The sequence below is a fragment of the Balaenoptera musculus genome, chromosome X (genome assembly GCF_009873245.2).
Source record: "Balaenoptera musculus isolate JJ_BM4_2016_0621 chromosome X, mBalMus1.pri.v3, whole genome shotgun sequence".
Taxonomy (NCBI): Eukaryota; Metazoa; Chordata; class Mammalia; order Artiodactyla; family Balaenopteridae; genus Balaenoptera; species Balaenoptera musculus.
Window position 1 is genome coordinate 106,187,559 of NC_045806.1, and position 72,089 is coordinate 106,259,647.

The following is a 72,089-nucleotide window of genomic DNA, read 5'->3' on the forward strand; positions in this document are numbered from 1 at the left end:
ACTGATGAAAGAAATTAAAGATGATACAAATAGATGGAGAGGTACACCATGTTCTTGGATTGGAAGAATCAACATTGTGAAAATGACTACACTACCCAAAGCAATCTACAGAGTCAATGCAATCCCTATCAAACTACCAATGACATTTTTCACAGAACTAGAACAAAAAGTTTCACAATTTGTATGGAAACACAAAAGACCCCGAATAGCCAAAGCAATCTTGAGAAAGAAAAACGGAGCTGGAGGAATCAGGCTCCCTGACTTCAGACTATGCTCCAAAGCTACAGTAATCAAGACAGTATGGCACTGGCACAAAAATGGAAATATATATCAATGGAACAGGATAGAAAGCCCAGAGATAAACCCACACACATATGGTCACCTTATCTTTGATAAAGGAGGCAAGAATATACAGTGGAGAAAAGACAGCCTCTTCAATAAGTGGTGCTGGGAAAACTGGACAGCTACATGAAAAAGAATGAAATTAGAGCACTCCCTAACACCATACACAAAAATAAACTCAAAATGGATTAAAGACCTAAATATAAGACCGGACACTATCAAACTCTTAGAGGAAAACAAAGGCAGAACACTCTATGACATAAATCACAGCAAGATTCTTTTTGACCCACCTCCTAGAGAAATGGCAATAAAAACAAAAATAAACAAATGGGACCTAATGAAACTTAAAAGCTTTTGCACAGCAAAGGAAACCATAAACAAGACCAAAAGACAACCCTCAGAATGGGAGAAAATATTTGCAAATGAAGCAACTGACAGAGGATTAATCTCCAAAATTTACAAGTAGCTCATGTAGCTCAATATCAAAAAAACAAACAACCCAATCCAAAAATGGGCAGAAGACCTAAATAGACATTTCTCCAAAGAAGATATACAGATTGCCAACAAACACATGAAAGAATGCTCAACATCATTAATCATTAGAGAAATGCAAATCAAAACTACAATGAGATATCATCTCACACCTGTCAGAACGGCCATCATCAAAAAATCTACAAACAATAAATGCTGGAGAGGGTGTGGAGAAAAGGGAACCCTCATACACTGTTGGTGGGAATGTAAATTGATACAGCCACTATGGAGAACAGTATGGAGGTTCCTTACAAAACTAAAAATAGAACTACCATATGACCCAGCAATCCCACTACTGGGCATATACCCTGAGAAAACCATAATTCAAAAAGAATCGCGTATCACAATGTTCATTGCAGCTCTATTTACAATAGCCAGGACATGGAAGCAACCTAAGTGTCCATCAACAGATGAATGGATAAAGAAGATGTGGCACATATATACAATGGAATATTACTCAGCCATAAAAAGAAACGAAATTGAGTTATTTGTAGTGAGGTGGATGGACCTAGAGTCTGTCATACAGAATGAAGTAAGTCAGAAAGAGAAAAATAAATACCGTATGCTGATGCATATATATGGACTCTAAAAAAAAAAATTGTCATGAAGTACCTAGGGGCAAGACAGGAATAAAGACACAGACCTACTAGAGAATGGACTTGAGGATACGGGGAGGGGGAAGGGTAAGCTGTGACAAAGTGAGACAGTGGCATGGACATATATACACTACCAAACGTAAAATTGATAGCTAGTGGGAAGCAACCGCATAGCACAGGGAGATCAGCTCCATGCTTTGTGACCACCTAGAGGGGTGGGAGGGAGGGAGACGCAAGAGGGAAGAAACATGGGGATATATGTATATGTATAACTGATTCACTTGTTAGAAAGCAGAAACTAACACACCATTGTAAAACAATTATACTCCAATAAGGATGTTAAAAAAAAAAAGCACACCTTTAACTTTTTGAGGTTGACATTGTCTGCAGTAATTATGTTCTTTAAAAGAAAAAAGATATAAAGCAAAACAAAAAGCCCCTCCTGGAGCCCATTGTCCAGAGACAGAACACTGAACTAGGGAGATCATTGTCCTGGATGGTACACTTCTTTTAACAATATATACTTATTAAATAAGAGCTTAAAAATTAGGAAGTTCTTTGACTATGCAAAAATCTGGGTATATGCCCTAAGGCTCTTACATATGGGAGGTGGACAGTACAGTTTTCTACATGTTGATTAATCATCTATAAGAAGAAGACTCTCAGATCTTTAGCAAGGGTTTCACTTGCTAAAGTCCCTAATAATGAAGCAATTTTCTAGGTCAAAATAGCATTAAAAATGTCTTCACCAACCATTTCAAGTGTCATAGCTTTCCCCCGCCAAGTAGTGGATGACTCATTGCAGCAGGTGTTGTGGAATTCATGATTTCAACATATAAACATGAAGATGTTTGCTGAGAATTTATGGAAATCAATCAGATGCATTATTACGTTTCTGTTCCAAAACAAGTGCCCACCTTAGGCATTAATTTCCTTTTAACCTGTACTTGAGTTAAACATTACACTGCTGAAATCTGGTTTCCTTTTTCATTAACCTACCTGTCTTCAAGGTGATATAATTTATACCTCTTTGCTACTAATCTTCATATATCTCAAGTAATTAGAGAAAACCAGGTTTTGAAATCCCTTATCTGCCAAGGTTCCTCAATAAAGGAAAATTTGACTAATATGGTACCTGAAAAAATGCAGCAAAGGTGTTCCCAGCACCACCGAAATTATTCCAAGTGTCATGATTGTTCACTGCCATTGCTGAAAGTGTTGTCATATTATCAGTACCTAGCCCAGACAGCCCAAGTGGAAAAAGAAATTAGATGGACTATATAGCATGGAAGAGCATTAAGGGAAAGGTAATAATTTAGCATTGGGAACTGAAAGGCACTTTCCTTTTGCCCCTCTTAATCTTGAAGTCCCTTCCATTCTTGTAAATGGTTCTGAGACATTTATAATAATGTCATAGTTCAGAGAAGCATCTCTTCTTACATTGTACATAGACAGCCGATGAAATAGATACCAATATCTGGAACCTGGGTAGAGAATTGATAGAGAATGTAAATGTTTCCTGTGTAGACAATTGGAACTATTTTACTGTACATAAATATTGCTCACACGTCTTTCTTTGGCTGATTCTCTTCCCTGGGAGATGTCATGAAAGTCATTGAAATCTCAGAAAATTTTCTAGACATATAAAAAATTCAATATGAGATACTCAATAATCATTCAGATTTTTTTTGAGTAATAACATCAGTATTTTTTTTTTACCATTCTGGCTTTTCATCCACAGTATTTTTCATCAGTATGCCTGGCTCTGCTACTCTCTGTCACTCAGATGTGCCCCTTCTACTATATGCATTTACTCTTTATTTCTATTGAACTTTTTCTCATGGGTTTCTGCTCTAATTGCTATTAATTGTTCTTATATATGATCTTACTAATACATAATGTATTCTTTGATATTACTAACATCAGTATTCAAAATTAATTCACCTTGCAGAATTTAAATAATTTGCCTTCCTGCTACTGCTTCTTATATTATCTTAATCTCTTTTCACTACTGTGATATGCAGGGAATAATGATGTCTACTCTTTTCTCACCTTTATTTTTATATTCAATTTTAAAGGATTCTCTTAAAATTAATTGGCTTAGATCCAGTTGTAGTAAATTTGGTGGCAAAATTACAATTTCACATTCTTACTGTGGGAATACATTTTTATTCTGCTCACTTTCAACCTTTGCCAGGACCTCTTCTAAAAAAGAGAACTGGAAGTGAGCATTCTTTGCTATGTATTTCTCTTCACACACATTGCAAAGACAGTATGTGGTTAAGTTCCTTGATATGTGTTTTCTGGGTTTCATGGAGGTCAGGTTGCCTAATTACTGGAGCATATTTTGGTGGTATCTGAAGGTGAGCAAGTAGGAAAATTATTTTTGTTCCCACTCAATTCACTAATCTATATTTTTCCTGTCATATAAGTTCCAGCTTCCTTCAAGGCATAATTGCAAGTAGTACAAGGGACAGAAAATTAGGTATATGAGTCAGGTTGCATAAACAAACACAATGCCTACCAACCTATGATAGACTGAAGGAAGAAATCACAAATTATCGGCAAGAGGCAGTTGGAACTAGGCTTGAGGTAAACAGACACACAAACAACATGTCAGCCACGATAAAGAGTGTAAATTTGAACAGATGTCACTTCTAGAGCAGCAGCAGGCAGATTAAACAAAATTGGCTTTGGATGAAATCCAAGGGAGAGGAAGAATATATGAAGCCTGTAGGAGCACAGTGTCCAGAAGCTCTTCCATAGTAATCGTACCTCAGCTGGGTAGAAAGAAACAAACACCTGTTGGTTAAAAAGAAAAAAAAAATCAACAAAACCCATGCTGATCAAATGAACTAAAAGTGTGGCTTTTTGAAAGAAGATCAGCTGGAGTCTGAAATCAATAGTCTAAATAAATAGAAAGATGTAGGCGAGATGCTTATTTATCAATCTTCTCCATAGATCATTACATTGATTCTATTGTGTCACTAACCAGATGATGTTATGGGAAAGTCTTATAAATATTTATGCATCTCAGAAGAAAACCTAGAGATTTAGATTAGTTTAATAACCATTTATGTTATTTTGTCCAGTCTGGTTTTAGTTCTGGAGGCAACTCTGAAACAAAATGATTGTGTATGTATATATTAACCCGAAGCATGGTTATAAATCACAATATGATTTATAGGTTCAAGTATACTCGTTTTCAAGCCTCATCTTTTTGTACTCTTCCTTCTCAATCTATGGAAGTCCCCTGAGCACACTATGTTCTCTCATGTTCAGGTTTCCTATGTAAGCTGGATTGCCAATTTTTGGCTAAATTTTCTAATTTGTAAAATATGTATAATATGCCTAAATTAAGGAACTTTGCAAGGATAGATTGTAATAGCATAAGCTAAAACACTTAGTAAGCTGTAAAGTACTACACAAATGGTAGTAATTTTTTTTCTAAGTGCAAACATGAGAAACATCAGGACTTCAAGTGCCTAGTATGTGTTGCATGAGTTAAGACCATAAGCAGTTACTTTTTTTTTTTTGAGCAATTAAAATGTGCCAGGGGCTTTGCTAAATTCTTTGCATACATTATCTCATTGAATTTTTACAACAGTTCAATGAGGTGGGTATTCTTACTACCTCATTTTACAAATGAGAAAACTGAGGCTCAGAATGGTTAAGTAACTTTTTCAAAGGTAAAGAGCTAGAGTAGGATGTGTTCAAGGCCTGTATGAATCCAAAGCCCATGCCACCCACCCTTGTCTCCAAGCGAATGGTTGATACCAAGATAGAAGGTAAGGAGCTCTTTGCAGGAAACCGCTCTCAGGAGGAAAACCTTTTTCTCTTGTCACTTTAGCAAAGCTATACTGTAACTAACCTTAAACCAGGCACCCCTGTGCTCTATTCATCTCTGGCCCTAGAATACCTTTCAAGACTTTTGATCACACAATACCTTGCCTAACCTGTTGGTTCTTTCGGTAGATCAAAGAAATGAAGAATAAGTAATTAACAGATGACCAGATCTCTTCGCTAGCTTCCCCTTCAGTAATCTTAAGAACAAACTGTGTGAACAAGGTAGCATCTAAAGAAAGATCACAAGATGTCAAGAAGTCAACAAGCCTGCATGCAGTGGGGGATGGTGATGACTCTGACCCCCTATCTCAATGATTAACTGAGATGACTTCCCTTTTTCCCTTTAAAAACTTTCATGGCAGAGCAGAATCTTCAGAGTTGGTTTTGTGGGGGGACATGAGTCTGTCTTCTCCCCAGATTGCCGGTGTTCTGATTAAAAGCAACTTTTCTTTCTACCAACAACTGCCTCTGGGGTATTGATTTTCAAGCAGCAAGCCTCTGGACCTGAGTTGGGTAACAATAAGGCACAGTCCCTATTCCTCATACTTCCAGTGGTGTTAAGGAAACTACAGACAACCATAACTGAAATTCTTTACTCTTTCCCTTGCGTGAACTATCAAAATAAAAAGTTATTTAATTTTGTTTTCTTATAAAATGGTTAGTAAGTTTTGAAACTTTTCCCTATTTATGTTTAGAGTATCTAAACAGTTCCTCTTTCTTAACCAGAGGTGCATGTCAGTATTGCTACATTTGGTTACGTTTTATGTTACATTGGTTACATTTTAAAAACACTTGGGACTTCCCTGGCAGTCCAGAGGTTAAGATTCCATGCTCCCAATGCAGGGGGCACGGGTTCAGTCTTTGGTCGGGGAACTAAGATCCTGCATGCTGCATGGCATGGCCGAGTAAATAAAGTTAATAACTTAAAAATAAATAAATAAAAACACTCATATTTGGAAATCACCACCAGAAGTTCTGATTTAGTATTCTTGGCTGAGAACCAGTGTTCTATAAGAAATCAGTACCATATACACTAAGCAAATTAAGTCAAAAAATCAGGGATGGGCTTCCCTGGTGGCGCAGTGGTTGAGAATCTGCCTGCCGATGCAGGGGACACGGGTTCGAGCCCTGGTCTGGGAAGATCCCACATGCCACGGAGCGACTAGGCCCGTGAGCCACAACTGCTGAGCCTGCGCGTCTGGAGCCTGTGCTCCGCAACGGGAGAGGCCGCGACAGTGAGAGGCCCGCGCACCGCGATGAAGAGTGGCCCCCGCTTGCCGCAACTGGAGAAAGCCCTCGCACAGAAACGAAGACCCAACGCAGCCATAAATAAATAAATAAATAAAATTAAAAAAAAAAAAAAAATCAGGGATGGTGAAATGGTTTTAACTGACACCTGAAAGTAAACCAATAAGTGAACAGGATAAGTATGATCTCCTATAACTGAAGGATGTTACATCAAAATTTTAGGCTTTTTGAGCAAGAGTATGTGATAACCGTTTTTATTCGGAGAAAGAAGAGCATAAGACAATCAGGTGAGCTTATGGGAGTGGAGAAGAGAGAGATGATTTTTAGCTAGAAGTAAATGAAAGATAGATATACAGAGGGTCTCTTTGTAATGGAAGAGACAATCATGCTTATAGGCTAAAGATAAGGGGATAGAGTGAAAGGTTGAAGAAAAGGTTAGGAATAGTTCAAGGACAAATACAGTGATCAAAAATAAGGCTAAAGGAGAGATTGAATGCCATCAACTCATTATGGTACTAATCCACAGAGATTCCATTCAAGTTTCAACTATTCAGGTGTAACAATGACTATGGCAGAAGTTTCAATTAATCCAGGGTTGGAGGTTTTGAAAGACAGATGCAAAAGCAGGACAAGTGGCCAAGAGAATTAAGGGTGATAGTAAGAAAATGAAATGGTAAGTCATGGAGGAACACATTGGCTGGAAAAGGAAATAAATTCATGAGGGTCTAATAAAGTGAGAAAATGAAGTACTAAGGGACTGGCGTATTCAATGAGATCAGAGCGTATGTAGTTGGGAGGAGAGAGAGAGAATGGGAATTAAAAGAAGTCATTGTAAAGTAGGTTATTTGAATTAATTACTTCACAAATAGAAGAATTATGAGTGATGGCAAGATTCATGATGTGGGAGTGAGTGGCTGAAGTGGCATGAAAAAAAATTGTAGTTACTTACTGTACATATAAATATAGAATTCACCGTGCATTGATGGCAGGGATTGGGGTACAGAAGAAAATTGTGAGTAGGTACCAATACCTTTAATGAATATTAAATAATCACCAAAAGTTTTTTAAAAAGTCACAGACAAGGAGGAATAAGATAGATACACAACTGGATGGCAGAGACATCAGAATAATGCTTTAACATGGGAACAGAGAAGTTATAGTTTGAATGGAATATTGGTAGTAAAAAGTATGTAGTTCCCACCTCACAAACTTGGGGTATGTATACCAAACAGGTTTTACAGGTGCATTTTTAAAAATTCTTGATTGCAGCATAACCTTGGAAAGTAAAAGAATTGAGGCAACTTTGGCGATTTAGGGAGTAGGATATAATGAGCAGCCTCATCAAGAAATCATTGTTGAGATGAATGAACACCAACCACGTTTGGCCTTTGTGTTACTCCACTCTCAATATTCAAATCCAGGAAGAAAGGATCTGATTGGCCTAATCTGTGTCATGTATACGAGTTTGTCAGCTTAGCATGACCCTGTCCATTTGTGATGCACCTATATTTGCTTGAAACCCTATCCCACATAGAGTGAAGAAATTTTCATCCTTCCAGATACCTTTGTCATGATGTACTCTTGGTCATTTTTCTCTTATTTTTCTGTTTTTGTTGAATATTTAAATTCTACCTAAATGGGTTCTTGCGGCTGTTTCCGTTTTGCCACTTTGCATAAACCCAAATGTGAAACATAGTCTCCCTTCCTTGATTTTGTGTATTTACCCATAGCCATTGTATGTAATAGTATTATAGAATGGAAGATTTAAGGATAACAGGGAACAGCAGAGGGGAGTGTAGGAGGCTTTTACATTATCAGCAACAAGCAGAAGGAAATCTGAAAATGAATAATATGTCTTTTCTTAAAATTCTCTCTCTCCCCCCTCCCTCTTTCTTCCTCTCTCCCTCTCTTTGTTCTCATTTCCTCCTTCCATCTAATCACTAGCTCCTTCACCTCTGACTCTAGCACTCAACTTCAATTTTTATGCAGAACAGCTGAGCTATCTTCCAGTCAATCCAAGCCTAATTAGGGGTGCAACTGAGAGCAGTTTAGCTAAAAAGCGAAAATGACCAAATCAGGCTGCTTTGCTAAACTAAGGAAGTTGGAGTCTATACATAATTTCTATTCACATTTTTTAATATATAATCATATCTTTTGTTTGTTTGTTTAATGGTATATTCTTTTTGCCATTGCTTGAGAGCTGTTTCCCTATGATGAGATTAAAAAGTTAGTCTCCCTCTTTTCATCTTTTAGTTTAGGTCTTTAATCTATTTATGCTTATGTTTGGATATGTATAAATAGCTTTATTTTTCTTCATATAGCAAGCTAATTTTTCTAAAACCATTTATGAAACAATGTATTTACTACAAATTTGTAGTACCACATCAAATGCATTTTTCTGACCTTTCTTTTTTCATTGTATTTTATTTTACAGTAGTTTTTTCTGTATACTTGTAATTAATTTCTAATCCTCAGAGACCAGCACCATGGGAAAACGTTTTGCCTCTTAGATTCGTATCTGAATCCTAAGATAGTTTCAAAAATTTAGGGTGACTTGCTCCCATTTTTCGAGGAGCCTTAGAGCTGAATGAAGGAGGTACTTTTGTTGTCATTGAAATGCTGACATATAATGAGGGCTGATAATCAGGCTACTTGGTGAATGTATTCTTACTCTCATTCAGTGTCTGGGTTACATGTTGTGCTTTTATTAAGGCATGGCTTGATCAAAAGCTGGAGAAGAAGAGGCCAAGATCTATTTCTACCTCCATTCCAGGAACTTGGCTTCAAAATAAGTGTTCTTTTGGAGTCAAGTTTTGATAACATGTCAGCTAATGGTGGATTATGAAAGATATATGTATAAGAATGTACAGTATATTTGATTTTGAATGTACAGTACATTTATTTTAGCTCTGTTGTTGATTTTTTTTACAGACAATTTCTGGGAAACAATAAGATGACATCTCCGATATTTCTGCTTTTCTATTTTTCTCAGAAGCTGAAATTCACATTTAAGATCATATATAAAGGCTTTAGAATAAAAACACTCATGAATTGTTCATTATAATGATATTCTTCAAATACCTGGTGACCTGCTAATTGCAGTAAAACCACTAGTGAAGAAAAAAAATATATATATAGGTTCTTGAGCCTCAGCCCTGAAGACTGAGATTTAATAGATTTAGTATGTAGCCTCAAAAATCACTCATTTAAAAAAATCTGAGAAAATTTTCATATGTGCACAGATTTAGGAAAACCTGCATTACAGTAAACAAATCTGTAACATGAAAGATATAAAAATCTTGAATAAAAGCAAATATTACCATCTAACTAATGTTGTAACAGGGAAGAGCCAAATCTGACTACATGTTGGATCTGTTTCTTTTACTTTAACCTTTGCTTCCCGTTGCTTTTGTTCACTAAAAGGATACTGTCTATACATAATGGCCTGCCTCGGGGAACCCCGCCCCTCTGCCTGAATGTTAAACCAAAGTGCCTTTGTTAAGGGAAACATCCGGACCCTGTCCCCCTGTGGATGGCTGCAAGAAACAAGAAATTAACACATCCCCTCCCCAGGGCTGGCCGTTCCCGGGGATGTTTGCAAAACTTATGGCCTTTTTACTTTACTTCCTCTTCTCCTCCCGCCTCTCTGTGCTATAAAAGAAACTGGCATCTAAACCCCGATAAGATGGTTATTTAGAGACACTAGTCTGCCATCTTCTCGGTCTGCCGGCTTTTCAAATAAAGTCGTACTCCTTGCCTCAACACCTCGTCTCCGATTTTTTGGCCTGTAGTGGGGCGAGCAGAGCGAGCTTGGACTCGGTAACAATGTTAGTTTTTGCTATGTTTAGTTACCCTTTTTTTGTTGTAATTAATGAATTTTATTCACGCCTAATACACATATTAAGAAAATCTAGGCTTAAGAAGCTGGAAAAAATGCTGTGTGAGGGCAACAGATATCTTTAATTTTTATTTACCAACTTTGAAATTTATCTTATCATTTAACCGATCCATATGTATTCTTTTGTGTGGTCTTCATCAAATAATTCTGAGTATATTTCATGGAGCGTTGACTCAATTTCATGGAGAGTTTTCATGGAGAGTACAAAATTGAATGACAAGTTTTAATTTTTCAGTGGTAATTAATACTAACTTTCCTAGTTAATCTAAAGCTCCATGTGGAAGATGCAAAAATAGCTTGCTTCATTTAATATGCATAACAGATGCCATTATATTTCTACACATCAAGTAGTGTTTTCATATTGTTAAGAATTGAGTGCGGTATTTCAATGTGAATTGTTGCAGTTTTTTTTCAAGTCAATAATACAAGCCTACAAAATTAAAATGCACTACTTGTGTCAAACATAACAAAATCATTGTTTGTTTATTTTTTAAGGTGCTAATAAAAAAGATTAATGATACTGCTGGATAATGAAACAATCTGCCAGGAGGCAAGCCCCAGAATATAGAGTGGCACAGTAGCAAGGAGAGCTCAGGGAAAAAATTACTTTCCCCCTTGAATACATTCAACAAAATTCTTTTTACCACCCAGCTGACATTTGGGGTTTAAAAGAGTTGGCTTTCTTTTTATGTGTTGCTCAACTGTCTGAGATTATTTACCTCCAGACAGGAAGCATTTGCATTTGAAGAGACTTTTGTCAAACAATCAATAAGTGTATTTGACCTCCATAAAAACTCTATTTCCTAAACAAAGACACCCACACTTAAACATATTACACACAGTAACACCTCCTTAATGCAGACCTCAGTAACTCAAATTGATGACAGTTTAAACCAGTTACCTTCTGAAGATAAAGAAGGGTTCTACCAAACAAATTGATAGTTTATTAAACTTAATGGGGGAAAGAGGGCTGGCCAAACTTCTTACTTTAACTAGGAAACCATTTCAAGTACTTTCAGTGGCACAAAATTACAAGTATTTTTATGCCAACAGAATCATTCTTTCCATGTATTAAATAGAGTCCCAAAGGAATCCTACTAGGATATACTTGATTAACTTAGTTCTCTGTGTCTGGTGAATCTGAATAATTAGGGAATCAATATGATAATGATAAAAAATATAATGATGGTAACCATGTATCCTTAGACACCAGGCATATAGCTCGTGGGGAAAACAAAATTTTCTTCTACCCTTCGAAGGTTCTTTCAGCTGGGTCTAATAATTGAATCAACATGAGACAGATTAACAGGAAAAAACAAATTTAATTTCTTACATATGGGAACCCCCCATACCTGAGGGGTTCAAAGACAGAAAAGTAAGGAGAGGTTTGTGTGTCACCCTGAGCTAAGGAGTGGGAGAGGGACCCTGGGGCTTCAAAGGGGAGGAGGGCAATTCACAGGACAATAAGAAGAGCACATGTTTGGTAATTAGATCTTTGCCCTGCCATGTAGATGAGTCACTCAGATAAAATTTATCTCTGATAATAACTCTCATTCTGGAAAAGACCCCCCTGATTTAAATTATTCTAGGTTAATGTAAAGGGAGGAGCAAAAGTTTCTCTTGAGCCTGCAGGGTCTCAATTGCCTTTAGCTCAAAATAATCCACACGCCATAGTGACACATCTTGGGGAAGTTTGTACTGAACTTCTTCAAGCTCTTTACGTATATTGCTTTGTGTTACACTAAGTCCATGTAAGGTACATATTATTATTTTACAGATAAAACACTAAGTCTCGAAGATTAATGCGCCACGCAGTTCACACAGTTTTCACGGGCAGATAAGTTGGCTTTAAAGGCTTAGATCTGAAACAATAGGGTTCAAAGTGTGGTCCCTGATCCAGTAGCATTAGCTGCTCATCCAAATGCTTGGGTCCCACTCTAGACCAGCTGAATCAGAAACTCTGGGGGTAGAGCCCAATCATCTGTTTTTAAAAAGTCCTCCAGGTGATCCTGACACATGCCGAAGTTTGAGAACAACTGATCTAAATAGTAAATATCATAGACAATAAAGAATATCTATATATATCACTATATAATATTACTGTACTATATTAACCATTTGACTTGTGAAATAAAATTCATATTTTATGGCGAGACAAGAAAAGTTGAAACATAAAAAAATTTTCTCTGCCCTTTGGCCTCCTCTGTCCCTCCTACTGTGCATTGTGTGTCTGCATGATGCATCTACCAAATCTCCCCCATCGGCAAAAATACCTACTCAACCATTAAGAGCAACATTCTCCTAGCAGTAAGACAACGCCTTCAAAGATAATGGTCTCGGGGACCTCAGCCTGCAGCGGCTTGAAGCACGATTTCGGTTCCTGGACAGAAATTGAAGTCAGGCCTCAGCAGGGAGAGCGCTGAATCCTAGCCACGAGACCACGATGACCAGTGGCCAGGGACAAGGCCCTCGCCCATCGGCTTTGTAGAAATAAATTTCCACAAAAAGACGGAAAGTAGTGAAACAAGTAATGTGTTTGTTAGGAGGAGTACATGTGGATAGACACACGGGCGGGCTCAGAGAGGGAGTCGAGCCCTCATGGTAGTTTGAATCACTTATGTGGGGCGTTTCTCCCAGGTTTCCTCTGGCAGATCATCTTGCTTTGCCTGGCTCTGAGTCCATATTTGGTTTCTCTCAGGGTCCTCCCATGTGTGTGCACGCGCATCCCTTAGCCAAGATGGATTCTAGAGAAGAGGCCCAATGGGTAGGTTGATGTCACTCCCTTTTTGACCTCCAAGGAGCCTTTTTGCACCTGTGTAGTCGGGAAGGTCTCCTTGACCTCAAGAATGAGAAATATTTGGTCTCTTATCTGGGCAGGGCTCAGCTCCTCTTCCTCTTCATCTTGGAGTATCTGTCCCCAGCTGCTCAGCCTGGGGCACATCTAGCTCCTGTATCAATAACATTCCTTCTTCATCTTTTAAGGAGCCACAGTGACGCTTAGATCTGGATTGTGTGAACTGTCCCCTGTCTCAAAAAACTTATATAGCTGTGCCTTAACTTCTAAGGGGCGGAACAGCTTTCTGAGATGCTGCTCCTGTGTTATAATTCTCAAATTTGGCTCGAATAAAATTTTTCATTTCTTTCTTAGATTGATTAATTTTTCATCTACAAACTAATACCGAGGTTACTAGCTTACTACGTTAAGAATTTCATTTCTTGGGACTTCCCTAGTGGTGCAGAGTTGAGGTGTGCCTTGTTGACCAGAAACAAATAGACTGCCAGTTATTTCTCCAGCAAAGACGGGCTTATTTGGGATCAGCAGAGAATTGCAATTCGGGTCTGAAACGATGGCAAGCCATGTGCAAGTCCCCCACATGGCAAGGGAAGGAGAAGCCTTCTCTAGAGGGGAAAGGGAAGTTGGCAGGGCTAGAGTAAACCAGGAGTCCATGGCTTTTCACTGACGGAGTCCTTGCCAGGAAAGAAGAGTCATTCTTCCTCCTGTTGGGCTCTGCTATCTTCACAGGGCACGAGAGCTCCCCCTTCTGGTTTCCCAATTCTACTTAATTGAGATTTTTGTTTATTAATTTTTTACAAAGGTAAGAAATGAGTGAGTCATTGGAGTTGGTTGGGACTCTTCTAATTCTTCAACTCTCTTTAAGTTCTTATGACATTTTCATTGCATGGATATTCTGATGAAGCCTGACCACCTGCCTAACACCACAATAAAACCCTTACTAGTTAAAGTGAGTGAAATCTTGTTCCTTGCCTTCAAGAGTCTAATTTATAATGACTCTGGGAACTTCCCTGGTGGTCCAATGGCAAAGAATCCGCCTTCCAATACAGGGGATGCAGGTTTGATCCCTGGTTGGGGAATTAAGATCCCACATGCTGCGGGGCAGGTAAGCCCACACGCCACAACTACTGACCCTGTGTGCCACAAACTACAGAGCCCACATGTCCTGGAGCCCGAGTGCCACAACCAGAGAGAGAAAACCCTCACGCCACACCTAGAGAGAAGACTGCATGCCGCAAGGAAGATCCCGTGTGCCACAACTAAGACCCGACACAACCAAAAAAAAAAAAAAACTCTGCAAGGCAGGGGTTATTATCACTAAAAAGTAACTGAGGAGTAAGTAAAATGGTTAATTGACTTTTCCAAGGTCAAATAGCTAACAAATGACAGAGACTGGATTTGAACATTGTTCTGATTCTGATTCCAAAACATATTGCATAGTCTGACTTACTTTTAATTATTATTATTTTTTATTTTTATGATGATGTTGTTCAATATATCAATAGAAGGGACAATAATACCCATGTACTCACCACCCATTTTTACAGACATTAACATACTGCCATATTTGCTTCATATCTTTTTCTTTTAAAATATTACAGCTACAGCTGAAGCCCAATCCCCGTTAATTTCTCCTTACTTCATTCTAAAGATTGCTTTATATTGAGGTCAGTGTGTTTTATTTCCTTGCATTTATATATACTCTTACTATGTAGTTATGTATACAGAACAAACAAAGCCCAGAGAGCTGAAGTGACCTATCTAATATTAGTGGTTCTCAGACTTCTGGACTTCATGGAGGAGAAACATTTATAAATAAATGGATTTATAGATAAACCATACATAGGGGTTGCCACTGGTGTGTGTATGTGCCAAGTAAACATCTTTAAAATGCCATCTACTATCATACCTACTACACCAATTACCATCTACTATCACCCATTTTAATGCAACAATTAGAAAATACTCTCAGTAATAAGGATAGTTATTAAAATTACATGTATTTAAATATTGGAAAGCCCTCTACATTGTCCTTACTTTTAACCAGTAACAACTTTACCAGAAGCTGCTAATCACTCTATTCAGACCAGCTGTGGGGAGACAGCTGATGAATGGTAGAGCTGGGAATAGAACTTGGGGTTCTGACTCCCTGGTGCAGTGCTCTTTTCACTACGTCATTAGTTATTAGTCATCTACTTCATATGGTTGACCCAGGACACAAAAAGGTCTACTTCATAAGCCTAAGAATAGTTTTCCATAACCAAATCCTTGAATTAGGACATTTGAAGTCCCCCTTTAAAAGGTCAATGTGCTATCTGGATGTGATAACCAATAAATCATTATCATTCACTTAACATTAATTTGTCAGATTTTTAGATTAGTCACTGGTCATTTCAGGGCATGAAAGTATATGACCAAGGGCTGGGGACCTTTGAAAACCAGAGTGATTAAAGGAAAGAAGGAATCATGCTTTAATAACTGCAAAGGGAATGTCTAATAACTTCATATAATGAAGTTCAATAACAAAAACAATTTTTTAGCAGTAAAATGCATGGAAGAAGGAGAATTTTCTTTGCAGGCTTTCTTGTCTCCCTAACTTCGTAAAGTTGGAGGGCTCCAAGGTTCATTTATTACATCTTTTTTTTTGTTCTATCTAAACTAACTTTTTGGTGATCACATCCAGTTTCAAAAGTCTTTAAATATCAAATGTTATCTCTAGTCTAGGTATTTTTCCTCAAAGCTAGACTTTTATATCCATTTGCCTACTCAATATCTCCACGTCGATGTCTAGTAAGCATCTCAAACTTAATATGTTCAAATCCAAACTCTTGATCTCCTTCTCCAAATCTATTCCAACTGCAGTTTTTCTGTGTCCATTAATGGTAACTCAAGCCAAAAACTTTGGAGTGATTTTCGATGTTTTCTTTTTCTCATGCTCCACATCATTCAATTTGTCATGAAATCTTACTGGTTCTATCTTCAAAATAAATCCAGAGTCTGACCACTTCCCATCATACCCACCACTACCAGACTGACCCAAGCCAGCATCATTTCTCATATGAGTTAGTGTAATAGCCTTAAATCTGGTCTCTCTGCTTCCATTATTGTCCTTACATTCCATTCAAAACAGAGCAGACTGGGTAATCTTTTAAGTGGCAATTAGATAATTTAAACTTTGATCAACATTTTCCCATAGTTCCCTACCTCAAACTAAAAGACAAAGGCCTTAAAATCACATACCATGGCCTATATGATAAGTTCTGGTACTCTCTAATAGAAATATATGTGAGCAACTTATACAATTTTAGATTTTCTAATAGCCACATTAAAAAAGAGGCAAAATTAATTTTAAGAAATTCTACCCAATATATATAAAATATTATGAGTTTACCATGTAGCCAATATAAAATAATACTAATGAAATGTTTTACATTCTCTTTTTTATACTAAGTGTCCAGAAACTGGTGACATCACATTTCAGTTTGAACTATTCACATTTCAAGGGCTCAATAACCACATGTGGTCAGTAGCTATTGTATTGGACAGTGCAGATCTAGCTCTTCATTATTTATTTGACCTCATCTCCTAATACTTCCCATCCTGCTCATTTACCTCTAGCACTTGCTTGCTCAGACACTCTGGGAAGACACTACATGTGCTGTTCCTTCTGCCTAGAATGTTCCTTTCCCAGTTACCCAACTGATTTATTCCCTCGCCTCCTATAGGTTTTTAGTCAAATGTTATCTTCTCAATGAAGCCTTCCTCGACTATGCTATGGAAAATTGCAGTGCGCCTGGGCTGTCTAGCCTTTTTCCAGGCTTTATTCATATGCATGGAACTTATCAATAAATTAATATTGAATATCATTTACTTTTTGAAGATTGTTTAGCTCCATAGACTAGAATGTAAGTTCCAGAGGGCAGGGGTTTGTTTTGGTTTGTTTGGTTTATTACTGTTGCATCTTCAGTGCTTAGAAAAGTACCAGATACATAGTAAATAATGACAAATTATTGAATCAAATAATTTTTGTGGATGTTGCCAAACAAAATCCTTATCTAAAATAATAGTCTTTGATTTATCACACTCGCAGTCCTATATCAGACGTTTCAAAACCACTACTATGGAAGTTCACATTGGCCACTGTGATGCCATTTAAACTACTTAACATAGCTGAACATAACTTAAATCCTACGTGTTTCACAGAAGATGAGTAGGAATCAGAACACAAAAGAAATCACATCATAACACTATTGTGTTCTATATATTTGCGAAATGTTATGATCGGGAGAGTAAAAGGTACTGAGTAAAAGGTACTCAGGAACTCTTATTATTTCTTACAATTGTGTATGGATCTACAGTTATCTCAAAAGGAAAACTAAAAGTGCTGGATGCTATGAAAGCATAGAATAGATCTGGTGAATCGAGAGGGCTTTCTTGAGGGGGAGACATTTGGCCTCAAATAGGAATATGAATGGGAGATAACTGGTTGCGGGGGAGGGAGGAACATTCCAAGCAGTAATATTATTCTGTTGAACTGTGCAGGATAAATTAAAGAAGGAACAGTGGTTGATGCAGGAAAATGGATGGCTGTTATAGTAGTCTAGGCAAGAAATAACTGTAGTTTGTTCTTAGGTGATATCAATCGTGAGGATAGTTAAATGGACTCAAGAGCTTTCCAGGATGTGAAATAAAGTGACAGAAAAGTATTAAAGATGGACGAAAATAAGTTATTTTGATTTATTTAGTAAAAATATCTCATATATTTCAGTAGTACTGCAAAACATTAGGTCATTGTAATTCTGAAAATGTTGTAAACAACCAGTTCGGAATAATACATACCTTACAGAAATTACTTTGATTTGCAACACATGACATTTGCACAAAGCTCTAATGGATGCCAATTCATCTGTCATACAAGCAAAGAAAATAATTGTTACATGTAAATCTCTTCTTCCTAACAAGTACTCAATAAACACCTCCAGAGAAAAATGAAACTCTCTCAAAATCATCTGTATGTCCCCTTTCACTCATGCATCTGTTCAACATATTGAACAGTAACTATATTCAAACATTAAACATACAGAGATAAAAAGACGTGGGTCTTATCAAAGCTTAGTCTCTGGAGGCCTTCAGACCTGAGTTTGAATTTTGGGGGTGTGCTTAATATCAGCATTATGTTAGGTAAATTACCTGTATTCTTGTCATCAGTTTCTTCATCTTTAAAATAGAAACAACAGTATTAGCTAATTTATAGGACTTCCGTGTTGCTACATACAACAGGTACTCAGTTGCTATCAGCCTGGTCATCTCTGTTAATTGAGAGTAGACCACTTCCTTGTTATTAACACACCATGCTTCACTAACTTCTGGGAAACAACTATACCTGGGTTCTCCCAATAACTCTGACAGTTATTTCTCCTGCTTCTTTGTGGATCTATTTCCTTTACCTATTCCTTAGAAATTAATTTGTCTATGGCTTTGCCCTCAAAACACTGACTGCCTCGCTCTATACATTCTACCCAGGACTCTCATAAAAGCACATGGTTTCATCAAAGCCATATAAGCTCTGAACATCAAGTCTCTATCTCTAACCCCATTGCTGCACTGATACTATGTTTGGGCATATTTATTAAATGTTTGTTGGAATTCTCTTCCTAGATTTTCCAAGGCTTGTCAAATCAAACACCAGCAAAACAAAATTCATCATCTTACCTCCAGAACATGCTCTATTCTATTTCTTCTCTATCTTGCCTAATGTCACAAACACACCATCCATTCATCCTATATAGAACCTGGCAATATTCTTGAATTGCCTTCCCCTCAAAAAGTAATGTTGTGAAGTAATTTAGATACACATAAAAGCTTAAAGTATAACATAAAAACCACTCATGTGTCTATCGACCAGCTTTGTCGAGACTTAAGTTTTTGCAGTATCTGTTTTAGGTCCTTGTTTTAAATAAACAAATCCTTGGAGATATATATGTAGGTAAATACCTCCAAAGTACCATTTTCCTCCCTCCCTCTCTAGAAGTGACCAATATTTTGAACTTAGTATTCATGAGGTTTTGAACTTAGTATTCAAAAACATCCAAGAATGTTTTTGTACTTTCATAACAAAGTATCCACAAACATATGTATCCATACACATATTCTGAATATATACATGATTTAAACTTTAATAAATAGAATGATCCTGCACATATACATCTACAATTTGATGTTTTTGTTCAGCCTTATAATTGTGATATAGGTCCATGTGCTTTGAATCTTTTTTTTTTTAAATTTTTATTTATCTATTTATTTATTTATTTATTTATTTATTTATGGCTGTGTTGGGTCTTCGTTTTTGTGCGAGGGTTTTCTCCAGTTGCGGCAAGCGGGGGCCACTCTTCATCGCGGTGCGTGGGCCTCTCACTATCGCGGCCTCTCTTGTTGCGGAGCACAGGCTCCAGACGCGCAGGCTCAGCAATTGTGGCTCACAGGCCTAGTCGCTCCCCGGCATGTGGGATCTTCCCAGACCAGGGCTCGAACCCGTGTCCCCTGCATTGGCAGGCAGATTCTCAACCACTGTGCCACCAGGGAAGCCCTGAATCATTTTTTATTGCTTTATAATAATCCATTGTAGAATCCATTGTAGAATCCATTGTAAAATTTTGGAGTTTTTTTTTTTATGTTTAAATCTGCATTCAATCTGAAATTTATGTTTGTTTGTAGTTTAAAATATGAAATAAATATAAATATTTTCTTAAGTATAACTAATTGTCCCAGTACCATTTATTTAAAAATCCATATTTTTCTGTACTTATTTGTAGTACCCCTTTCTTTTACATATCAGATCCTTATATTTGAATGGGCTCATGTGTCCACTGGGGAAGGTCTATCCTTGTAATAATGCATTCCTTACCAAGTATTTATAATATCTTGATATATTGTAGCACACGTACCCCCTTGATTTTCAAAATTATATTGTCTATTCTTGGTATCTTGTTTATCTATATACGTTTTCAGATCTATATGTCAATTTTCACGACAAAAAAATATTTTTTAGAATTTTCAGGGGAATTGCATTGAATTTATAAATTAATTAAGGGATTACTGTCATTTATGCTGTTTTTACTTCCTTCCTGAGACTACAATATAGACTCCATATAATTAATTATATTTTATAATTTTCACACATATTTATGAGTTATGCAAAAATATTTTGCCTAATTTTATTAGTTTTATTCCTAGGCACTATATTTTTTGGTTGCCCTTATAAATAGGACCTTAAAAGTTAAATTTTTTATTGTTTATTCTTGGTGCAGAAGGGGATCAGAATATGCCACCCCAAAACATGCCTCTTTGGCATAAGGATTATTTTCAGCTGATTATTTTTTTTAATTAATTAATTAATTAGGACTGTGTTGGGTCTTCGTTGCTGTGCGTGGGCTTTCCCTAGTTGTGGCGAGCAGGAGCTACTCTTTGTTGCGGTGCATGGGCTTCTCGTTGCGGTGGCTTCTCTTTGCTGCGGAGCACGGGCTCTAGGTGCACAGACTTCAGTAGTTGTGGCACGTGGGTTCCGTAGTTGTGGCTTGCGGGCTGTAGAGCACAGGCTCAATAGTTGTGGCACACGGGCTTAGTTGCTCCGTGGCATGTGGAATATTCCCGGACCAGGGCTCAAACCCCTGTCCCGTGCATTAGCAGGCAGGTTCTTAACCACTGCACCACCAAGGAAGTCCTTCACCTGATTGTTTTTAAGAAATAGCAACCATAGGAGAAGCTCTGAAAATGGAGTAGATGTTACCTTTTTGTAAGAGATATTTATTTATATTTATGATAGAAATCTCCATCTGTAAATGTGTCTCTCCCTCTCTGTACCAGGAAGAGGAGGATGACTAAAACTCTAGAAGCTCTTATTAATGGAGAAGGCAATGGCTTAAATCTGCATAACTGCCTTACTCTTGTTTACTGTGCTTTTCTTGATAAGCTCCCATAACTGGCCTCCCTCCCACCTGCCAACATCTTTTGTCTTTAGCTGGAGATGATATTTAAGGTGGTGGCTTGGGCCATTTTGGAGAGTTATTCAGTTTCCCTGGGTCTCTCCCATGAAGTATGCATATTATTAACCTTCTGTTTGTTTTTCTCCTGTTAACCTGTCTTCTTATTACAGGGGGTTCTCAGCCACGAAACTAGACAGGTAGAAGGAAAATGATTTTTCTTCCCCTGCGGTGCACAGGAATGCAGATGAGTTTTTGGTATTGATCTTTGTATTCCTCAAGTTGTTATTGTAGGGGAAGAAAAATGATATATTCAAACAATGGAACATTATTCAGCCATTAAGAGAAATGGAGTACTAATGCATGCTACAACATGGATAAACCTTGAAAACATTTTGTTAAGTGAAAGAAGTCAGTCACAAAAAGCCACATATTGTTTGATTCCATTCACAGGAAATGTCCAGAGCACGCAAATTCATAGAGACTGAAAACATATTAGTGGCTGATGAGAGCTGAGGGTAGGAGAGTAAGGAGATTGACTGCTAATAGCTGTTGGGTTTCTTTTAGGGTAATAAAATATTCTGGAATTAAATATAGGTGATGGTTGCACAACTCTGTGAGTATACCAATAAACAGAATTCCATATTTTAAAAGGGTAGATTTTGTGGTATGTGAATTATATCACAAAAAGGGAAAAATGTGTAATATGGGTTTCAGATCTTGACTATGAAACTATCTGGGACTAGTGTGTGTGTATGTTTCTGTGTGCCCATGGGTTCCTTAGATTGTAAACTACTGATTCAGGTTCTTCTTTTTTTTAATTTATTTTTTATTTTTTTATTTTTATTTTTTGGAGACCTCAGACTGGTTGGAACCAGAAGGTTGATGATTAGGATTCCTGAAACATCACCCTGTTACCTCACCAAAAACAACCAATCAGAAGAAAGTCCATGAGCTGATCACATACCCTGCAAACCCCAGCCCTGATGTTGCCTTAAAAACCCTTCCCTGAAAACTATCTGGGAGTTTCAGTCTTTTGACCGTCAGCCATCCTTTCCTCTTGCTTCGTGCCTGCAATAAACACTGTACTTTCCTTACTACAACCCAGTGTCAGTAAATTGGCTTTGCAGCATGGTGGGAGAGTAAATCCAAGTTCTCTTTGGTAACAGGTGCTTGGTTAGAGAAGAATCTAAGCAGAGTTTGGGCTTGAGGTAGTAAATTAAAGTAACAAGGTTTGTTTAAACAGGCTTCTCAGTCCAAATTCCCTATCACTGGCCATAAGTGTGCTCGTCTATCTCCTGATGCAGGGAGTGCACTTTTTACATGAGTGATATGTTTCCTGCTTTCAGGGAGGCAAGAGAGGAGGGTCAGAGTGTTTCTCTTGTGTTGGCCATTTCTTAAGTAACTTTAATTTGAAACAATCAATATGCCATTGTGGCAAATTTGGGGGTGGCCCGCCCTGAGCCCCAACAGTGGCAAATGGCATAAAGGAAAATTTTATAAGATATTTTAAGCTCTTTAAATCTAAACAACCTATAGAAACTTATCATTAAATTGTTACTGAATGCAAGTTCTTGTGCCTGACACACAGTGAGGCCAAATGAACCGAAACGTAGGAGTTTGGAGCAAAGAAAAGTTTATGGCAGGGCCAAGCAAGGAGAATGGGTGGCTCATGCTCAAAAACCCCAAGCTCCCCAATGGTTTTCAGGGAGTTTCTATAGGCAAAATTTGGGGTGAGGGCTGCAGGGTGTTTGACTTCCTTTTGATTGGTTGGTTGTCAGATAACAGGGTAGAGCTCCAGGAATTTTGTGCTCAGCCTGAAGTTACCATCCTCCACCTGGATGGGGACCTTAGTTCCTGCAGAAGAATTCAAAGATGTTATGTATATTCCTGTGGAGGAACCAGGAAGCTTCCCCAAGGCTGCACTATTGTTTCTTGACTGCTCCTTCTTTGTTTCTGCATTCCCTCCCTTCCCTGATTAGCAACTGTTTGAATCTGCCCTTTGGAACCCAGGGAAGTTCATGGAAGCTGAATGAAGCCTTTTTCTTACAAACAAGAAACAGGGACATAGATCTGTACCTGGGAGTCCTATGGGTCCTGCTCCATTTCAATCTGTGCTATTGTGATTTATAAGAAATATATATTTGGTCATTCAAGTGACTAAAATATATTTCTTATATATATTTGGTCTTCCTCACAGTACCTGGCTCACAGCTCTTAAAACCCTTGGAATTTCCTGAGCAATAGGAGCAATGGGTGCATCTTTTGTCATATTTGGTCTATTGTCCTCAGTTCCTGAAATAGCTTTAGAGCCATAAAGGTGACGTGGGTGTATTGTTATTCATAACGAGCTGCTTTCCACAACTAGGTTTACAGTTCCTGAGGTGACTTTTAGAAATCACTTAAGAATGGGGGCTGGTTGCCAGGGGAACCAAGCAAGAATAGAGCATTGGAACTTTCAGTCCCACCCTCGACATTCCTGGAGAAAAGAGGAGTTGGAGGTTGGATCAATCACCAATGGCCTATGATTTAATCATTCACACCTATGTAATGAGGCCTCCATAAAAGCTCAAAAGGACTGGGTTCAGAGAGCTTCCGTGTTGTTGAACGTGTGGAGGTTCAGGGAATGTGGTGCACCTGGAGAGAGCACAGAAGCTCCATGCCTTTTTCCTATATCTTGTCCTATGCATCCTTTCCATCTAGCTGTTCCTGAGTTACATTCTTTTATAATAAGCCAGTAATACGTAAGTAAAATGTTTCTCTGAGTTCTGTGCGTTGCTCTAGCAAATTAATTGAACCCAAAGATGGGGTCATGGGAAACTCCAATCTGTAGCAGGTGAGTCAGTAACAACCTGGGCTTGTGATTGGCACTGAAGTGGGGGGCAGTCTTGTGGGACTGGGCCCTTAACCTGTGGAATCTGATGCTATCTCTTGGTGGATAGTGTCAGAATTGAGTTGAATTGTAGAACCCCTGCTGATGCTAGAGACTTGTTTTATGGTGTGGGGAAATCTCCACACATGCACATTGGAATTGGTTCCAGAACATTTATTATCATAATATTATTTCAATGTTAACTATAAACATACAATAAATATATTTCATAATATTATTAAAAATATTGTGTTGCTTTTTTTAATGGATGGATATAAAGCTTCTTATTTATACTGTAGAGTATTTTCTTATAGAGCATTATGATTTTTATCTGAACTCTCATTTAATTCATCATTAATTTTCATAATGTTCTAAGGGATTCCATTTAATTCGAAGATACTTTTGATAAGCATTGTATTAGAAGACAATAAGGAAAAATATTCCCCTTAGCAAAGCTGCCCTATCATTTAGTTCTCCACTCTGAAAGCTAATTTCTTTTCTTTATGGATTGATGACTGCAAAACAAAGATCGTGTAGTTATAGTAAAACTCAGCGAGTATCAGTAGATCTAAATTTTCTATAAACTCTTGATTATCTGAAGGCCAATTAACAAGTTTTCAGCTATAAGTGGCTGTAGCTTGTCTCAGGTCTCTGGCTGCTTACCCTTAGGGCTCAGAGCTACTTCTCAGCACCTCACAAAGTAGGCAGGAGGGAAGAAAAATAAGGCAATTTGGCTCCTTGACAATATCTTTGGAGTAATTGGATTTGGGGAGGAAGATTCAAAACAGAGCATGGCAAGCTACAAACACATAGCTCCCATTTGTTGTGAATACAGGTTCGTGCTCTGCTTGATTTCAGAGACTAGGTCAGTGGGTTGTGCAGAATAGACAGATGGTTCTAGAGTTGGAGTTATTCTATGCTGAAATCCTAAATTTTAAACATAATTCAAAATCATCTCTACCACATATTTGTCCATATGCACTAGCCAGTAATTATTACTAAGAATTATTATGACAGTTATAGTTACAAGCGAACATATATGATTTTTAAACGTGTCTTGGCTTATCTATTAAAAAAAAAAAACCTTCTGCAGAGCCAAATAGTAATTATCGGTCCCATTTTTCAGTTGAGAAACCTGAAGCAAGGGCAAATAAAGAGGTTTTTTCCCTAGACACGTTGCCACAACTTTTGCTCTGAAACAGCATTTGTCAGATTGAGGCAAAAAAAAGGATTAAGTTGTGATCAGGGAATTAGGGAAAGGTTCATAAAATTCAGCCTAAACATAAAGTACAGTGTGGAAAGGGCATGTTGCCTGCCATTCCAGTAAACAAAGAATGTTGCCAGCCATAAAGCCATTAGCTACTGCAGCGCCGCCCCCCCCTTATTATTCTAAGGAATAATTTCAATGAGCCCTGACTCTTGCTTCTTCTCATACATAGAAAAGCACTAAAATCATTAATTTGAGATGTCTGTTTTTTGGATTAACAGTAATCTTTTGCTGTTCAACTACATTTTTTTTTAAGCGAAAACTTCTATATGTCCTGACTCCTCCTTCCTTATCTCTTTGGAGCAGTCCCTCAGAGCTGAAAGGCTGTCTCCCCAGCTATAGTTCTCAGTAAGGTCCTTGAATAAAGCTTAACTCAAAATTTTTGGTTGTGTGTTTTTCTTCAGTCAACAACAGGCATATGTCAGTGATATTGCAGGTGTGGTTCCAGACCACCACTATAAAGCAGATATCATAATAAAGCAGGTCACACAATTTCCTTGTTTCCTAGTGTGTATAAAATTTATATTTACACTCTACTATAGTCTCTCAAGTGTGCCATAGCATTATGTCTAAAAACAATGTACATACCTTAATTAGAAAATACTTTATTGATAAAAAATGCTAACCATCATCTGAGCCTTCTTCAAATCATAATCTTTCTGCAATAGTAACATCAAAATCATCAATCACAGATCACTCTAACAAATATAATAATAATGAAAAAGTTTGAAATATTGCGAGAATTACTAAAATGTGACACCCAGAGGAACGAAGTGAGCAAATACTGTTGGAAAAATAGCGTCAATAGACTTGTTTGAGGCAGAGTTGCAACAAAACTTCAATTTATAAAAAACGCAATATCTGCGAAGCACAATAAGACAAGGTGTGCCTGTACTCACTTCAGTTAAAACTTCAAGAGTACTCATTAGCTGAGGAAAAGGGTTTACTTTGTTGAGGGTTCATTCTTTGCAATGATGTAGGAGGCCAGTGTGAAACGGAATGTAGTGTAATCAAAAGTCTAGGAGGTAGAGAAGGAGCCCTGTCAGCTGTTTCACGTTTTTCTCTCATCAGGATTATGAGCCCTAGAGGTCAAACATTAAAATCGTACTTGGAAGTGACTTTAGTTATGGTTAACTAAATATTGAGACATTTTCCAAAATTCTTTGAGAGCCTAGCTTTTCAGGCTAAACTACTACTATGGAGTATAGGAACACCAGTGTTTGAATAAAGGAGGTTCCAGAAGTAGTGCCTTCAAAGCTAAGATATGGAGCAAAGGAATCACAATCCATGTCTGTAACCATTTAACACCCTGTATTTATCCTGTGCATTAAAAATAATATAAGAAAAGTTCTTAGAGGAAATAATTTTAAGTTCTTTAAAACTGTATATATATATATATATATACACACACACACATATAAATATATTTGTATGGGGTATAGCACACATATACAAAGTACTTCCCTGTATATACGATTTAAAAAAATATTCACCCTGAATACAGAATTAGCATATGACAGTTACTAAGCCCTTAATTCCAGTTTATATCTCTTCCTTTGCATGCCTAATAGATTTGTTCACAAAAGGCTAACTCATCAAAAGACCCAGGGAGCAAAGCTCATTCATGTACAGTATCCCTCTTCTCCTCCTCTCCCCTGAATAAAGATTGACATGAATCCCACTTTTCCAAGCACAGTAGTTCACACTGAGCTGCTGAGATCTTTGTAATTCCCACACCTTTCTTACCCAGACCATTGTCAGTACTTCTTCAAAGGTACAGGAGTGTCACAAATCCTACAGGCTGGTTATTCCCTTGGGGACCATAGTTTATCTTCTTGGTAGAATATTATCTCCTTTATTTCCATGTGAGTGTATCTACATGTAGGCTATTTGTTTGGAGGATGCTAATTAGTAAGCTGTTGCTTCAGAAGCTTAAAGGTGGTAGTATTCCCTTTGATCTTCCTCTCTGGCCCCTAGGATAATCTCCTGCCTTTGAAACAACCAGTTACTCCTTCATAGAAGGAAACTATGTTCACTGTTCATTGTAATTTTGTACTTGCCAAGTGCTACATCTGCAAGATATTCAAAAGAGCATGACTTTAACCTCTCCTGGTCTTTAATAGGATGATTATATATGATCATTAAAAGCTTAAAGGAAAGAAAAAACCTAATTGATAATGGAAAAGCTCACTTTGAAGCTTACTTTGTTTTACTGCTCATTTAAGGGGCTGTTAGTATACTCACTCTCTGTCTTAGGCATCTAACCCATTCTTCACACTGCTACCAGGATAATAGTCTTGAAGCAGAGTTATAATGCCACACCCCTGTTAAAACACTTTCATGACTCACAATGGCATGCGAAGTAAAGTTGATTCATCTTAGAGTCAATTATTGAGAGCTTCCTCTGAGTGAGACACCATGGGAATACAAAGAAAACAGTCAAAGTTACTGCCTTCAAGGAACTCACAATGAGTGGGGAAAGAAGACATTGATGAAAAAGTAATGTGCTATGTGCCACAATGGAAATATACTTGGGATACTATGTGACCACAGAGGAGAGAGTATTTAATAGAATCCAGGGCTAGGGATGGGAGGAATAGGAGTCAAGGATAGGACAGATATTTACAGACTTGATAATGGTAAAGCTGAGTCGTATTAACTCAATAAGTATTCTTAAGACAAATTGGAGAGTTCATTTATTACAGGCAATGTTACCACCCTGTGCAACAACAAGGCTTACTTATAGAAAAGGCTTGAGACACTTGAAGAATGCAGTTTGTTCTGTTGTCTCAAAGGAAATGGAATGCAGTTCATAGGTGACGTGATAAATCTGGGAAAGTATGTAAGCTCTAAAGGATTTAAGTATGATGCCAAGGGTTTAAGCAGGGTACTTATCTGCATAGATGTTTTTTAAACTGATAAATCTTAGAATGTAAAGGATGGACCAGAAGAGAATGAAGGCAGGAAAACCAACTAGGAAGCTATTGTAGTGGTTCAGTCAAGAAGCAATAAAGTCCTGAAGTTTGGTAACAGTGGTATGAATGGAGAGGAAGAGGTAGATTCATTAGAGATTTGAGAAGTAGAAATGAAATGACCTGGGGACTGATTGACGGCAGGATGTAATGACCAGAAAAGTGTCTAAGATCATCTTCATATTTCTGATGTTGATAACTGTAACTGGGTAAAGACAGAGAGTGCAGGGGAAGGAATGCATTGGAGGGAAAGAGGACTAATTAGAGTTTGGACATATGGAGTTTGGAGATGCTCTTTTACTGATGCATATAAGGCCTTCCATGATCTGGCTCCTACTCTCCTTTCTAGTCTCATCTCCTATCACATCTTTTCCCAAATGCTGTGCTGGCCATATTAATTGTTCCCTGAAAAAACCATGTTCACTCCCTTCTCTATGCATTTGCTCAGAAATAGTAGTTTGGCTTATGAACAGTGCCCTCTAATTTATTTATTAATTCAGGCATTTATTAGAAATACTTTTTGAGCATCTACTATGTGCAAGGTCCTGTTTGAGATGTTGGAGATGTATCAGGGAACAAAACCATCAAAACCCTGTTGTCCAGTTGCTCTAAATGTACCTATAGCTCTCAAAGTATCTTCCATAAACATTTCTTAGATTATATCAGTTAGATTCACTCATTAGTATTCCTCTATGTAGCATTTTGCTCATCCATAATATAATGGATCCCTCTATCATCAGCATCCATCATAGTTTATTGTGTGCATACTCTCTAGACCAATACTGTCCAATATAATGTTCTATCATGAAGGAAATATTCTATAATGCACTGTCCAATATAGTAGCCATTAACCATATGTGGCTATTGAATACTTGAAATGAATCTAGTATGACTGAGAAGCTTAATTTTACATTTTATTTAATTTTTAAAAAATATATGTAGAATCTGATCCATTCTTTTCTTTTAAAATTTTTTATTTTATTTTATTTTTATTTATTTATTTTTGGTTGCATTGGGTTTTCGTTGCTGCATGTGGGCCCTCTCCAGTTGCAGCGAGTGGGGGCCACTCTTTGCCGCCGTCTGCAGGCCTCCCATTGTGGTGGCCTCTCCTGTTGCGGAGCACGGGCTCCAGGTGCGTGGGCCTCAGCGGCTGTGGCACTAGGGCCCAGTTGCTCCGTGGCATGTGGGATCCTTCCTGACCAGGGATTGAACCCCTGTCCCCTGCTTTGGCAGGCAGATTTCCAACCACTGCGCCACCAGGGAAGTCTCTATTTAATTTAAATTAACAGAAACTTAGTTATCCATAGATGGCTACTGGCTACTATATTCAACAGCACTTTGGACCACCAACTCCTGGTGGGCAAGGAAAATGATTTTTTCATGTGAGTCAACATATCAGTTAATTATTTGAGCTTTGGGACCATACACAGCTGGATTTGAATTATGATTTTACCATTTGTTAGTTGGTAGCGTTAGGCAGTTTGGGTAACTTCTATGGGCCTCAATTTTTTTAAAGGAATATAAAATGGGAACAATGATAGGATCAAACTTTGAGCGTTGCTGTGAAGTTAAAATAACACTATTGGACAAGTTCCACTTCCAAGAAGATAGAGTAGACGTACTTTCCCCTATTTTTCCTGCTGAGTGTAACTAAAAACTGTGGGTATGATATGATATATGAAACAAAGGCAAGAAGACTCTGAGAGATGAATAGAAGGCAGATCAGCTGGTAAACTGTGAACTCAAAGAGTGACATAGCAGTGAGTTCCCTTGGCTTTATTTTTATTTCACCTCTTCTAGACTGGGTCCTGAAGAAACCAGCAACCTAGAAACATCAACAGGCACAGACATTGAAAAAATAGCCTGCTTTCTCTAGTCGAAAGACCAGGAAAGGGGTAGCCTAGTAAGACAGAAAACTTTTGGACTATAACCAGAAACACCACAGAAAAAACTGTGCACCCACTCCCACCAGCACAGGCAAAAGGAGGAGCCTAGACTTGCACTCTTTCTAGGCTGTCAAAAGGTGCCCCACTCCTCCCTGCGCCCTTTGCGGTAGTGTCAAAAAAGGCTGAGTAAGGTGCTGAGACTTTTATCCCCAACTGGTGGTAACAAGTAAGTGTCCTGTCCAGTGGTGTCGCTGGAGACTGTGTGGAGTACTGAGGTGTCCTTCCCCCACCTCCCCAACTGAGGAGGGATCAGTGGAGGCCTAGTGGAGACTCAGGACTTTCACCACCTTGCAGTGGTAATAAGGCCACCACCCTTAGTGACAGTGGAGGCCTTATGAGGAGCAATAAGGAGGTACTTCTATGCTTCTAAGCTTGTGAGGTATCAGAGAAGGCATAATGGGTAAACAGAACACTCACTCTGCTCAGCAGGGACAAGGATAAGTTATGTATATTATGTAACACCAAGAGCAACTGTTAAAAAGTTACAGAAACAGACATACTCAAAAACACTCTTGATAAATGAAAATTAAATTTTAAAAACTGTTTGAGTAAACCACAGAAAGGCAGGACAAAGCAATCAGAGAAATGAAAAACAGAAGAAACAGAAAATAAATGGCAGACTTAAGCTATAAGATATCAAAAATTACCTTAAAAATACATGATCTAAATATACCAATTAAAATCCAACTATATACTACATATGAGAGACTCACTACAAATATAACAGTATAGGCAGGTTGAAAGCAAGAGGATGGAAAAATATTTATAATTCAAACAATCAAAAGAAAGCAAGAGTAGGTGTATTAATATTAGATAAAGTAAACTAAAGAGCAAAGAAAATTACCAGATACAGGAAGGGGCATTATATATTGTAAAATTGTCAGTTCAAAAAGATACAGCAATCTAGATGTGAACGCATCAAACAACAAAATAGCAAAATATGTTAAGCAAAAACAAATAGGATTGAAAGAAGGAATATGCAAATCCACAATTATAATTGGAGACTTCAATACCCCCTCTCAACAACTTACAGAACAACTAGAAAGAAAATCCACAAGAGTATAGAACTCAACAATAACATCAAACAAGCTGATCTAATTGATCTTTATAGAGCACTTTATCACCCCAAAGCAGAAAACACATTCTTTTCAGGTTCCCATGGAAGATATACCAAGATAGACCATATCTTGGGCCATAAAACAAACCTCAAAATTTTTAAAGTAACTGAAATCATACAGAGTATGTTCTCTGACCACAATGGAATCACAGTAGGAATCAATAACAAGAAGATAATAGGAAAATCCCAGAACACTTGGGAAACAGACATACTTCTAGATAATCCATGGGTCAAAGAGGAAGTATTAAAGGAAATAAAAATATATTAAACTGAATGAAAATGAAAATCCAACATTAAAATTTGTGGCACACCACTAAAGCAGTGCTGAGAGGGAAATTTACAGCACTTAGGCATACATTAAAAAAGAGGAAACATTTCAAAGCAATAAACTAGTCTCTTATCTGAAGAACCTAGAAAAAAAGAAGAGCAAGATAAATCCAAAGCAAGCTGAAGGAAGAAAATAATAAAGATAAGAGCTGAAATCAATGAAATTAAAAACAGAAAAACAATAGAGAAAATAAATGAAAGAAAGAGCTGATTCTTTTAAAAGACCAATAACTTCTACAAATTTCTAGCAAGACTGACAGAAAGAAGAGATAAGATACAAATTATCAATATCAGGAATTAAACAGGATATCACTAAAGACCCTGCAGACATGAGAAAGATAATAAGGGAATAATATAAACAACTATTCAAAAATAAATTTGACAATTTACATGAAATGGATCACTTCCTTGAAAAACACAAATTATCACAATTTATTCAATAGGAAATATTTAGTTTGAATAGCCACACAAATATTAAGGAAATTGAATTCATAAGTTAAAAATGCTCCCAAAGAAGTCTTCAGGACGAGAATTCTACCATGTATTTAAAGAGGATTAACACCAATTCCATAAAATTTCTTCCAAAAAATTTAAGTAGCAAACACTTGCTAACTCATTTTATGAAGCTACTGTTAACTCTGATACTAAAACTAGACAAAGATAATGTAAAAAAGAAAACTATCTACCACTATCTCTTATGAATATAGATGTAAAAATCGTCAACGAAGTATTAGCAAATTAAATCCAGCAGCATATTAAAAGGATTACACACTATACCCAAGTGGGATTTATCATAGTAATTGCAAGAGTGGTTCAACACAAGAGTGTCAATGTGTTTTGTATATGTATGCTATTCTCCATACATACATATCTTTTTAGCTTTATAGAAATTAAAATAATATCCTCTAAGAACTTTTGGTAAAACTTGATAAACTGAAATTCATAGAATTAAAAATTTTAGCTCTGTGAAAAATCCCTTGAAAGGACGAAGGTGTAAATTATAGACTGGGAGAAATTATTTGCAAATCATATATTTGACAAAGGATTCATATCTAGCATATGTAAAGAACTCTCAAAACTCAACAGTTAAAAGAAACCCCAAATGGGCAAAAGACATTGAGACAAGTCACAAAAGAAGACGTACAGATGGTAAATAAGCACATGAAAAAATATTCAAAACATTAGCCATTAGTGAGTGCAAATGAAAACTAGAATGAGATTTTACCACACACCTATCAGAATGGTTAAATAGACACTATATAAAATATATACACTATAGAAATAGTAACAACACCAAATGCTTGCAAGGATGCAGAGAATCTAGATTGCTCATACAACTGACAGTGAAATGTGAAATAGTATAGCAACTCTGCAAAAGTTTGTCAGTTAAAAACAAACAAACAAAAAACAACCCCCCCAAACTTGTGATTAGCATACAACCCAGCAATTGTACTCCTAGACATTTATCTCAGAAAAATGAAAAATTATGTTCAAACAAAAACTTGTACGTGAATATTTATAGCAGATTTATTTGTAATAGCTCCAAACTGAAAATAACCCAAATGTTGTTCAGTGGATGAATGGTTAAACTGTGGTACATACATACCTTGGAATACTACTTGGAAATAAAAAGGAATGGAACATTGATACAAGTAACAACCTAAATGAATCTCCAGAGAATTATACTTAGTGAAAAATAGCTGATACTAACACCTTACATATTATACAATTCAGTTTATGCAACGTTCTTGAACTTGCAAAACTATAGACGCAGCAAACTGATCAATAATGACCAGAGGTCAGGGACAGGGCAGAGGGTTTGGGAGGATGTGTTGGGTGTGGCTATAAAAGGGCAAAATGAGGGATCCCTGTGGTGATGGAAATGTTCTGTATCTTGACCGTATTAATGTCAATATCTTGGTGGTGATTTTGTACTATAGTTTGGGTAGGTATCACCATTGGGGGAAATGTGTAAAGGGTACACACAGGAGCTCTCTTTATTATTCGTTACAACTGCATGTGAATCTACAATCATCTCCAAAGAGAAGTTAATTTAAACATGAATGCATATAAAATGATGCGTACAATTAGGAACAATACGTAAGTACTAAATAAAAGGCTTGGCACGGTAACCAACTCAGTGCCTGCATATAGAAAATAGTCAGTATTTACTATTGACTTGAATTGGTTTTTTTTATTGTTGTGGTTGTTTTTGCTTTGTTGTTGATGTTTTCAGCAAAAAGCTTTGTTTCCTTTTGGTTTGCGGCTTGGGCGAGGGCTCCAGCGTGGTTAAAAAGCTGCCTGGGGGCTGATGCCTGGGGGCTGAAGGGAGAGGCTCCGGCAGAAGCCGCTGACAGCAGGGGGATGCAGAGGGGCCCCTTCAAAGGCTGCTGGGCGCCAGAGGATTGAGAGGGAGACTTTCGGAGAGCTACTGGCTCAGCATCCCCTCCCCCCTCAGGCGGGGTCAGTCAGCTGGTCGCCATCTTCTTGATGAGTTTCAGCTGCTCCTCCAGGAAGCGGCTCTCCAGGAAGTCACAGGGGTGGGCGGTCTGCACGGCCGGAATACAGGGCACGCAGGTCCTCAAGGGCCTGGCTCAGGTTCTTCTCCGGGGCCGTGGCAGCTTCCTTAGCGTCCAGGGTTTTACCCCATTCATCTTCGGACGGCTTTTGCACGTCCTGGAAGAGGGCACAGCCACGGTGCCGGTTTTGCGTCTTCAGAAGAGGCTTGGCGCCCTCCACAGCCTCATCCTCGCGGTGGAAATAGAAGCCCAGAGAGAGGTAGGTGTGGGTCAACCGCATGCAGGTTGACCCCGCGGTTGACGGCGGCCTCCACCTCAGTGGAATGATTCTGACAAATCTGGGGGCCCATGGTTGGTCAGCAGTAAGGAGTTAAGCAAAAAAAAAAAAATGGCGTTTGCTTGTCCGGGAGGCCGAGGAGGGCACAGAAGATGGCCCCGGAGTTTGCAACTGGAAAAGAGGCTGGAGGGTGGTCAGAGGCTGAAAGAAGGGGCGTCCCCGGGTCTGTTCGATACAAATAATGTTGAATCAAGAGATCCACGGACCACTGGGCACACTACGAATAGTTTTAAATTTAAAGCCAATCACTTCTTTAGGACAGACGAAAATTAGAAGTTCTAAGTATTGCCCTGTGGATACTGACAGGCTAAATTATTTGGTAGGTAGTGAGAAAGAAGGCCTGAAATAGGAAAGGGCTACCCTGGAGAAGGAGGGAAAGGAAAGAAGGAAGGGAAAGCTTTTGAGGAGAAGGATAGTAGAAACAAAGAAGAGAGAACGCGAGAGACAAGGGAGAGAGAGGGAAGGGGGAAAGAGGGAAAGGATGGAGAGAGAAAAGCGTGAGTAATCAAGAGGAAATCTTCCAAATAAACGTTAGCTTCTTGGTGGGAAATGAGTGACACCATTGTAAGGGACACCACCATTATACTCAAATACTGGTTTAGAGATTCATTAGAGATTTATTCCTTTGAATTAATGGCCTACAAAAGATTAGGGCAAGTGCCTTTCTGAGAGGTAACATGTTGCTCATCTCAGTTATTAGAACTCTTGTGTGAAGTCATTTATCAGTCATTTAGAGAATCTAGATAGAAGAGGGCAAAGAGTGAATAAATTAGAAAGGAGGGAGTAATTAAAAATTCACAACATGTGGCTCTTCCTAAATTGAGAGCATCTGGCAACAGTAGTCCCTGGTTATGTTAAAGTGTTTGGGGATGAGGGTGATGTGAGAGGCGGCGCCTGCAGGAAAGTAGGAGGACAGCGAGGAAGGAACCTTGTGAAAATAAAAGTCAGTGTTTGAATCATATGAAATTGCCATTTTGGTTGGTTAAAAAATGTTTCATGTGGTTCCACCTAATATATGTGAAAGCACTTCAGAAACTCGAAAACGTTTATATAAATATGTTACTATGAGGCCGGTGACGATTCACAGTGGGAAAAAAGGACAGGATTTAGAATCTGGAGACCTTCCTTATGGTTCTAGCTTTGCCACTTCCTTGTGTTACTTTGAGCGAATTACTTCACCTCACTAAGTCTCCTCTTTTGTGAAATGAGAATGCTAACATTTCCCACCCTCTGCCCAACTTCAGAGTTTCTAGGTGAGGACAAAATGAGTTAGTTTATTTAAAAGTGCATTGCAAACCACACTCTCCTATCCAGGTGCAAATGAATCAGGGTAAATGCTGTATTCATATACATTAAAACAAGTTGTGTTGATTTTAGATGTAGATTTTTTTGTGTGTTTTTTTAACTTTTGTCTTTAAGTTTTTCCTGTGGTGGCATTTGGAATACTTATCTTAACCTAGATGGAAGGTTTTTGTTGTTTTCTGAGTTGCAGGTTTTTGGGGGGCGTATAGGAGGATTAAAGGAAGAATGACCCCTGCCATATGAGAAAGGTGGGTTCAAGGTACAAAAATAATGGGAGGATCCCACAGCCTTCCTTACTCCAAGCAAAACATCTTTGTTTTCTTTTTTTTTGGACGCACCGCATGGCATGTGGGATCTTAGTTCCAGCACCAGGGGTCAAACCCACGCCCCTGGCATTGGAAAGTGGAGTCTGAACCACTGGACCGCCAGGGAAGTCTCTCTATTCTTTTTAAAGCCTGAAGAATCAATCTGCTTTCTATGAAGTAAATACACTTAAACTCAGATACTGTCAGATTCCTTTTCAAGCTGTATCATCATCTCGACATGGAAGGGTTATTTAGTTTGTCCTTCATTTATTTGGTAGGCAACCAAATTGCATCCATGACTTCCCTGGTGGCGCAGTGGTTAAGAATCTGCCTACCAATGCAGGGGACATGGGTTCGAGCCCTGGACCTGGAAGATCCCACATGCCATGGAGCAGCTAAGCCCATGTGCCACAACTACTGAGCCTGTGCTTTAGAGCCCACGAACCACAACTACTGAGCCCATGTGCCACAACTACTGAAGCCCGTGTGCCTAGAGCCCGTGCTCCGCAACAAGAGAAGCCACCGCAATGAGAAGCCCATGAACCGCAACAAAGAGTAGCCCCCGCTCGCCGCAACTAGAGAAAAGCCTGCGCACAGCAACGCAGCCAAAAAAAACAAAAACCAAAAAACCAAAAAACAAATTGCATCCATGTTTTTCCACTCTTGATCATTGTCAAGATTTTTTTCCTTTATGCTTGTCAAAGTTAAAAGGGCTTTAAAAGTACTTAAGTGGATAAGTGAAACGTTTAATATACTTGTAGGTTGTTCTTCATTAATAAGCGTCTGTTGTGAATTTTTCCTTGTCACCCAGGCAGTTTGGAAGAAGCCATCAGCAGTCTAGCTCTAACGTGTCTTTGTTATCATTTTGGGTTGGGAAGGGAGGTTGTCATGGCTAGTACTGCTGTCTCCACTTAGCTGATAGAGAAATTGAAATCCAGTAAGACTCTGCCTGTACACAAAGACAAAATGAAACAACAAAAGTCAACAGTCGACAATCACCAGACTGAATCATGAAAAACATCAATTGATAGACTGCTAAAGCAGGTTTCGATACACTTAAATAAACATGCTTGTAGCAATGTTTATTGATCACACACACACACACACACACACATAAAATAGTCCCATCAAATTATGATGACTGATTTTGCCTGCTGCAGGGTATTTTGATGGCCATATATGACAATGACATTAGTAAAATGTATGAATGATTTATTTCTATTGCAAAATGAATCCTGTCTTTCTAAAAACTAGAACTAAGGCTTTAGGATAATCTATAACCTCACTTGTTCAGTTATATTGTGAGATACTGCCATGTGGCGTGGATTGTCTCATAGGCTCAGTGTAACATATCAATGGTATATGTTCATACATATTTCACACAGTAGGTTTCATCTGGTACTATGAGATGTATGACATCATGTCTAATCCCTTTGATTTGATAGACAAGATGTTAGAAAAAAAATCTGTCTCCTCTGGCTTGCCTAAACAATTAACAAAATGCCTTTTTTTTTTTTTTAATAGCTACTTTATTTATTTATTTATTTATTTATTTATTTTTTGGCTGTGTTGGGTCTTCGGTTCGTGCGAGGGCTTTCTCTAGTTGCGGCAAGCGGGGGCCACTCTTCATCGCGGTGCGGGGACCGCTCTTCATCGCGGTGCGCGGGCCTTTCACTATCGCGGCCCCTCCCGTTGCGGGGCACAGGCTCCAGACGCGCAGGCTCAGTAGTTGTGGCTCACGGGCCCAGCTGCTCCGCGGCATGTGGGATCTTCCCAGACCAGGGCTCGAACCCGTGTCCCCTGCATTAGCAGGCAGATTCTCAACCACTGCGCCACCAGTGAAGCCCCAAAATGCCTTTTTAAAAAAAAAATTATTTATTTATTTTATGGCTGTGTTGGGTCTTCGTTTCTGTGCGAGGGCTTTCTCTAGTTGCGGCGAGTGGGGGCCACTCTTCATCGCGGTGCACGGGCCTCTCACTATTGCAGCCTCTCTTGTTGCGGAGCATGGGCTCCAGACGCGCAGGCTCAGTAGTTGTGGCTCACGGGCCTAGTTGCTCCGCAGCATGTGGGATCTTCCCAGACCAGGGCTTGAACCCGTGTCCCCTGCATTAGCAGGCAGATTCTCAACCACTGCGCCACCAGGGAAGCCCCAAAATGCCTTTTATTTGTTGCTTATAACCCTGGATTTTCTATTCCTCGCAGCCAGAGTCCTGCGTCTCTTTTCTTGGTCACCTCATTTCACACCAATATTACTTTCTGCTTTTGTCTTTATTGATTCCATTATTTTTACATCTACTCCTCTATAGATTCATTTCCACTAAGCACCAGTGAAGCACTTCCTTACTTCCTTCAAAATTTGGTTTAAAATTTACTTCTGTAGGATGTATTCCTTACTATACTAAAGTGAGTTTGCTTACTCCTTTATGGCACATTTCCTTAGAATTATTTCTCCATTACCAAGCCATTGTTTTCATGTATTCCTAAATGATGATATCAGGGAAACTGAGGATAAACTAGCATTCATTCGATACTTAAAACTTTATTGATCACCTTCATATGCAAGCCACTCACTTGAGAGTTGTAAAGAGTAAAAAAAGAATAAGAGATGCCAGCACTATGCAAGGCAGAATTAAATCATTAAGAGACACACTGGAAAATGCTATGAGCAGATAGGAGGAAACAAGTTTATTCAATTCACTATTGTAGCTTGTTTTCACTTTCTTGATAGTATCCTTTGATGCACAGAAGTATTTAATTTTGATGAAGTCCATTTTGTCTGTTTTTAATTTTGTTGCTTATGCTTTTGGTGTCATACTTAGGAAGCCATTGCCAAAACCCAAAACTTGAAAATTTGCCTTTGTTTTCTTCTAAGAGTTGTACAGTTTCAATTCTTGAATGAATGTCTTTAATTCATTTTGAGTAAATTTTTGTATATGGCGTGATATAGGGAACAGCTTGATTCTTTTCATGTGGATATCCAGTTGTTCCAGCACCACTTGTTGAAAATAACTATTCTTTCCCCATTGAATGATCTTGGCATCCTTGTTGAAAATCAGTTGAACATACATGTCTTGGTTTATTTCTGGACTCTCAGTTCTGTTTCATGGATTGATATGCCTATCCTTATGCCACCACCACATTGTTTTAATTACTGTAGCTTTATGGTAAATATTGAAATCAGGAAATGTGAATCCTCCAACTTTGTTCTTTTTTTTCAATATTGTCTCTGCTATTTGGGTTTCCTTGCAATTCCACATGAATTTAAAGATTGGCATTTCCATATCTGCACAAAAAGCCATTGGGATTTTGATAGGAAGTGCACTGAATCTGTAGATTAGTTTGAGTAGTATTGCCATTTTACAATATTAAGTCTTCCTATTTATGAACATAGGATATCGTTCCACTTATTTAGGTCTTTTGAATGTGCTTGAACAATATTTTGTAATTTTCACTGTAAAATTCTTCTACATTGATTCCTAAGTATTTTATTGTTTTTGGTCATATAGTAAATTGAATTGTTTTCTTAATTTCCTTTTCTGATTGTGCATTGGCATTGTATAGAAAAACAAGTGACTTGTATATATTCATCTTGTATCCTGCAGTTCTACTGATTTGGTCTTTTAGCTTTAATATATATATTTTTTGGTGTGTGTGAATTCTTTAGCAGTTTCTATATATAAGGTCATTTTGTCTATGAATAGATTTAGTTTTACTTCTTCTTTTCCGATTTAGATAGTTTTATTTCTTCCTCTTTCCAACTTATCTAGCTAGAACTTCCTGATACTATGTTGAATAACAGGGTGAAAGTGAGTTCCTAGTTTTCTTCCTGAACTTAGGGGAAAAGCTTTCAGTTTTTCACCATTGAGTATAATGTTAGCTGTGGGTTTGTCATGAATGTCTTTATCATGTTGACAAAAGGTCCCTTATATTCCTAAGTTTTGAGGGTTTTTATCATCAAAGAGTGTTGGAATTTGTCAGATGATTTTTTTTTTAAGATTAAAAAATATTTATTTATTTATTTTTGTCTGCATTGGGTCTTCGTTGCTGCATGTGGCTTTCTCTAGTTGTGGCGAGCGGGGGCTACTTTTCGTTGCGGTACGTGGGCTTCTCACTGCGGTGGCTTCTCTTGTTGTGGAGAATGGGCTCTAGGTGCGTGGGCTTCAGTAGTTGTGGCACACGGGCTCTAGAGCGCAGGCTCGGTAGTTGTGGTGCACCGGCTTAGTTGCTCCGCGGCATGTGGGATCTTCCCAGGCCAGGGCTCGAACCCATGTCCCTTGCATTGGCAAGCAGATTCTTTTTTTTTTTTTTTTTAACATCTTTATTGGAGTATAATTGCTTCACAATGGTGTGTTAGTTTCTGGTCCACAACAAAGTGAATCAGCTATAAATATACATATGTCCCCATATCCCTTCCCTCTTGCATCTCCCTCCCTCCCACCCTCCCCATCCCACCCGTCTAGGTGGTCACAAAGCACCGAGCTGATCTCCCTGTGCTATGTGTCTGCTTCCCACTAGCTATCTATTTTACGTTTGGTAGTGTATATATGACCATGCCACTCTCTCAACTTTGTCACAGCTTACCCTTCCCCCTCCCCATATCCTCAAGTCAATTCTCTAGTAGGTCTGTGTCTTTATTCCCGTCTTGCCCCTAGGTTCTTCTGATCATTTTTTTTTCTTTTCTTTAGATTCCACATATATGTGTTAGCATGTGGTATTTGTTTTTCTCTTTCTGACTACTTCACTCTGTATGACAGTCTCTAGGTCCATCCACCTCACTACAAATAACTCAGTTTTGTTCCTTTTTATAGCTGAGTAATATTCCATTGTATATATGTGCCACATCTTCTTTATCCATTCATCTGTTGATGGACACTTAGGTTGCTTCCATGTCCTGGCTATTGTAAATAGAGCCGCAGTGAACATTTTGGTACATGACTCTTTTTGAATTATGGCCTTCTCAGGGTATATGCCCAGTAGTGGGATTGCTGGGTCATATGGTAATTCTTTTTTAGTTTTTTAAGGAACCTCCATACTGTTCTCCATAGTTGCTGTATCAATTTACATTCCCACCAACTATGCAAGAGGGTTGCCTTTTCTCAACACCCTCTCCAGCATTTACTGTTTGTAGATTTTTTGATGATGGCCATTCTGACCCGTGTGAGATGATATCTCATTGTAGTTTTGATTTGCATTTCTCTAATGATTAATGATGTTGAGCATTCTTTCATGTGTTTGTTGGCAATCTGTATATCTTCTTTGGAGAAATGTCTATTTAGGTCTTCTGCCCATTTTTGGATTGGGTTGTTTGTTTTTTTGATATTGAGCTGCATGAGTTGCTTGTATGTTTTGGAGATTAATCCTTTGTCAGTTGCTTCATTTGCAAAGATTTTCTCACATTCTGAGGGTAGTCTTTTTGTCTTGTTTATGGTTTCCTTTGCTGTGCAAGAGCTTTTAAGTTTCATTAGTCGCATTTGTTTATTTTTGTTTTTATTTCCATTTCTCTAGGAGGTGGGTCAAAAAAGGATCTTGCTGTGATTTATGTCATAGAGTGTTCTGCCTATGTTTTCCTCTAAGAGTTTGATGGTGTCTGGCCTTACATTTAGGTCTTTAATCCATTTTGAGTTTATTTTTGTGTATGGTGTTAGGAAGTGTTCTAATTTCATTGTTTTACATGTAGCTGTCCAGTTTTCCCAGCACCACTTATTGAAGAGGCTGTCTTTTCTCCACTGTATATTCTTGCCTCCTTTATCAAAGATAAGGTGACCATATGTGCGTGGGTTTATCTCTGGGCTTTCTATCCTGTTCCATTGATCTATATTTCTGTTTTTGTGTCTGAAGTCCGGGAGCCTGATTCCTCCAGCTCCGTTTTTCTTTCTCAAGATTGCTTTGGCTATTCGGGGTCTTTTGTGTTTCCATACAAATTGTGAAATTTTTTGTTTTAGTTCTGTGAAAAATACCAGTGGTAGTCTGATAAGGATTGCATTGAATCTGTAGATTGCTTTGGGTAGTATAGTCATTTTCACAATGTTGATTCTTCCAATCCAAGAACATGGTATATCTCTCCATCTGTTTGTATCATCTTTAATTTCTTTCATCAGTGTCTTATAATTTTCTGCATACAGGTCTTTTGTCTCCTTAGGTAGGTTTATTCCTAGATATTTTATTCTTTTGGTTGCAATGGTAAATGGGAGTGTTTTCTTAATTTCAGATTTTTCATCATTAGTATATAGGAATGGTAGAGATTTCTGTGCATTAATTTTGTATCCTGCTACTTTACCAAATTCATTGATTAGCTCTAGTAGTTTTCTGGTAGCATCTTTAGGATTCTCTATGTATAGTATCATGTCATCTGCAAACAGTGACAGCTTTACTTCTTCTTTTCTGATTTGGATTCCTTTTATTTCTTTTTCTTCTCTGATTGCTGTGGCTAACACTTCCAAAACTATGTTGAATAATAGTGGTGAGAGTGGGCAACCTTGTCTTGTTCCTAACCTTAGTGGAAATGGTTTCAGTTTTTCACCATTGAGGACGATGTTGGCTGTGGGTTTGTAATACATGGCCTTTATTATGTTGAGGAAAGTTCCCTCTATGCCTACTCTCTGGAGGGTTTTTATCATAATTGGGTGTTGAATTTTGTTGAAAGCTTTCTCTGCATCTATTGAGATGATCATATGGTTTTTCTCCTTCAATTTGTTTATATGGTGTATCCCGTTGATTGATTTGTGTATATTGAAGAATCCTTGCATTCCTGGGATAAACCCCAGTTGATCATGGTGTATGATCCTTTTAATGTGCTGTTGGATTCTGTTTGCTAGTCTTTTGTTGAGGATTTTTGCATCCATGTTCATCAGTGATATTGGCCTGTAGTTTTCTTTCTTTGTGACATCTTTGTCTGGTTTTGGTATCAGGGTGATGGTGGCCTCGTAGAATGAGTTGGGGAGTGTTCCTCCCTCTGCTATGTTATGGAAGAGTTTGAGAAGGATAGGTGTTAGCTCTTCTCTAAATGTTTGATAGAATTCGCCTGTGAAGCCATCTGGTCCTGGGCTGTTGTTTGTTGGAAGATTTTTAATCACAGTTTCAATTTCAGTGCTTGTGATTGGTCTGTTCATATGTTCTCTTGCTTCCTGGTTCAGTCTCAGAAGGTTGTGTATTTCTAAGAATTTGTCCATTTCTTCCAGGTTGTCCATTTTATTGGCATAGAGTTGCTTGTAGTAATCTCTTATGATCCTTTGTATTTCTGCAGTGTCAGTGGTTACTTCTCCTTTTTCATTTCTAATTGTATTGATTTGAGTCTCCTCCCTTTTTTTCTTGATGAGTCTGGCTAATGGTTTATCAATTTTGTTTATCTTCTCAAAGAACCAGCTTTTAGTTTTATTGATCTTTGCTATCATTTCCTTCATTTCTTTTCCATTTATTTCTGATCTGATCTTTATGATTTCTTTCCTTCTGCTAACTTTGGGGGTTTTTGGTCTTCCTTCTCTAATTGCTTTTGGTATAAGCTTAGGTTGTTTATTTGGGATGTTTCTTGTTTCTTAAGGTAGGCTTGTATAGCTATAAACTTCCCTATTAGAACTGCTCTTGCTGCATCTAATAGGTTTTGGTCATTGTGTTTTCATTGTCATTTGTTTCTAGGTATTTTTTGATTTCCTCTTTGATTTCTTCAGTGATCTCTTGGTTATTAAGTAGTGTGTTGTTTAGCCTCCATGTGTTTGTATTTCTTATAGATTTTTTCCTGTAATTGTTATCTAGTCTCATAGCATTGTGGTCGGAAAAGATAGCTGATACAATTTCAATTTTCTTAAATTTAGCAAGGCTTGATTTGTGACCCAAGATATGATCTATCCTGGAGGATGTTCCATGAGCACTTGAGAAGATTGTGTATTCTGTTGTGTTTGCATGGAATGTCCTATAAATATCAATTAAGCCCATCTTGTTTAATGCATCATTGAAAGCTTGTGTTTCCTTATTTATTTTCATTTTGGATGATCTGTCCATTGGTGAAAGGGGTGTTAAAGTCCCCTACTATGATTGTGTTACTGTCGATTTCCCCTTTTATGGCTGTTGGTATTTGCCTTATGTATGGAGGTGCTCCTGTGTCGGGTGGATAAATATTTAAATTGTTATATCTTCTTCTTGGATTGATCCCTTGATCATTATGTAGTGTTCTTCTTTGTCTCTTGTAATAGTCTTTGTTTTAAAGTCTATTTTGTCTGATATGAGAATTGCTACTCCAGCTTTCTTTTGATTTCCATTTGCATGGAATATCTTTTTCCATCCCCTCACTTTCAGTCTGTATGTGTCCCTAGGTCTGAAGTGGGTCTCTTGTAGACAGCATACACACGGGTCTTGTTTTTGTATCCATTCAGCCATTCTATGTCTTTTAGTTGGAGCATTTAATCCATTTACCTTTAAGGTAATTATCGGTATGTATGTTCCTATTACCATTTTCTTAATTATTTTGGGTTTATTATTGTAGGTCTTTCCCTTCTCTTGTGTTTCCTGCCTAGAGAAGTTCCTTTAGCATTTGTTGTAAAGCTGGTTTGGTGGTGCTGAATTCTCTTAGCTTTTGCGTGTCTGTAAAGCTTTTAATTTCTCCGTCAAATCTGAATATCCTTGCTGGGTAGAGTAATCTTGGTTGTAGGTTTTTCTCTTTCATCACTTTAAATATGTCCTGCCACTCCCTTCTGGCTTGCAGAGTTTCTGCTGAAAGATCAGCTGTTAACCTTATGGGGATTCCCTTATGTGTTACTTGTTGTTTTTCCCTTGCTGCTTTTAATATTTGTTCTTTGTATTTAATTTTTGATAGTTTGATTAATATGTGTCTTGGCGTGTTTCTCCTTGGATTTATCCTATAATGGACTCTGTGTGCTTCCTGGAGTTGTTTAACTATTTCCTTTCCCATATGAGGGAAGTTTTCAACTATAATCTCTTCAAATATTTTCTCAGTCCCTTTCTTTTTCTCTTCTTCTTCTGGGACTCCTATAATACGAATGTTGGTGCGTTTAATGTTGTCCCAGAGGTCTGAGACTGTCCTCAGTTCTTTTCATTCTTTTTTCTTTATTCTGCTCTGCAGTAGTTATTTCCACTATTTTATCTTCCAGGTCACTTATCCGTTCTTCTGCCTCAGTTATTCTGCTATTGATCCCTTCTAGAGAATTTTTAATTTCATTTATTGTGTTCTTCATCATTGTTTGTTTGCTCTTTAGTTCTTCTAGGTCCTTGGTAAACGTTTTTTGTATTGTCTGCATTCAATTTCCAAGATTTTGGATCATCTTTACTATCATTACTCTGAATTCTTTTTCAGGTAGACTGCCTCTTTCCTCTTCATCTGTTAGGTCTGGTGGGTTTTACCTTGCTTCCTCATCTGTTGTGTGTTTCTGTGTCTTCTCATTTTGTTTAACTTACTGTGTTTGGGGTCCCCTTTTCGCAGGTTGCAGGTTCGTAGTTCCTGTTGTTTTTGGTGTCTGCCCCCAGTGGCTAAGGTTGGTTCAGTGGGTTGTGTAGGCTTCCTGGTGGAGAGGACTAGTGCCTGTGTTCTGGTGGATGAGGCTGGATCTTGTCTTTCTGGTGGGCAGGTCCACGTCTGGTGGTGTATTTTGGGGTGTCTGTGGCCTTATTATGATTTTAGGCAGCCTCTGTGCTAATGGATGGGGTTGTGTTCCTTTCTTGCTAGTTGTTTGGCATAGGGTGTCCTGCACTGTAGCTTGCTGTTCATTGAGTGGAGCTGGGTCTTGGCGTTGAGATTGAGATCTCTGGGAGATTTTCACCGTTTGATATTCCGTGGATCTGGGAGGTCTCTTGTGTACCAGTGTCCTGAACTTGGCTCTCCCACCTCAGTGGCACAGCCCTGATGCCTTGCTGGAGCACCAAGAGCCTGTCCTGCACACGGCTCAGAATAAAAGGGCGAAAAAAAAGAAAGAAAGAAGATAAAATAAAATAAAATAAAATAATTAAAATAAAAAATAAAAAGTAATTATTAAGAAAAAAACAATATTTTTAAGTAATAAAAAAAATGGACAGACAGAACCCTAGGACAAATGGTAAAAGCAAAGGTATACAGACAAAATTACACACAGAAGCATACACATACACACTCACAAAAAGAGAAAAAGGGAAAAAAATAAATATCTTTGCTTCTAAAGTCCCCTCCTCAATTTGGGATGATTCGTTGTCTATTCAGGTATTCCACAGATGCAGGGTACATCAGGTTGATTGTGGAGATTTAATCCGCTGCTCCTGAGGCTGCTGGGAGAGATTTCCCTTTCTCTTCTTTGTTCTCACAGCTCCTGGGGTTCAGCTTTGGATTTGGACCCGCCTCTGCGTGTAGGTCGCCTGAGGGTGTCTGTTCTTCGCTCAGACAGGACGGGGTTAAAGGAGCAGCTGATTCGGGGGCTCTGGCTCCCTCAGGCCGGGGGAGGGAGGGGTACGGAGTGTGGGGTGAGCCTGCGGCGTCAGAGGCCGGCGTGACGTTGCACCAGCCTGAGACATGCCATGTGTTCTCCTGGGGAAGTTGTCCCTGGATCACGGGACCCTGGCCGTGGCGGGCTGCACCGGCTCCCGGGAGGGGAGGTGTGGAGAGTGACCTGTGCTTGCACACAGGCTTCTTGGTGGCGGCAGCAGCAGCCTTAGCATCTCATGCCTGTCTCTGGGGTCCGCGCTGATAGCTGCGGCTCGCGCCCCTCTCTGGAGCTCCTTTAAGCGGCGCTCTGAATCCCCTCTCCTCAAGCACCAGGAAACAAAGAGGCAAAAAAAGTCTCTTGTCTCTTCAGCAGCTCCATACTCTTTCCTGGACTCCTTCCCAGCTAGCCGTGGTGCACTAGCCCCCTTCAGGCTGTGTTCACGCCGCCAACCCCAGTCCTCTCCCTGGGATCTGACCAAAGCCTGAGCCTCAGCTCCCAGCCCTCGCCCGCCCCGGCGGATGAGCACACAAGCCTCTCGGGCTGGTGAGTGCTGCTCGGCGCCGAGCCTCTGTGTGGGAATCTCTCCCCTTTGCCCTGCGCACCCCTGTTTCTGTGCTCTCCTCCGTGGCTCCGAAGCTTCCCCCTCCACCCCCCCGCAGTCTCCGCCCGCGCAGGGGCTTTTCCTAGTGTGTGGACACCTTTCCTCCTTCACGGCTCCCTCCCACTGGTGCAGGTCCCATCCCTATTTTTTTGTCTCTGTTTTTTCTTTTACCCTACCCAGGTACGTGGGGAGTTTCTTGCCTTTGAGGAGGTCTGAGGTCTTCTCCCAGTGTTCAGTAGGTGTTCTGTAGGAGTAGTTCCACATGTAGATGTGTTTCTGATGTATTTGTGGGGCGGAAGTTGATCTCTGCTTCTTACTCTTCCGCCATCTTGAAGCTCCTCCCCCGGCAGGCAGATTCTTTACCACTGTGCCACCAGGGAAGTCCCTTAATGTAGTTTGTACAGTATATAGTTCCATATAAGTAGTGCCTTTGCTGTATCTAATAAGGTTTCGTATGTTGTGTTTTGTTTTCACTGGGCTCTAAATATTTACTAATTTTCCTATGATTTCTTTGATCTGTTGCTTGTTTGAGAGTGTGATGTCTAATTTTCATATATTTGTTAATTTTCCAAGTTTCCTCTGATAAAAATTTTATTTCTAGTTTCTTTCAACAAAATTCATTGTTGTCAGAGAAGATAATTTGTATGACTGTAATCTTTTTAAATGTATTGAGATTTTTTTGTTGCCTAACACAAGGTCTATCATGGAGAGTGTTCCATGTTCACTTGAGAAGAATTGCTTATGATGCTCTTTCTGTGTGGAGTGGTTCTGCCTATGTCTGTTAGGTCTAATTGTATATTGTTATTCAAGTTCTCTATTTTTTTTTTACTGATCATCCATTTGGTTGATCTATCGATTATTATAAATGGGTTATTGAGTCTTTGATTACGTTTAACTGTCGTTTTCTTTCTTCAGTTCTGCCAAATTTTGCTTCATATGCTTTTGAGCCCTGTTGTTAAGTGTGCATATGTTTACAATTGTTATGTATTCTTGATACATTGACCTTTTTATCAGTGTAAAATGTCCTTTGTCTCTGGTAACACTTTTTTTTTTTTTTTTTTTTTAATTTTATTTATTTATTTATTTTTGGCTGTGTTGGGTCTTCGTTTCTGTGCGAGGGCTTTCTCTAGTTGTGGCAAGCGGGGGCCACTCTTCATCGCGGTGCGCGGGCCTCTCACTGTCGCGGCCTCTCTTGTTGCGGAGCACAGGCTCCAGACGCGCAGGCTCAGTAATTGTGGCTCGCGGGCCCAGTTGCTCCGCGGCATGTGGGATCTTCCCAGACCAGGGCTCGAACCCGTGTCCCCTGCATTGGCAGGCAGATTCTCAACCACTGCGCCACCAGGGAAGCCCTCTGGTAACACTTTTTGACTTAAAATCTATTTTGTATAATGTTAGTATAGCCATCTCTGCTCTCTTGGTTACAGTTTGCATAGAATATAGTTTTCTGTTTTTCAATCTCAACTTATTTGTAGCTTTGGATATGAAGTGAGTATCTGGTACATAGTATGGTTGGATCATGTTATTTTATCTTTTCTGTCAATCTCTGTCTTTTAGTCAGTGTTTAACTCATTTACATTTAAAGTAGTTACTGATAAAGAAAGACTTCTGCCATTTTTTATTTGTTTTCTATACATTTTATAATTTTTGTTTTCTATTTCCTGTTTAGCTGAATTCTCTTGTGTTTATTTGATTTTTTTTTTTGGCAGTGTACCATTTTGATGCCTTCTTCAGTTTCTTTTCTGTATATTTTTAGTTATTCTGTATATTTCTAGTCATTACTCTGGATATTACAAATAATGTTTTAAAATTATGGCTATATAGTTTGCATTAATGCTAATTCAGCTTTAATAATATACAAAAACTCTTATACAGCTTATGTCTCCCCCATTATGTTGTTGTCACAAATTACATCTTCATAGACTGCCCATTAACATAGATGTATAACTACTGTTTAATTCATTGGACTTTTAAACAATGTAGGAAAAAACAAGGAGTTACAAACCAAAAATACAGTAATAATACTTATCTCTTATATTTACTTATGTAGTTACTTTTATTCTTGTTTTCTTCATATGGCTTTTAATTACTGTCTAACGTCTTTTCATTTCAGCCTGAAGGACCTGAGGGACGGTTTCCTAGACAAAAATTCTCTCAGCTTTTGTTTTTCTGGAAATGCCTTGATTTCTCTTTCATAGTTGAGAGATAGTTTTGGCATAATTAGAATTCTTTGATGCAACTTTTTTTCTTTCAAAACTTTAAACATATCACACTGCTTTCTGGCATCCAAAGTCTGATGAGAAATTGACTGTTAATCTTATGGTGGGTCCCTTGTAGTACTTGAGAAATTGCTTCAGTCTCTTGACTTTAAAGACGCTTTGTCTTTTTATCATTTGATTATAATGTGTCTCAGTATGGATCTCTTTATATTTATTCTGTTTGGAGTATGTTGAGCTTCTTGGCTGTACAAATTTATATCTTTATGAAATCTAGAAAGTATTTGGCCATTAATTTTTCAGATAGTCTTTCTGTTCCCTTTTCTCTCTCCTCTCCTTCTAGGACTCCCATTAAGCATATGTTGATATACTTGATAGTATCCCATAGGTCTCTTGGATGTTGTTTATTTTTCTTCACTATTTTTTCTTTCTGTTCCTCAGACTGGTTAATTTCAATTGAGCTACCTTCAAATTCACTGATTCTTTCTTCTGTCTACTCAAATCTGTTTTTGAAACCATTTAGTGATTTATTACAGTTATTGTACTTTTCAGTGTCAGAAATTCTATTTGCTTCTATTTTATAATTTCTATATTTTTATTGTTATTCTTTTTTTGTTGAGGAAGCAGTGCCTCTGCTTTGATAGGGTCAGTTTCTGTTAATTTCTTTTTTTCCCTGTGAATGGATCATATTTTTCATTTCTTCATGTGCCTTGTAAATTTTTGTTGAAAACTGGACATTTTGAATATTATAATGTGATCACTCTGAAAATCAGATCCTTACTTTCCTCAGGGTTATTTTTCTTGCTTGCTGTGGGTTGTAGTTGTTTGTTTAGTGATTTTTCGAACCTGTTTTTTCAAGCTGTTATTCTTTTGTGTGTGGTTTCTGTTGTCCCTGTTTCTTTAGCTTGTGGTCAGCTAGAGGTGTGACAGAGATATTCCTATATGTATGGAGCCAAAAAATAAATAAAATAGTAAAAAGAAAAAAAAGAAGAAAAGAAAATACACTGCCAGACTTTGCAGAGATTGACTCTGTTTTGGGGAGGTGTTTTAAAGCTTATTCAATAGGTCCTTTGCAACACTGCCTTAACCTTGACTTCCTGCTGACACTGAACCTAAAAATCTGCTGGAGGTGAAAGCTTAGGGTTTTCTCAGGTCTTTCCTGATCATGAGTCCCTGGACTTGTGCTTGGCTTTCTAGAGTCCCCATTATATGCAGGTGCTTTGAGAAGCACCTGACCCAACTGTGATCTTTTGCCACTGGAAGCAGCAGCTTGTTTGTCTTCCAGTATTTTTTTTTTTTTTTCTTCTGGCCACACTGGGCAGCATGTGGGATCTTATTTCCCTGACCAAGGATTGAACCCATGCCCCCTGCATTGGGAGTGTGATCTTAACCCCTGGACCACCAGGGAAGTCCCTGCTTTTCAGTATTTTTGAGGAAAGCTCTATGCTTAGCCACTTTTCTGCCCTGAGAGAGTTCTAAGTTAGGTGAAACAGATGCAAGTATCCTATTCCAATCCTTTAGGGAAACTCCAGACAGGTCAAAACAGAGAAACAAAATTTTTTGGGAGCAAGGTCTGCTCTGCTATCCCCAGAGTCAGGTAACCACACTGGGAACATGGGAACTCATCTTCAAAATCACCCTCATGCTAGTGAGGGAGGTAGGACAAGGCTAAGTTCAAATGCTACAAAGTTCTCCTACTATATTTAAGTCACTTTTTTCTTGATTGAGCATTCACTTGGTTGTTATAAACTGACTATTTCTCAGAATTCTGACAAGTTGATTCTGTAACAGAATCAGTTTTTTGCTCACTTGCCATTTTTCCTGATGTTAAGCTCATGGAATTTTTCTTTTTTTTAAATAAACATTCAAAAATTAGTTTAGATTTCTAGAAAAACTGCAGAGCTAGTACAAAGACTTCCCATATACTCTCCACCCCATTTCTCTTAATGTAACATCTTACATTACCATGATACATTTGTCAAAACTAAGAAACTGGCATTGGTGTATTACCATTAATTAAATGATACACATTTTGGGGTTTCACCACTCTTTTCCTGTACCCCTTTCCTTTGAAAGACATTTTTAGAGCAGTTTTGTGTTTATAACAAAAATGAGAGGAAGGTACAGAGATTTCCCATATGTCCCCTGCCCCTACACAACTAAAGCCTCCCCCATTACCAGCATCCCTCACCAGAACTACTGTCCTTTTTTAACAATCCAGGATTCTATCCAGGAGACCAGATGAGATTTAGTCATCATGTCTCCTTAGGCTCCTAATGGTTGTGACAGTTTCTCAGATTTTTTCTTCTTTTTGATAAACTTGACAGTTTTGAGGAATTCTGGTCAGGTATTTTGCATAACGTCCTCAGTTTGATATTTGTCTTATAAGACTGAGGTTACAGATTTTGGGAAGAATACCACAGAAGTGAATTGGCCTTCTTATACCATAGAAGAGGGCATATGATATCCCTGTGGCTTCAGTGGTGGTATTAACCTTCATTTCTTATTTAAAGTGATGTTTGCCAGGCTTCTCTATTCTATAAAAGTAAGTCAGGAAATCCAGCCCACTCTCAAGGAGGCAGTTAACTTTTACTTCTTAGAAGGAGATGTATCTACACATATTATTTGGAATTCTGTAAGGAAGATTTTGTCTCCATTTATTTATTCAATCATTTATGGATCTATGCATACTTAGTTCGTATTTTTTTAATTTTATTTTGGCTGCACTGGGTCTTTGCAGCGTGCAAGATCTTCCTTTCGGCATGCGGGCTTCTTAGTTGCAGCATGTGGGATCTAGTTCCCTGACCAGGGATTGAACCTGGGCCCCCTGCTTTGGGAGCGCAGAGTCTTACCCACTGGACCACCAGAGAAATTCCTTATTTCGTATTTTGAGTTATAACCAGTAGTTTGCTATTTTATTTGCTGCTCAGATTGTTTCAGCTTTGGCCATTGGGAACTTTTACAGGTCGGCTCCCACATTCCTTTGACATGCTCCCATCTTTTTGTGTTTTGAACACTTTCATGCTTTCTGGTACTGAATGTTTTTGAATGTTTTAAATGTTTTTGAAGAGGAGAGTTTCATGTATTGACTTGTATTTTAGAAAGAAATCGTTGGCAATTTAAAGGATAACTTGGAGGGGCATTATATATTAAGAGATACATGGGCAGGAGGATAATCTGGACAATGAAGAATCACGAAATACATCACACACACATATTGAAGAAGGTTATTGGATATGAGTGATGTTACATAGATTCTAGTCAGGGATTTGCCATTAATATATGTTGTAACTTCTGTGAAGTCTCTTCCTTTCTCCAGATGTCAGCTAAAACTACCTTCTCAAAAATTTTACCAACAAACCCATAACAGATAAGGAAAATAGCTATGATTTCTCTGTAGACTGGGGTGTATGGCAGAAGCCCTTTTCAAATATGAGATTTCATTGAAATTTCTTGTTTTATTTGGAAAATTCATGTGAATTTTTCACACCAGTTCCCTGTGTACCTATATTTTAATATAAAAATATTTTCATGCAGTGATTTTTGAATAGATGCTGCAGAACAATATGATTCGGTTTCTCTCATGGCTTTCTCTGTGCCCTGGCACATATCTTGGTGGCTGAGTACTCTAATTTGAAAATCAGGGAACTCTCAGTTTTGGAACTCTATGATTTTAGGAATTCGCTCCAAATATTTAAAGTTCTATCATATAAATGAGACCAGACTTGTTCTTTATTTGTCCAAAGAGAAAATCTAGGTAGTACTAGGAAAGGAAATTGCAGAAATAAATTATTTACTTGATACAAAAAGTACATTCATTCAACAAAATTTTATTGAGTATATACAATTTTCCAGGCACTGTTAAGTGCTGGGAATCCAGTATTACATGTCGAGTTTAGCGTGAGAGACAGACATCCTCCAAAAATTTTTTTAAAGATATCAGCCATCTCATGAAATGGTAAACTCTTCAGATTTGGAATTATCCATCAGGCTGAATTATCATCCCTTAGTGATGCTATAATAAAAAATCTGAACCTCTGAGAATTATTCTTCATACTATGATCCTACTTAATTTTATGTATATGTGCGTACTTCCCTGTGCATCTAAACATTCCAATCAGAATTGAAATTTTATGAAGGCAGAGATACTTTCTTCAATCCAAGTCTCTCCACAGAGTGATGGGCAAATGATGCTTGTTGACTGTCATATGGTCATAAAGAAAAGTATCAAACCATAAGCATCATTAGGAAATAACCATCATCCTTATATCGGCTTGATTTTTAGAATATTACAAATATATTAGGATAATCTTTTATTTTTGTGTTGATATGTCTTTAATATGGAAGGAATCATAGCACGATAATTCCCCACCAAATACTCTGTTAACCAGTTACAAAATAAGTTTTATTTGAAGATTCAGTCATGTACACTCAATGTCCAAGTTTCTAACACAGCTAAATTTATTACTCAGTGACCACATAGAAAATGGCTAGAGAGATGTTAAAATTATTAAACAATAGTCATTTATAACATTTTTCTATAATAGGAATTTTTGCTGGAGCAAGGTCATAATGAGGTTTACCAAAAAAATGTTGGGAAACAAAAGGTGATTTTAGAGAGGAAAATGGAAAATAAAACAACATATTAAAAAAACCTAGCTTGAGACTCTTGTAGATTCTCTACAATTTAACTTTCATGATTTTCTAGAACTTGAACAATGATCCATCACAATTGCGATATTCCAGTTAACTCGAAGGCCCTCCAGTGGGCAATTTTAAGAATTTCCAAACCAACTTTGAAAGTAATTTTCAAGGAATCTATGGGGGGAAGGGGGAGAACCAACCAAAACAAAACCAAAAACAAAGCATTGTGAAAGTCAAAGTGGAATCACCTTGAACAGAATATAATTCTACTCTTCGAGTGAGACCTTAGACAAGACCTTTTAATTTCGAGGGAAAATATTTCTTTGGAAGTTTGCTGTAGCTCTAAATATTGGTTTGACCAAAAAGTGCCTTCGGTTTTTAAGTAAAAATAAAAGACACATTTTTCATTTTCACCAAAAACTTTATTGAACAACGTATTCACCCTTTTGTTCCACTACCTTCTGCCATTTTTCAGGCAACTTCATAATTCCATCTTCCCAAAACTTTTTATCTTTTTGAGCAAAGAACTATTCCAGGTGCCTTTTACAGACTTCCAAGGAATTAAAATTTTTTCCATTAAGAGAATTTTGTAAAGACCGAAATAAATGGAAATCCGAAGGTGCAATATCTGGTGAATACGGCGGATGAATCAAAACTTCTCAGACAAGCTGTAACTGTTTTTGCCTGGTCATCAAATAAATATGCGGTCTTGCGTTATACTGATGGAAGATTATGCGTTCCCTGTTGACTAATTCCGGACGCTTTTCATCGAGTGCTGCTTTCAGTTGGTCTAACTGGGAGTAGTACTTGTTGGAATTAATCGTTTGGTTTTCTGAAAGGAGCTCATAATAGAGGACTCCCTTCCAGTGCCTCCATATACGCAACTTCACATTCTTTGGATGAAGACCGGCCTTTGGTGTGGTTGGTGGTGGTTCATTTTGCTTGCCCCACGATCTCTTCCGTTCCACATTATTGTACAGTATCCACTTTTAATCGCCCACTACAATTTGTTTTAAAAATGGAACATTTTCGTTACGTTTATGTAAAGAATCGCATGCAGAAGTATGGTCAAGAAGGTTTTTTTCTCTTAACTTCTGTGGAACCCAAACATCAAAGCGATTCACATAACCAAGCTGGTGCAAATGATTTTCACCACTTGATTTGGATGTTTTGAGTATGTCATCTCCCACGTGGTATAATGTTGATTGTTCTCAAATAATGTCTCAATTTGATCAATATCAACTTCAACTGGTCTACCTGACCGTGGAGCATTGTCCAGTGAGAAATCTCCAGCACGAACCTTCACAAACCACTTTTGACATGTTCGATCAGTCACAGCAGCTTCTCCATACACTGCACAAACCTTTTTTTGCGTTTCAGTTGCGTTTTTACCTTTCTTGAAATAATAAAGCATAATATGCCGAAAATGTTGCTTTTTTTCTTCCATCTTCAATATTAAAATGGCTACACGAAAATTCACCAATTTTGGTAAGTCTTTTTTTAAATGCACGCTGATATGACAGCTGTCACATACAATCTAACAAAAATTGTTTCCAATGAAGTTAAAGACAACTATCTGCTACTAGAGCCATCTTACAGAAAAAAACGAACAAACCTTTGGCCAACCCAATATATTCTTTTTAGGATAATGGTTCTCAAGCTGTACTTACTTCAGATCCATAGGAGGATCTGTGGAAGGGAAACTAAAAGCTGAACATGTACATTTCATTATGGTCATAATTATGTATTATTTATGGATGGAAGAACGTATTTTGTACTAGGATATTTGATTTCACCATACATAGTCGATTTACCCATTCTTTTTCTGTTTTGAATAGTCTATATATGTTGAGTGAAGAGGTCAGTGGAAGGAGAGTCAAATTATGAGGAAAACAGGGATGCAGAAGCAGATTTTCATCAGGTGGCAGAATGATGACAATACACTAAAGCCAAAACTACATGAGATAATTTTTCCTTCTTAAAGTTTTTGGCTGAAAAAATTTTTTAAAAGTATGAAATAGAAACATTTCTATTTCTTATCAAATTATAATTCTATAGTGGTCTACAAATATGATTCCAAATTATCAAGTCATTTTGGACAAATAATGTTTTTTCCAAGTAGTCAAGCCAGTTGTATAACATTATGTAGACAAAAAAAATGGTCAGTGCATTTATTTATTTATTTTAGCTGATGGCCTTGGCATTAGATTATGAGGTAGCTATCTCTGCCTGTACTCATATAATTCCTATAGTTGGTTAGTTACCTGCAATGTATTAGGCTTTATCGGCACTGTATTAAAATGTGGTGCCATAAGTATATAAGCTACAACTTGTAATTCTGAAACAATGATTAACATTTCTTCATCCTTTGTCTGTTGTACCGTAGTTTAGCTGAAATATTTTATACATTGTACATTTTGCAGCCAAAGCACACATTATTTTTTGAATGTGTGAAATTTCCCTAATCCTTCTTTACTAAAGATGTCAATGTGTCACAGAATATTACTTCATTACTGGGCATCTTGTTTAACATACTTCTTTTTTAAACTTCAAATCACCCTTGCTAACTAATAAAGGGATAAAAGAACCTCACTGAAGAAATATTTATAGTAATATCAGAATGAGTTTTTAACCATCTTTCTGTAGCGTTAGACATTTCAGGTTTCTGATTTTCTTAATTATTTAAGAGCTTTGAGGCCACATGACATTCAAACTTGAAATTTTCTATTCAGAGTTGATTTCAGAAGTCACAAACTCAAAACCCTAGGTCTACAGGAATATGTATGTAAATGTGAATGAGTGAAATGAAATAGGCTCTGTGTAAGATCCAATAGAGAGTGGTGGAGAATGGTAAACTGAAACACACGTCCTGTTTGATGGTGGAATCTCCTACCTAGCTTCTGCCAATTTTTGTCATGTGGGGATGAGGACCCAGTGTTTCCAGATCTTTTTATTTTTCAAGAGAAACCTCCCGTTGGGATTTTAATGTTAAATTCTTAAGTTTAAAATGCTGGCAAATAATACAAAAACAGTTTAATAATGTGTAGGTCTAACAAACACATTTGTGACAAGATTTGGCCCATGAGGTCATCCTTTTAAAGTGATCTCTAGACAAAATGGTTCAGTACACCAATTGATCTTTGGCAACTCTTGTTCCTTCCTTGCATTGAAACACAATACATAACTCAGTGTCTCCTACAGGATGGCAGGAATAGAAGAATGAGAATGGAACAGAGTTTCAGATGGCCTGAGTTTAAATCTTATTTCTCCTTCTAACTCATTTTTGACTCTAGGTCTTTTAGGGTCTTAGTATCCACTTCTGTAAAATGAGACCATTCGATTAAATACTTTCAAAGGCATTTTCAACTCTAAAATCCTAGGATTCTCAACTTATTCAAAATCAAAATGTATCTATACTATTTTCCCTTTATCAGACTATTTATAACTGGAAGGTAATAGATTCCTCTGGCCAATTCATTCCTGATAATGTTTACCCTTCCCAAATAGCATATTTCCCTTGTTTAATGAAAAAACATGATTCCTTTAGGATTGGTGGTTGTTTTGGAAATGTCTAGCACAGTGACAGTCTACTCAGATGTTTCTTGTTCAGGTATTCTTGTAAGCACTTATCAGCATACATTTAAGTTTTGCTCTATTTTAAGAAATCTTGCAGGTTTACAAGGAAAAATGTCATATACCAGTAAAATGAGATTTTGATTAATTATCGTAGATGGTGAGTCCTGATGATTGGGTCCTGTGACTTGCCATTTTATCCCTCATCTGACTGCCCATATTGGTTCTCAATAATTGTTTATTGAACTGATTTTCCGTAACCAGTCTCTAAATACGACCTTACAAACTTTTGAAGTTTCCATTCATCACATAGTTATAACCCACCTACTCTTTACCAGTTGTGATATACTCCAGCTATATCACAGTTTGAGCACAGTCGATGCTGATCTATTTATTTATTTTTAATGATGTTCTATTGATTTATTTTTAGCCTTCTCTTTTCCTCACTATAAAGAAGTATAGCTTCTTTTTACTCTAACATTAACAAAATTTCATTTTTACTATTCCTTTTTACTATTTCCTTTACTATTCCATTCTAGAGCACATACCCTTTCCAGAAGCAGATGAAATCAGCCTTTCTCCAACTTCCCTTCCCTCATTTCTAGGCCGTCTAATAAATGTATACATAATCATAGACAGTCCCTTGTTTCTATTGAGTCCTTATGTTCCTTGATAAGTGTAGCAAGCACAGGAACATGTATGTACTTAACACCTTTGTGACCTTAACAAAAAACTAAAGTGCCACGAAGGTCATGGCCTAGATTTTCAAGAAAGCTGAGATGAACTTTTTCACCTGAGCTTCCAAAGCTTTTTGTCACTTTATGGCACTTGTTTAGCATCCTGGATCCCCAAGAGACTAGTGGGAAATCCTTATAGCATCAGTTTTTTTCACCCTAGGTCATCTTCACCTCCAGCCCCTTCCCAATATAGTGGTAAGAGTATGAAGCAGTTAGAACAACTCCTTTCTCTGGGACTTGATAGAGCCCAGGCCTGTGACACATTTCCTTTTCTGTCCCCTTTGTGGGATCACACAGCCACAGCCTGACATTTCTTTAAGTATTTCTAAAAAGCAATAGCAGTTTATCAAGTAGCAATTCAAATCATAAAACTCTCTTAAAAACACTCAAAGGGAGAGAGGACAAAGTTCATACTTTGATCCATTGATATAATTATTTGTAGAGTATATGTGCTAGTAAAAAGGTGGCCATTATTACTGGTTTTGTGTACAGGTGTGTATTAATTAGAAAAGTATGTATGTAGAGTTTGCTTTATTTACATATAAGCATCTTGGTCCTTTGTTTTTGTTATTAAGCTGCCATTTATTGAACACTTTTTTTTGGGTGCAAATTTAATTTTATTAAACCTTACAATGAATGTTGTGGCATATCATTTTCCATTGTGTGACAGTTTATTGCCTGGCATCTGAATACAGTACTTTTTGGCAAAATACACAATGGGAATTGACAGAAGGGAGAGAAACTAGTTGTTTAGTGGTATATGAGGGCCAAAACAAAAGATGACAACCAATTAATTTTAGTTTCCTTAGTATCTAACTCTAAAATGGTTAAAGTTCCAAATAATAATGCTGCTGTTACAGTGCACAAGAATATGGTCATTATCTCATACGGCCCCCACAATTCTGGGAAAATTACAAGGATTATTACACCTGTAAATTTCAACCTAAGGTTTCTGCTGGGCAGTATGATTTTAAAGAGCTACTTTTTCAAATATAACCTAAACAATTTTCCCAAGTCGTAGTAGATGGGCCCTGTATTTAGTACAGGGCCTCACACTCTAAATGAGTGTGAGGCCCTGTACTAAATACTTTAATCTTAACATCAGCTCTTTGAGTTAGTTATTATTCTTCCCATTTTATAGACGAGTAAACTGAGGATTGGAGGAGGTGACATACTTATGTTACAGCTAAAAAGAGGAAAAGCCAGAGTTTGCGTTTCATTACACTTGACTCAAAAACCTGTACTTTTTAACCACTGCACAACACTGCCTCACTGTGGTAAAGTTGAGCATAGCTCAATTATAGCAAACATGAAGTAGACTAGTTGAACTTTGAATTTAAAGATAACTTCCCTTGAATCTATCATTTTGCAGTGTGAACTGTTACTCTTAATGTGCCTGTTTTATATATTAATATAAAGTAGTGTATCTGGAAAAACAACTTTATTTTTCCTGGAGAAATATTGATATGCTGAGCTTAAAAATTAAGACGAAAACATCTTCTGAAGATTCAAAGTTATTGAAACTCTTTTGGGAGAGTGCTCTGTTGTATCCTAATCAAGGCAGAATGAGAGGGAGGACCAAAGGTTCCCCGGAAAGGTGGAAAAAGCACTATTAAATTAAAAAAAAAAAAAAGATTAGTTGATGACAGGGAATTCCCTGGTGGTCTAGTGGTTAGGACTCAGTGCTTTCACTGCTGGGGACTGGGTTTGATCCCTGGTTGGGAAACTAAGATCCCACAAGCCACTTGGCGTGGCCAAAAAAAAAAAAAAAAAAAATTAGTTGATGACAGCCATATTACTGTCAAATATAAGTGCTATTAAGTGCTATTAAAATTAAACATTTTGGCAAACACAACTAGATCTACACCTCCCCCCCCCCTTTTTTTTGCACAGAAAAAGTGCTATTCCTATGCCTGAGCAAAAGAGTAGGAGCTATATCTTGGTGAGCTTCCTTTGAAGGGATTATGCTAAAAAATATAGCTCTCTCATTCTATTAGCCAAAGTGCCTGAAAGATAGCACTCCCTTCTAGAAGGCATGGCACTTGATGCCATCCTCATTCTTTTTTTTTTAAAGTCATTATTGAATTTGTTACAATATTGCTTCTGTTTTATGTTTTGGTTTTCTGGCTGTGAGGCATGTGGGATCTCAGCTCCCCGACCAGGGATCGGACCCACACCCCTTGCGTTGGAAGGCAAACTCTCGGAGGGATTGAACACCATAGACTGGAAACTGTCGGAAAGAGAGGGCTGAACACATTTCAGCCTCTTCCCATTTGGGCTGTGATTCAGGACAATGTGGGGGTAGCAACTTTGCCTGGAATATTGATTGATTGTGATGAATATGATGGACTGCACTTAAAGGTTTGGAACCAAAGGGTCCTTAGAGAGCAAGTTTGGCTCTCATCGCAACGCTGTAAAGTCAATCAGTTGAAATGCATTTGCAAAGGAGTTGTTTTTGTCCTCATCTAGATATAAATATTAGAAAGAGGAAGAGGAAAGTTAACATCATTTCAGATTTTTCTTGTTGAGGTGATGGTAGTTATTAATACCACACTTCTTGTTTATGTGTTTCTGATGAGAATCTGACAGGGCAAATCTGTCTTTTTTTGGAAACAAACTCTTCAGAGCCATCAAAAGAAAGCTCAGTGAGATGTAAACCCAGTGGAGAGATTCAGAGAGAGGGTCACAAGGAGAAGCATGAAAAAGAGCTGCCCTGAGAAACAGCTTCCTCACCATACTTCCTCGCCTGTTGTTCTTCCTAATGCAGAACTTGATGTTCAGAAGATGGGATCAGGGGTTAGAAGGGTAACTTCAAAGTTAATGCAAGGTTTTTGTTTTTGTTTTTGTTTTTTAATAAGTGGTGTAGGATGGAAAGATGGAATGATGGCCACTTAGGCTCCAAAAACATTTGTACACAAGTGTCGTAAGAGTGAATGAGTCCCTTAAAATAAAACATTAGTGATTACTATAATAATTCACTTCTACTGAAAGTGAACTGCCAAGTACCACTTTTAAGAGTTACATGTAAAAGTGCAAGGCATTTCTCCCTATTGCTCTTTTATAGTGGCCATCATGCCAAGGCTTCTGAATCTGCCATTGCTTTAAGAGCACATAGCTCTGAAATAACATGGCTGAACTGTAAAATGCACGAAGTAAACATAGGATAAGCCACTTTAATGCCATTTAGTCTGGAATAGCAAGAAATGCCTGTTCTTTGGTATTTGCGTGTGCAATTCAGAAGATTCTGAACAATTCAGCCTTTTCTCAGTAGGAGGTATTCAAATGTCTACAAACAATTGTATGAATATCAATAATTCAACAAATACCAGGTTATTCCAGCTCTTAATGTGAAAATCTATATACGAATGTAAAGGCTTATGGAAGCAATTTCCTATTACTTATACTTTCTGGTATAAGTAAAAAGAAAGACTGAAATATTTTTAAATGGAAATGCATAGAGAACAAAGGGTAACATGAGTTCCATTTTTAATAGCCTTTCATTTTTATTGAGAAACAAGCAGAAATGGGAAAATTCACATAAAAACAGGTAAGTGCATGGATGCTTTTTGCATATTCTTATCAGTTGCTTGTGTGTGCCCAGAAATATATGGGTCACTTGCAAGAATGCATTAAAAGATAGCCTAAGTGGGACTTCCCTGGTGGTCCAGTGTTTAAGACTCTGTGCTTCCAATGCTGTGGACGTGGGTTCGCTCCATGGTTGGGGAACTAAGATCCCACATGCCACATGGTGCGGCCAAAAAAAATTAAAAAAAAAAATTAAATAAAAAGATAGCCTAAGTAGAGACAAATAGGTGGAACAACAAGAGGGTAGGGGAATGACTATCCCAGTGACAACTCCCAATGTAACTGCTAAGGAAAGCAGCAGTGTGGTAGTAGAAGGAGCACTGATCTGGCACTCAGGTGAGCTCCTGTGTATTCTCAGTCTAGTTCTGAACTGCTGAACTGGTAACTCTGGGCAAAACCTTAGGCCAAGAATTTAGTTACTTTTAGAAGAGATGACTAGAAGGAAGAAGGAAATTAATTTTTTGGAAACATAGTCTGAAGGAAATTGAGTCCCAAAGGCTCTGATTGGCCATCTGTAGAATGTCTATTTCGTATAGAAATCTTTTCTACAGCATTCCTGATATATGGTCATTAGTTATTTGCTTCAACAATTGAGGAAAGGAAATTGCTATCTAAAAGTCATACCAATCTAGTTGTAAAAATGTTCTGATTGTTGGAAAACTGTCCTTACTTAAAACCCTTCAGGTTATTTTGTGCACCATTACCTTTTCAAATGTGTGTGTGTATGTATATGTATGTGTGTATATAAACAGAAATGAAGAACTTTACATTAATCTTTTGCATTAATCACCTCAGCCTATGAAGCCTATTTTGAATCATAATTCCATTATGTAATATAATAACTGTGCATTTCAGTTTATATTTTTGGCAAATTTAATAGGCTTCTATTTATGTCATCAGTGAAGTCACCTATAGAATCTTGACTGACATAGACAGGGACAGAGCAACATGAGATATCACCAGAGAGACCACCCTCCTGGTTCTCTGTTTTCTGGAGGGAAGCCAATGAGACTAATGTTTGCCTCTATAGTTTGTAAGCATATGCCATGAATTGTATCTTTTGTAACCTACTGAACCAGGGACAGGCTCTATAGCCAATGGTAATCATCTGTAGCAGCATTCTCAACTCAGTAACTTGTGACCCATATATAGTTTGCTTACCTCTCATACTGCTAAGAAATGAATTAATTGTCAACATGGTGGGCCCTTCTTTACAAGGGGGACCAGCAGACTCTAAGTTGGCCTTGCTTAAGAATTCTGACTAGCACAATGTGTGATATGGAGGGAAGTATAACTGGAGTGAAGAACGAAGATAAATAGTAGGAAACAAAGAGGGTAGATAGAGAAGAGAGATGTTGAATCTTGAGGTTGGGTAAAGTCACTAGTGTAGGCAGCGAGAGATACCCACTTTTCCAGAGTTGGCAAAACGACATACAGAGTCACCAGACCTACTATTGGTTCACAAGAGCTAGTTGTGTAATCTGAATGATGTGATATTTTTCCAGCTATGCATAAGGTATAGTTGCAAAAGTGCTAAGATAGTGCCTGTGATTTTTTTTACTTTCCAATATATACTTCAAATAAACACCCATCAACTGATGTATCGATGTAACAAAATGTACCATTTTTGGATATATTTAATTCATTAAAGTTTAGGAAATTCTTCCTCATACAGAACTCATACAAAGATTGACCTTTATTTTCTTTTAATATGTTTATAGTTTTATTTTAAATATTTAAAGTTTTAATTCAAGTGTAATTTAATTTGTTGCACTATTTGAGGCTACCCTCTTAGTTGAATTTTTTTTTTTTCTTTTTAAGATATGTTTATTAAGAATATTATATGATTGGATTTTGTTTTATATACCAGTTTAACAACATGTCTTTATTATTAAATGCATCTATTTTCTTTCATGGATTTAATTTTTGTACAGACTTTCATATATTCTCTTTTTTTTTTTTTTTCCCACACACACACACTGTATTTTATTTTTACAAGAGATAAATAGACTGACACCAAGCATTGTACATGGATGACCACAACAAAAGCAACAATGATTGCAATTACCAAACATGAAACACACTCATACTATGTCATAATATTGACATTCAGTCCAGTAATCCTCCACTGTAGCAGCTCCTTTACTTTGCAGTGAAAATTGATTTGTATATTCTTTGCCTCTGAGTCCTTGTGGGATTTTTTTTTTTTAATTCAGACAGAAAGTCACAAAAATTATACTCATCCTCATCAGTTCACTCAGTCCCATGTAATTAATTTTTTTTTTTCATCTTGATCTTTTGTTAGCACTTTTATGAGTTCATCAGTTTTTCATTAGAGTTCTGAAAATGCTTATTCATTCAGTTCAGCAGTACAGTCAGTTACCAGAAACCTGTACTTGTCAGAGTCTTTTCCATGAATTTCTTGAAGATGAAACCCTTTTATAGGAACATATTTGCAGAATCATCAGAGTACACCCAGAACTGTCTGTAAATGACAAAAGACTTAAAAATGACCACGGTTAAAGATTTGATGAAAGTTCATAATAATGCAGTTGACAAGAAAATTAGTTATTTCTGAGATATACATTTTAAAGTAATAACTAGGATTATTACTTATAACATTATACCAGAACATATAAGATTTTTAGAAATTTCATGCAATGTCTGAAACATTTATATTAACATATTTCCATACATATTTCCATACAAATACAAATATAAGATTTTTAGAAATTTCATGTAATGTCTGAAACATTTATATTAACATATTTCCATACATATTTCCATACAAATACAAATATAAGGTTTTTAGAAATTTCATGTAATGTCTGAAACATTTATATTAACATATTTCCATACAAATAACCCAATGAAAGTTTAGTATTAGTTGTTTTGTTTGTTTTTTTATACTGCAGGTTCTTATTAGGCATCAATTTTATACACATCAGTGTATACAAGTCAATCCCAATCGCCCAATTCAGCACACCACCATCCCCACCTCACCGCAGTTTTCCCCCCTTGGTGTCCATATGTCCATTCTCTACATTTGTGTCTCAACTTCTGCCCTGCAAACTGGCTCATCTGTACCATTTTTCTAGGTTCCACATACATGCATTAATATACGATATTTGTTTTTCTCTTTCTGACTTACTTCACTCTGTATGACAGTCTCTAGATCCATCCACGTCTCAATAAATGACTCAATTTCGTTCCTTTTTATGGCTGAGTAATATTCCATTGTATATATGTACCACAACTTCTTTATCCATTCATCTGTTGATGGGCATTTAGGTTGCTTCCATGACCTGGCTATTGTAAATAGTGCTGCAATGAACATTCGGGTGCATGTGTCTTTTTGAATTACGGTTTTCTCTGGGTATATGCCCAGTAGTGGGATTGCTGGGTCATATGGTAATTCTATTTTTAGTTTTTTAAGGAACCTCCATATTGTTCTCCATAGTGGCTGTATCAATTTACATTCCCACCAACAGTGCAAGAGGGTTCCCTTTTCTCCACACCCTCTCCAGCATTTGTTGTTTGTAGATTTTCTGATGATGCCCATTCTAACAGGAGTGAGGTGATACCTCATTGTAGTTTTGATTTGCATTTCTCTAATAATTAGTGATGTTGAGCATCTTTTCATGTGCTTCGTGGCCGTCTGTATGTCTTCTTTGGAGAAATGTCTATTTAGGTCTTCTGCCCATTTTTGGATTGGGGTGTTTGTTTCTTTGATATTGAGCTGAATGAGCTGTTTATATATTTTGGAGATTAATCCTTTGTCCGTTGATTCATTTGCAAATATTTTCTCCCATTCTGAGGGTTGTCTTTTCGTCTTGTTTATGGTTTCCTTTGCTGTGCAAAAGCTTTGAAGTTTCATTAGGTCCCACTTGTTTATTTTTGTTTTTATTTCCATTACTCTAGGAGGTGGATCAAAAAAGATCTTGCTGTGATTTATGTCAAAGAGTGTTCTTCCTATGTTTTCCTCTAAGAGTTTTATAGTGTCCAGTCTTATATTTAGGTCTCTAATCCATTTTGAGTTTATTTTTGTGTATGGTGTTAGGGAGTATTCTAATTTCATTCTTTTACATGTAGCTGTCCAGTTTTCCCAGCACCACTTATTGAAGAGACTGTCTTTTCTCCATTGTATATCTTTGCCTCCTTTGTCATAGATTAGTTGACCATAGGTGCGTGGGTTAATCTCTGGGCTTTCTATCTTGTTCCACTGATCTATGTTTCTGTTTTTGTGCCAGTACCATATTGTCTTGATTACTGTAGCTTTGTAGTATAGTCTGAAGTCTGGGAGTCTGATTCCTCCAGCTCCATTTTTTTGCCTCAAGACTGCTTTGGCTATTCGGGGTCTTTTGTGTCTCCATACAAATTTTAAGATGATTGGTTCTAGCTCCGTAAAAAATGCCATTGGTAATTTGATAGGGATTGCATTGAATCTGTAGATTGCTTTGGGTAGTATACTCATTTTCACAATGTTGATTCTTCCAATCCAAGAACATGGTATATCTCGCCATCTGTTGGTATCATCTTTAATTTCTTTCATCAGTGTCTTATAGTTTTCTGCATACAGGTCTTTTGTCTCCCTAGGTAGGTTTATTCCTAGGTATTTTATTCTTTTTGTTGCAATGGTAAATGGGAGTGTTTCCATAATTTCTCTTTCAGATTTTTCATCATTAGTGTATAGGAATGCAAGAGATTTCTGTGCATTAATTTTGTATCCTGCAACTTTACCATATTCATTAATTAGCTCTAGCAGTTTTCTGGTGGCAGTTTTAGGATTCTCTATGTATAGTATCATGTCATCCGCAAACAGTGACAGTTTTACTTCTTCCTTTCCAATTTGTATTCCTTTTATTTCTTTTTCTTCTCTGATTGCCATGGCTAGGACTTCCAGAACTATGTCGAATAATAGTGGTGAGAGTGGACATCCTTGTCTTGTTCCTGATCTTAGAGGAAATGCTTTCAGTTTTTCACCATTGAGAATGATGTTGGCTGTGGGTTTGTCATATATGGCCTTTATTATGTTGAGGTAGGTTCCCTCTATGCCCACTTTCTGGAGAGTTTTTATCAGAAATGGGTGTTGAATTTTGTCAAAAGCTTTTTCTGCATCTATTGAGATGATCATATGGTTTTTATTCTTCAATTTGTTAATATGGTGTATCACATTGATTGATTTGCGTATATTGAAGAATCCTTGCATCCCTGGGATAAATCCCACTTGATCGTGGTGTATGATCCTTTTAATGTGTTGTTGGATTCTGTTTGCTAGTATTTTGTTGAGGATTTTTGCATCTATATTCATCAGTGATATTGGTCTGTAATTTTCTTTTTTTGTAGTGTCTTTGTCTGGTTTTGGTATCAGGGTGATGGTGGCCTCATAGAATGAGTTTGGGAGTGTTCCTTCCTCTGCAATTTTTTGGAAGAGTTTGAGAAGGATGGGTGTTAGCTCTTCTCTAAATGTTTGATAGAATTCACCTGTGAAGCCATCTGGTCCTGGACTTTTGTTTGTTGGAAGATTTTTAATCACAGTTTCAATTTCATTCCTTGTGATTGGTCTGTTCATATTTTCTGTTTCTTCCTGATTCAGTCTTGGAAGGTTATACCTTTCTAAGAATTTGTCCATTTCTTCCAGGTTGTCCATTTTATTGGCATAAAGTTGCTTGTAGTAGTCTCTTAGGATGCTTTGTATTTCTGCGGTGTCTGTTGTAACTTCTCCTTTTTCATTTCTGATTTTATTGATTTGAGTCCTCTCCCTCTTTTTCTTGATGAGTCTGGCTAATGGCTTATCAATTTTGTTTATCTTCTCAAAGAACCAACTTTTAGTTTTATTGATCTTTGCTATTGTTTTCTTTGTTTCTATTTCATTTATTTCTGCTCTGATCTTTATGATTTCTTTCCTTCTGCTAACTTTGGGTTTTGTTTGTTCTTCTTTCTCTAGTTTCTTTAGGTGTAAGGTTAGATTGTTTACTTGAGATTTTTCTTGTTTCTTTAGGTAGGCTTGTATAGGTATAAACTTCCCTCTTAGAACTGCTTTTGCTGCATCCCATAGGTTTTGGGTCGTCGTGTTTTCATTGTCATTTGTCTCTAGGTATTTTTTTATTTCCTCTTTGATTTCTTCAGTGATCTCTTGGTTATTTAGTAACGTATTGTTTAGCCTCCATGTGTTTGTCTTTTTTACGTTTTTTTCCCTGTAATTCATTTCTAATCTCATAGCGTTGTGGTCAGAAAAGATGCTTGATATGATTTCAATTTTCTTAAATTTACTAAGGCTTGATTTGTGACCCAAGATGTGATCTATCCTGGAGAATGTTCCGTGCGCACTTGAGAAGAACGTGTAATCTGCTGTTTTTGGATGGAATGTCCTATATATATCAATTAAATCTATCTGGTCTATTGTGTCATTTAAAGCTTCTGTTTCCTTATTTATTTTCATTTTGGATGATCTGTCCATTGGTGTAAGTGAAGTGTTAAAGTCCCCCACTATTATTGTGTTACTGTTGATTTCCTCTTTTATAGCTGTTAGCAGTTGCCTTATGTATTGAGGTGCTCCTATGTTGGGTGCATATATATTTATAATTGTTATATCTTCTTCTTGGATTGATCCCTGGATCATTATGTAGTGTCCTTCCTTGTCTCTTTTAACATTCTTTATTTTAAAGTCTATTTTATCTGATATGAGTATAGCTACTCCAGCTTTCTTTTGATTTCCATTTGCATGGAATATCTTTTTCCATCCCCTCACTTTCAGTCTGTATGTGTCCCTAGGTCTAAAGTGGGTCTCTTGTAGACAGCATATATATGGGTCTTGTTTTTGTATCCATTCAGCCAGTCTATGTCTTTTGGTTGGGGCATTTAATCCATTCACGTTTAAGGTAATTATCGATATGTATGTTTCTGTGACCATTTTCTTAATTGTTTTGGGTTTGTTTTTGTAGGTCCTTTTCTTCTCTTGTGTTTCCCACTTAGAGAAGTTCCTTTAGCATTTGTTGTAGAGCTGGTTTGGTGGTGCTGAATTCTCTTAGCTTTTGCTTGTCTGTAAAGCTTTTGATTTCTCCATCAAATCTAAATGAGATCCTTGCCGGGTAGAGTAATCTTGGTTGTAGGTTCTTCCCTTTCATCACTTTAAGTATATCATGCCACTCCCTTCTGGCTTGCAGAGTTTCTGCTGAGAAATCAGCTGTTAACCTTATGGGAGTTCCCTTGTATGTTATTTGTCGTTTTTCCCTTGCTGCTTTCAATAATTTTTCTTTGTCTTTAATTTTTGCCACTTTGATTACTATGTGTCTCGGCGTGTTTCTCCTTGGGTTTATTCTGTATGGGACTCTCTGCGCTTCCTGGACTTGGGTGGCTATTTCCTTTCCCATGTTAGGGAAGTTTTCGACTATAATCTCTTCAAATATTTTCTCTGGTCCTTTCTCTCTCTCTTCTCCTTCTGGGACCCCTATAATGCGAATGTTGTTGCGTTTAATGTTGTCCCAGAGGTCTCTTAGGCTGTCTTCATTTCTTTTCATTCTTTTTTCTTTAGTCTGTTCCGCAGCAGTGAATTCCACCATTCTGTCTTCCAGGTCACTTATCCGTTCTTCTGCCTCAGTTATTCTGCTATTGATTCCTTCTAGTGTAGTTTTCATTTCAGTTATTGTATTGGTCATCTCTGTTTGTTTGTTCTTTAATTCTTCTAGGTCTTTGTTAATCATTTCTTGCATCTTCTCAATCTGTGCCTCCATTCTTATTCCGAGGTCCTGGATCATCTTCACTATCATTATTCTGAATTCTTTTTCTGGAAGGTTGCCTATCTCCACTTCATTTAGTTGTTTTTCTGGGGTTTTTTCTTGTTCCTTCATCTGGTACATAGCCCTCTGCCTTTTCATCTTCTCTATCTTTCTGTAACTGTGGTTTTTGGTCCACAGGCTGCAGGATTGTAGTTTTTCTTGCTTCTGTTGTCTGCCCTCTGGTGGTTGAGGCTATCTAAGAGGCTTGATGGGAGGCTCTGGTGGTGGGTAGAGCTGACTGTTGCTGTGGTGGTCAGAGCTCAGTAAAACCTTAATCCACTTGACTGTTGATGGGTGGGGCTGGGTTCCCTCCCTGTTGGTTGTTTTGCCTGAAGCAATCCAACACTGGAGCCTACCCGTGCTCTTTGGTGGGGTTAATGGCAGACTCTGGGAGGGCTCATGCCAAGGAGAACTTCCCAGAACCTCTGCTGCCAGTGTCCTTATCCCCACGGTGAAACAGAGCCACCACTTGCCTCTGCAGGAGACCCCCCAACACCAGCAGGTAGGTCTGGTTCAGTCTCCCCCAGGGTCGCTGCTCCTTCCCCTGGGTCCCGATGCACACATTACTTTGTGTGTGCCCTCCAAGAGTGTAGTCTCTGTTTCCCCCAGTCCTGTCAAAGTCCTGCAATCAGTTCCCACTAGGCTTCAAAGTCTGGTTCTCTAGGAATTCCTCCTCCCGTAGCCAGACCCCCAGGTTGGGAAGCCTGACGTGGGGCTCAGAACCTTCACTCCAGTGGGTGGACTTCTGTGGTATAAGTGTTCGCCAGTCTGTGAGCCACCCACCCAGCAGTTATGGGATTTGATTTTACTCTGATTGCGCCCCTCCTACCGTCTCACTGTGGCTTCTCCTCTGTCCTTGGACGTGGGGTATCCTCCTTGGTGAAGTCCAGGGGCTTCCTGTCAATGATTGTCCAGCAGCCAGTTGTGATTCTGGTGCTCTCGCAAGAGGGAGTGAGAGCACGTCCTTCTACTCCGCCATCTTGGTTCCATATCCTCTTAGTTGATTTTTGCAAAATTAATTTTTCCAGCATTTTTTTGTTTTTTTTTACTGAGCATCTTTTATGTGCCAGAAAAAAAATGTTACCTTAATATGTTATTTAATTTAATCAGCATAGCAACCATTAAGACAGGCATTATTGTCACCAATGTACAGATAAGGAAATTGAAGAGGAGTTAATTAACACCCCCAAATCACACAGCTAGTAAGTTCTATTTCCACTATTTAAATTTTTACTTTCCAGTCCCTGAATGCTTTGTACTATTCTATGCTTTCATTCCCATTTGTATCATAAGAAACTTTGTTAAACACTGGTGGAAAAATATTTACTCTTCCTAATAGTTTTACTTGGATCAATTATATGATGACATCAGTAGCAGCAGCAGCAACAACAATAACAACAAGAAATGTAGTTAGCTTTGTGAAGACCAGTGATCACAGGATGGTTTGTAGTGATAACAGCTTTCTAAATCATAATAGTGACACAACCTCCAGTATTTGGAGCATGATTAGGACTCAGTTAACACTTGTTAGATAAGCAGAGGAAATGCCCCAATCCTGTTTTGAGCATAAGGTTGTAGAGGAGAGAGGTTGTTTTGTTTCATTTCTTTTAGCTGGCAAAAAGGAAAGTTTCTTCAGACTCATATTTCATGTTCTGCAAATCAAAGTACTTTCAGCAGTGCTCCCAGAAGAGTGTTCTTTGCCACTGCCACAATGTTGATTCACAACCTTGGGAGTTCCCTGGGTGAAATCTGAAACTGGGCCTGTACACAGAGGGCAAGAAAGAGGCAGACTACCCCAGATTGGTAGGTGGCAGTTTTAATAAGCATGGGAACTTACATACAAGGCTTGCTTTGGGTGGCCACAAGACAAGTTGATTGCTGCACCCACCTGCCTGAATCATAAAAGTTTATATAGAGACCTTAATTAAGTTCAATCATATATACTATCCAGATGGTCTCAACAACACATTACTCTCTGAAGACTGTGGCTCTGAAGCCACTCCTACTGTGGGAACAGTGGGCAGAATGTACATTCCAAGTGCAGAGGAGGGTGTGAGGAGCCACTGATTGCCGGGTCCAGCTTGCAGTCCACTTTGTAGGTCAACCAGTGGTCACCAACTTTCAGTGACCTCCTCCAACACACAGTCCCTTCCCAGCAAAAATAAAAACAAAGGGAGAGCCTCTGCTCCTTTTGTAACTGTAGTAAATTTTAGTCAATTGTCTCATAATATGTTAAACACATCTTATCAGTCTATGTTGCTAAAAGAATCGATGGAAAGCTGGAGAGACATAAAAAGCACCAGATAAATGATGTCCTCAAACTAATTTAAAAAATTTTATGACTAGAAAACTAAACTATT

At 37.8% G+C, this 72,089-nt stretch overlaps 1 pseudogene; it reads right to left on the bottom strand.

Annotated features, from left to right (window-relative positions):
• Positions 1 to 34,203: 34,203 nt before the first annotated feature.
• Positions 34,204 to 34,604, bottom strand: LOC118888359 (annotated as a pseudogene).
• Positions 34,605 to 72,089: the final 37,485 nt, after the last annotated feature.